General features: G+C 45.1%; 2 protein-coding genes across 2 annotated transcripts; both read right to left on the bottom strand.

The window, feature by feature from the left end:
- Positions 1–12,629: 12,629 nt before the first annotated feature.
- Positions 12,630–41,405, bottom strand: LOC136652513 (vomeronasal type-2 receptor 26-like). The gene is made up of 7 exons (XM_066629455.1): positions 41,355–41,405; positions 41,076–41,255; positions 38,595–38,887; positions 22,486–22,777; positions 19,794–20,639; positions 15,553–15,679; positions 12,630–13,534 (listed from the first exon to the last, which is right to left on the bottom strand). The coding sequence occupies exons 1-7, from the start codon at positions 41,403–41,405 to the stop codon at positions 12,630–12,632; spliced, it is 2,694 nt and encodes an 897-aa protein (XP_066485552.1).
- Positions 41,406–47,568: 6,163 nt separating this feature from the next.
- On the bottom strand, positions 47,569–54,934 carry LOC136652512 (vomeronasal type-2 receptor 26-like). Its single transcript, XM_066629453.1, has 3 exons — positions 54,770–54,934; positions 48,829–48,955; positions 47,569–48,473 (listed from the first exon to the last, which is right to left on the bottom strand). The coding sequence occupies exons 1-3, from the start codon at positions 54,932–54,934 to the stop codon at positions 47,569–47,571; spliced, it is 1,197 nt and encodes a 398-aa protein (XP_066485550.1).
- Between the last annotated feature and the right edge of the window lie 16,888 nt (positions 54,935–71,822).

The following is a 71,822-nucleotide window of genomic DNA, read 5'->3' as shown; positions in this document are numbered from 1 at the left end:
GGAAAAATGCACCCCTTTAAAATGCTTTTCTTACTGTTGTAGAGATTTTTATCTCAACATGATGAAAAGGGCCCTTTAAATTAAAGGAAAACAGTCCTTTACAATAGTTAGAGAGAGGGCAGCCAGCTGACAAACCATCAATCATTCTCTCTCCAAGTGACCCCCTCCCTTCCCCCTGAACACCTGAAAGAAAGACAATCCTTTCTAAGGGCCTGGAGAGATACTGATTGTTGAATTGTTGTCTTAATGACTCTATCTTAACATCACAAAGGTCAGCAAGGCTGTTTTTCAATCAGGGGAGCAAAGGGACTTTGTTTTTAAACTGATTTGCTATAGTGCAATTTTTGCCATTCACTTGAGTTCTCTGAAAGGAGCCCTCTGGAATAATGAGGCTCAACAAGTAAAGTAAGAAAAAAGAGGAGGAAAATGGGATCTCTCTGTGGGAAGGAAGAAAAGGAAAAAGGGAGAGAGCCTCATAATGTAAAAAGAAGGGAGGAATGAAAGAGACTTAAGTGTGGAGAAATGGAGCCTCATAACATAGGAGAAAATGTGGAATGAGGGAGAGCTCAGTGGGAAATAAAAGAAATAAGACCCAGGTAAGTGGTGACCTAATGATTGAGGCTGATAAGAAATGGAGGAATAAAAGAGAGCCAAATGTGACAAATTAGAGCCTGATAAATGGGGGTGAGTTGGAATCAAGAAAGCTCAGTGGGAAGGAAAAAAGGGAAATGAGGCACAGGTAAGTCATGGCCCAAGAGAGTTTGACGATTAAAGCATGAAAACCAGGAATAAAAGAGAGCTCACTGGTGGGAGAAAAAAAAAAGAATAAAGGAGAGAGGATTATGGCCAAATAGAGATTGATAATATAACAATGAGGGAGAAAGAAGAGCTCAGTGTGGCCACTTTGACTCTGATAATGTAGGAAAAATGGAATAAGACACAAGGAAATAGTGATCAAATTAAGCCTGATAATGAAAGAGAGAAGAACAAAAATAGAGCCATGTGGCACCAGATGGAGCCTGCTAATGTCAGAAAGAAAATGCTGAGAGCTCAGTGTGGCCAAATTTAATTCACCACAATGTGAAGAGGAATAAAAGAGAATGATGGTGGTTAATTCAGGGGGGCTGTTGGAAAGGAGTGGAGAAAGGGAATGAAAGGGTCAAGCGATTGAAGAGTATGATCACAGAAGAGAAAAGGAATTAGAAAGAGGTGGTGGGAAATGGAATGGAAGCAATAAAATGGAGGTAGATAGTCAGAAACTGCAACGAAGGAAGGGGTGTTGGGGACAAACTGAGGCATAGGTCAGAAAGACGATAAAACATCTCAGACCTGTTTGCAATCTGAGGTAGAGATAGGAGAGTGAAACAGGGAGGCAAAGGCAGTGAGGACATTTTTATATGCAGAGAAACTTTCACAGATCTTAATAATAATAATAATAATAATAATAATAAAACTTTATTTTTATCCCGCCCTTCTCCCTAACGGGACCCAGGGCGGCTAACAACATATTAAAAAAAACAATAGATTTTAAAAACATTAATACAAGCAGATAAAAACATTTAAAAACACACTACAGGGCCATAAAAACAGTAGTCAGATTAAAAGAGTAAAAGAGCAGATCACCGAGGAATCAAGCCTGTAAAACTAAAAGATGTATAAAAAAGTTAAGAAGGCCAGAAATCAGAAGGCTTCTTTAAACAACAGTGTTTTCAGGCCTCGCCGAAAGCTCTCAAGAGAGGGAGCCATTCTCAAGTCAAGGGGAAGGGAGTTCCATAATGTTGGTGCCACTACCGAGAAGGCCCTATTTCTTGCAGCCGCCCCCCCGGACCTCCTTGGGTGGCAGCACTTGCAAAAAGGCCTTCTCTGATGACCTGAGATGGCGAGCCGGATTGTACGGGAGTAGGCGGTCTCTAAGATATCCTGGCCCAGAGCAGTATAGGGCTTTAAAGGTCAAAACCAGCACCTTGAATTGGGCCCGGAAACAAATGGGCAGCCAATGTAGCCCCCGGAGAAGCGGGCTGACAGAGTCAAACCGCCTGGCTCCGGTGACCACACAGGCCGCCGCATTCTGTACTAATTGTAGTTTCCGAACCGTCTTCAGGGGCAGCCCCACATAGAGCGCATTACAGTAATCTAACCTCGATGTCACCGTGGCATGGATCACCATGGCCAGGTCTGCACGATCCAAGTACGGTCGCAGCTGGCGCACCAGCTGAAGCTGAGCAATCTTCAAATCAACATTTTCAACTCTTTCCAAACAAAAAGAGGAAGGTGGAAAAGAGAAGTAATAAACAAGTGCAGTATAAGAACAGAGCACTGTGGAAACTACTATATTGTGTTACATTTTCAAAATTTCCTCCGTCTTGCTGGGATGCTGTTGTTTTGATGGAGTCCCTGTGGCAATTGTGGGAAGGAGTTTGTGTCTGTTTGGCACTTTTGTTGGACAGAAGAAAACACAGCCAGGCTTGCAAGTTCTTCTTATTCTTGCCTTATGTACCCCAATTCTCCCTTGCCTGCAGTACAACTTTCTTATGGGGTGGCCTATAAGCTCCAGCTGGACGACATCAAGGATGGCAGTCTGAGTAGTCTCTGGCTGCTTCCACCCTCACCTCTTTCCTGGAAAGGTCCACGTAAAAGAGACAAGCAAGAGAAAATTTAGAGCACGTCTATGTGACCAAAGTCCATATGGTTTCATTGGCCCATCCAGTCCAATTCAAGAAAGTCATGGAGGGGACTATAAAAGTCCAGTTCTTCCCATTTGATTTGGAATCAATTCAACACAGACTTGTACAGTTACAATATCATATTCTGCAGAGTCATAATTCCATTATGTTAATGGATCACTCAAAAGAAAACAGAGGTCCTCATCTGGTCTACTATGGTCCATTCAACATCTCTCCGCTCAGGCACATGATGCATTGTCATGAGACTTGACTTACCCCAGTTGCGGGGAGGAGAGCTGTTTGGACTTGCGTTGCTTGGAAGAAATTATTGATACCTCCAACCTCTTCTTTTGGGCTATTCATCCCAATAAATCTTTGGTGATAGAGATACGGAGTAAGATCCAAACAATAGTAAACTCATTTCTGTCCTGAAAGCTGATTATTGAAATAAATTATTCTTAAGGCATGGTGATGAATATTTATACAGTTCTTCAGAACTACAGTTCATGCATTCATTGGGGAAAGGGAATGTCTATTAAACCAATTTCATTTGACGTGTAGATATATCCAGAGAAAGAGAGCAACAAGTGACAAATTTGGTAGAAGAAAAAAAATAAAACAATTGGTCATACCTCAGGAGTGCCTGAGGATGGCACTATGACCCAATCTCCCACTGTTAGGCACTGACATTTGATAACCCAGCAAAGGAATGAACAGCAGCATTGCTTCAGAGAGACCACCAGTGGAGACTGCCTTTGGCTCACATGAAGACGAGTTCAGGTGAATCCTCCAGTTCTTTTTTGCATGTGACTTGGAATATTGTAGTGAAGGTGACTGGTGGGGATCTGAGTGCACCTGAGAGGACAAGGTATGATGGCCAGAGGTTCAAGGTTAATGTTTCCATGTGAGTCAGAGACAGCAGGACTCAATCCTTGAATGTGTGAGTAATGAGGGAAAGAGTTTGTCTTGGCTTGTGCCAAGGAAAATAGCTCTTTTGGTATGTTGCCCCTTCCTCTCCTGTGTGTGTGTTGGCAACCTTCAGTCTCGAAAGACTATGGTATCGCGCTCTGAAAGGAGGTTCTGGAACAGCGTCTAGTGTGACTGAAAAGGCCAATTTGGGAGTGACAATTCCCTCTCCTAAACACCAGGAAAAGCAATGGAATGTTAACCACATCTCTGAGTTTCTTTTATTGCCTGGATTTGCCTTGAAGAGGAACTATTTCATTGAGGCAAGATGGGGGGAGGGTAAGAGCACACGTCCACAGGTGCACTCGGGGTTGGTAGATGCAAGTACCTTGTGGTTGAAAATACTGTGGATACACATTCCAAAAGGCAGTCCTTTAAGTTAATGGACAATCGACAGGACAAAACGTTGCTGGCTAAGCCACAGAAAGGATACAGACCTAAAGCTTAGTTAGCTTTTTCTGGAACATATGAACAAAGCTGCAAGGGGAAATCACTTTTTGTTGTCTGAGAGAGATGCAGAAGCCTTATTTAAGCCAGGGAGCTGAGGACCAAACTAGATGGGGTTCAAGAGATACATGAACAGACACTTAACTGTGTGTATGTTTAGTGAAAAGCAACAATGGGGACTAGGAACTTGACTAGAACAGTGGAGGGTGGAAGGGTGCCTTAACTCATTTCCCCTGACTCATTTTTCCTATCAAAATTGCCTCTGCTCCACTGCTTTTCTCCCTTTAGGGCAAAATGTACAATAAATTATCCAACAGCATTTTAATTTTCCTAATTTATTCACAACTATTTATTTATACACTTATATCCCACCTTACTGAGCAAGGTGGCTTATTTCCTAGTGAATGACAACAAATAAGCTTCATGAGTCTATCATATCTGGCCCTTACTAGTAACTACCAGTTGCCACAAAACTGAAAAGGTGGCAGAGAATGAAGAAATCAAAGTGCTCTGGGATTTTAGAATACATTTGCCACACAACACACCAGATGTGACCATCACTGATAAGAAGAATAAGAAAGTCAGAACAGTAGACAATGCAATACCTGGTAACAGTTGAGCAGAAAATAAAGAATTGGAGAAAATCGCCAAATATTAAAGACTTGCAAATGGAAATTGAAAGACTGTGGCACAAGAAAGCAATGGAGATACTCCTTTTTCTCTGTGTTTCCACTTGTTAAAAGGTGGGGCCCGCCTTTGAGTGGGTCCCAACTCAAACCCCAGTTATCTATTTGATATTTTTCTCAATATAGGTATATATATTTACCATCTTTTTCTCAATATAGATATTTGATTAATCAACATTAATCAAATGTTGATTATGAGAGGCTACGTGCCTTGTAAATATGTTTAAAATGATTTTATTCTGTGTCTGTAGAGGACAGGAATGACCCAGTACAAGTTTAGGTTAAAGTGGATGGGGATATTTACTTTAGGCATGTGTACTAATGGTGTAGTTGTAGCAATCCTACAAAACCTGGATAATACTGATATGTGACTCTAAGGCTGCAGTCTTATTCAGTGTTTCTCAAACTGTTGGTCAGGACCCATTCAGTGAGTCGCGAACCAATTCTGGATGGGTCCCCATTCATTTGAATGTGCATTTTATTTTTAATATATTAGACTTTATGCTACCATGATATGTATGTTGGGGAAATGTTTCGGATCTGCACTTTTAACAGGCTACTATGTATATGCTTTTAACAGTGATAGTCAATGGGTGTTACTCAAGGTAAGTGTGGATAGGTTTACAGCTTCTGGGATGCTTGGGGAAAATAGATCAGTTAAAATTCATTTGGATATTATCTTTAGGTATATGTAGTAATGGTTTGTTTCAGCATTCCTACAAGACATGTACAATTCAAACTGTGACTGTAAGGCTGCAATCCTATATACACTTCCCTGGCAGCAAGCCCAATTCAACCTAGTGAGACTTATTTCTGAGTAGTCAGGTATACGATTGTGCTGCAGGGGTAAAATCCTTTGGTCACCCTGCACTGCTAGGACTCACATCCCAGCATTGCAGGACACTTTCTGGCTGCCACAGATGGAGACTCATGTATGTTGTTGGCAGGTTTGGGTATTGGGCAGAGAGGAGAAGTAATAGGGCACTTCAGGGGAGGAACAGGGGTCGGTCAGAGAGGGAAGGGGTTGATCTGGTGGGAGTCATGCATGTCGAATCCTATCCCCTAGTTTTCAAGCTTCCCCATCCTCTGGATCTCCGCGGGCTTATACCAGTTATAGAGATGGCATAGGTACAAGGAGACCCCTAGGCTGTCAGGGGGCCTGTACAGAGTTAAGGGGAAAGTATGCGCCTTTACATCTCAAAAGCCTCTCAATCCTGTCCTTCCTCATCTTCTTCTCCTCTCAGCTCACCATCATATCCAACATTTCCACATCTATGGGCCCAATCCAAACTTGGCAGCACTGATGCAACTATGCCAATGGGGCCTGCTCTGCATCCTGCAGTGTGGGGGTAGTCACAGAGGCCTTGTCAAAGTCAGGGAACAATTGTTCCTTTACTTGGGACTACGGTGCAGCTCATTGGTGCTGGAAACTTGGATAGGATTGGGCCCTATTGAAGTATTCAATTTGTTCCTCAAAGGTTTCCAGGGAGCTTTGTGGGAGCTCTGTCTCTGTCTGGGTGTGCTGGCTTACTTTTTTTGAGGCGTGAAAGACATTATGGGGCCATCCTTCAGACAGGGCAAGCAGCAGGGAAATTCCAGCCAGGAGACAGGGAAGGGTTAATGTTTGGGCTTTGCACTGAGAAGGAGGGGTGGTGGTGGGGAGGTGGGAGCAGGCTCTCTTGTCCATCTCAGAAGGAACTGATAATCATTGGATGGTTTTTTCCCCTAACAAGTGTGGGAAGAAGGTGTTGGCCAAGGGTAGTGGTGGTTCATAGTCATCCAGAACAAATGGCATGGTTTCAGCAGGCTCATTGAATGACTGGCCACAGTGGAACTACTTCTGTATAAAGCTGCAAAGGAGTGGGTCATACTGGTAAACCTGCCAGCTGCTGCATGTGACCCTCCAGCTGATGCAGGCTGGTGAAGGCCCTGGACCAAGCAAAAAGAAGTCATTAAAAGTTAAATCATTTAGCAGTTAATGGGAGAATGTATACAAGCTTAATAGTGCTTAGCATAAACAAATGTTGGCAATAAGGTAATTAAACAAATTAGGCTCACTTGTTTAAAGCCATGAAGCCACTCATGCTAACAGACCAAATGTTTAATGAAGCCAATGTTATGCCATGCTGTGAATGTATGTAGCCATTATGCTAAAACTAATCATTTATGTTTACTTATGTTAATAATGTTAATGAACCAAATGTACATGTGGATGTTTATAGTTAAAACAAAATGTTATGCATTTCACAAACAAATATTAAGAAATCAGGAAAATGTCATGTTCATATGCTTAGCATTTCACAAACAGACTTACAAAGAATCCATTTCTCTGGTCTGATGTAGGATGTGCAGGCTATAAATCAGCTAGGAATATTTCTTAGCTAAGCTGACAAGGAGATAAGATTTTGAGCGTCAAAGGACAAAGAAGCTGGAGTTTAATTGGTATGATGAATGAGGCTAAGCTGCTGTTTCATTTTTACATGCCCAAAGCTTGAATGTCAGAACAACTGAACAGAGAATTAAAAGGGATTTTTGCATTCAGGCTTTCTTAGACCAGAGAGAAAAAGCATTTGGATTTCTAAAACTATTATTTTATTAGGCTTCTCTTTAAATCAAATTACAGTCATGTATGCATATATTGAAGGCTGGGAGGAGCCAATATAGCAAAGTTTCATGTCAAAAAGAGATTTAGTAGTCAGGAAGCAGGATGGCTTGCTCCAACTAATTGGAAAAACATATCTCTTGACAACATAAATCAGAGTGTGGGGCTAAGAAGACACCCAATTAGGAACATTTTAATGAGAAAGTCTTAGTAATGCAACTTCTTATCTTGTTTGACAAATAGAGGCAGGATGGACAGGAACAAGATAATATGAAAAGCTCTAATTGGCAAAATATTCCTAAGAATCTCTGTCAAGAGGTAAACACTGGCAGAAGGAGCTAGATTTAATTAAAATAAGGAGGAAAGTCTCTTAAAATCTTTATTTACAACTAAGTTTGTTTTGTATAGTTTTATACCCAAAGGTAACAGTACACATATGGAGAATCACAACTAGAGAGGACTTGGTTTAAACAATGTTGGCACACAGCTCCACGGTGTCTGGTACAAAGAATGTTGAATAGATAAGCAGATGGCTGTTTGAAACATGTCAGGGTCAGGCCAGTGAGGAATGGCCAGAGATAAACAAAGACATACCAAAGGACAGTAATACTTGAGTAACGAGTGCCATCTAGTGGTTGTTAAAATATATGTCTCAATGTATGTTTTCAGTTGTAACTTGAAACTAGCCAATCAGATGTTTGTAAAGTGATCTATCTCTGATGTCAGAACCCCAGACAATGACAGTGTGAAATTTTCAAACAAAGAAGCCAAAATACTATTGAAACAAAGGGTTCACACTGGAACATTGCTTTTCTCTGGAGGCACTGAGAGTTCCCACATAGCTCTCATTGCTCTCCTCATTTGGACAGGAGTCCCTGAGAGGCCCGATACTGGCAACAAATAAAGCTTGCAGACAATCACCATTCTTGCCTACTGAATTTGCTTTTGAACTTTGCTCTCGACCTTGCAACACTGCCTCTTACTCCTTCTGTCCCCACACTCACACAGTTTGTTCCACCCCCTCTCACCTTGTTTACAGATGGGATGGGGATACCAGGGGAGTATCAAATGAGAACTCCAACACACACACACACACACACACACACACACACACACACAAACCCTGGTAGCAGCTCCGTTTTTGTCCACAGAGCCACAGCTGACTTCTTTGCAAAAAAACTTGGGACTGGAGTCTTTTAAAGTCCCCAAAATGCCCTTGGCAACACAGAAAGTCTGCTTGTTTGCAGCGGTGTAGCTAGTGAGCAGCAGGGGGTGGTCCACCCCAAGTACCACCCTTGGGGAGTGACACCACACATGACCTGTGAGGGGTGCTCCAAAAGGGGGGTCTCTTGGGGTCAACCAGCAGGGTGCTGAGGGTCAGCTGCATGGTCTCGTGTGACCCCTGTGTGGGGTGTCCACCTCCCTGGGGTTCCTTGCAGGGGAAGCCCCAGACCAAGTCGGGGGGAGGGGTTCACGACACCCTTGTCCTCCTCCCTGGAGGCAGGACCTAAGGCCTTTGGTCTTCAGGCAGGAGCTCCTGCCTTCCTGCTCCAGAACTGCCTGTCATCACAGGCTTCTCTGATTTTATCCTCCCCAGCCACACCCTCGACTGCTCCCCTTCTTCCCTCTCTAGGCTTAAAGGGGCCCTGACCCTAGCCTGCTGCCCTCCTCTTTGGTGGTTAATGGTGAGACTGCCCTGCTACCTGCTCTGGTCAGGTGAGCTCTGGGGGGCAGTCTCTCCCATCCAGCTGCCCTGCATCTTGCCTGGTCAACTGGAGAGGCAGTGGTGGCTCTGTGGCTAGGCAGTTCTGCCCCTGGCCTGCAGCCAGGTAAGGCAGGGATCGGACAAGGGCTCGACCCCTGACATGACCCAACATTGCTAACATCACAGAGGTTAGGAATAACCCCATCATGCTACATACCTTTGGATGCTGAATTTCTAGCTGAATGCAGTGGAAAAAAACAGGGTAAGGTATTTCCTTTCCATCAAATGTTATGGCCAAAAAACAGGAAACCCAAAAATGCATGGAGCCCTATGAAAAGTGAAATTGAGTCATATTGCATGTTTACTCATGAGTAGGTGAACTTGCCTTAGTCCTTTTGAAAGAACAGACTGAGAGGAATCCAAAGACACCAGAATGGTTATTATCAAATGAAAGCAGCCCCCAAAAATCACCTAAGAAGGAAGTCCCTCCCTCCAAGGAGCTGAATGTCTTGAGCCATATGGAAAGCAAAAGTAAGCTACATGTCATGTTTACTCACAAGTAACTGCTGGTCAAGTCAGGCAAAGGGGAATGCAAAGCTAGCTGCATGGTCCCAATCCAATGAAAGGAGCTCAACAAATGCTCCAGAAGGCAGCACCCCCTCCCACCCAAGATTAAAACAGAGGCTTGAGCTGGTAAGGTCAATTTTTATTTGCTTTTAGACTTGTAAAGCCAGGTGCGTCCTGATAGTGATATGCTTGAAATATAAAAAACTTACACTGAGCTGGACACCAGGGAGGGCAGGAAATTTCACTATGGGGGGGTGTTATAGCAGACAGGCTACAGAGAAAATTCACTTGGTGAAACAGGGCTGGCTTCCCCTTATTTAATTATTTGTTTTTCTTTAATTTAATTTTTTAATTATTTATTTTATTTTGCTAGATGATGTCACTTCCAGTCATCACATCACTTCTGGTGGGTCCTGGACAGATTGTCATTCTAAAAAGTGCGTCCCAGTGTTAAAAGTTTGAGAACCACTGCCTTCTCAAAACAGGTCAATGAGACGTCCTCGGGGGAGTGGGGGGTGGGTGACACCCTACTGACCAAAATTCTAGAAATCGTGACTTTTAGGAATAATACCATCATGTAATATACCATTTGATGCAGAATTTCATGCGTTGCTTGTGGGAAAATATTCACTGCATTTATTTTCTGGCCGTTATTCTTATTCATTTCATGTCATGACCATTACGATCTCTCAGTCTCACCTACCTCACAGGGTTGTGAGGACAAAATGAGAGGAACCTTGCACACCACCCTGAGCTGCTTAGAGGAAAAGCGGTATAAAAATGTGAAGGAATGAATGAATGAATGATGATGTATGGGGTGACAACAATTGATGGGCCCTGGGTGTCAAATGACTTGCTTGTTAGGGCTCCTTTTGTGTCGTGTCAATGGGGGTGGAGACGCATAACTTGACTCAAGTCAAGCTGTGCTTCACTTGCCCATCTCTGCATATGAGCACCTTATTGGTTGCCTGCTGAGTCACAATAATACCTCATAGGCTCTTGGAACAATTAGTCTCATTGATCAGTTTTGAGTTTAGTAAATCCACTTTTTGTTGCATAAGGCAGTTGTGTTCTCTTTTTCAGATTAATTGGCCATAATGTATCACAGAATACAGATAATTCAACATGGTTTGTTTCAATATGTTCTTCATGAAATTATTATTCCAATGATATGTAACATTGTGTTATTATTCATAAATACAGATTTTCCCAAAGCTTTCCAAAATGTTGGCCACTGGTGGTGCCATGCCCCTGGGGGTGTCATGTGGTCTGGTACACACCTTCCACACACACACCGCTGTGATGCCACTGAAGGTATATTAAGATCTTTCTCTTTCTGACCCAGCGACCCCACCAGTGCAGCAGAGTTGGGTGCGTATTCTGATCTGATGCACCAGCCTAGAGCTCATTATGACTAAGTGGCCGAGAACTAGATGATGAAAGTTGAAAGAAAAGGACCAGTTCTAAGTAACATGACTGAGAAGCAGTGCTTCATAATGCTCAGAAGAAGCTGGGTTATTGCATCATGACCAGAAATATCCATGACTGGAAAAAAAAGTAGATACTGCATGCAAATTTCCAATAGTCAAGTAGGCTATAAAGGTCCCTACTTGGAAAAAGCGTTCCTCTTGTGAAGGAAGGACTTCCTGGAGGACGATTCTTCTCTTAGAGCAGGGGTGTCCAAACATTTTGACAGGGAGGGCACATAATCTCTCTGACATATGCGCTGGGGGCCAAGAAAGAAAGAATTCCTTTACATTTAAAATTTGAATAAGTTCACATAAATGAATATATTGGAGATATATATGAAGATGGAGATGGAAGTTATATGAATAAATGAAGGTTTCATGATAGCTCAAGGCCTATAAAAGACATTGCACAAAGCCAGGCTGGCCTTTGCTGCTGCTTCATAGATGTAAAACAGCAAGCAGCAGAGGAAGCTCTTGGCCTGCAACTCACGCAAGAGGTCGAACAGGAGGCCCTTCCACTGAGAGTAGTCACGTAGGGCCAGCACAGGCTCCAACAAGTTTCTGGAGGGCTAGAGGCTCATTGGAGACTGAGGACTCTCCATGGGCTGGATTGGGGGTCCCCAAGGGCCACAAATGGCCTCCAAGCTGGGGTTTGGGCAACCCTGTTTTAGAGGATGGAAACCATTGGGTTCTTTTGGTCACCTGTGCTGCCTTAGCATGGTGCCTTTAATATGAACTTGGTATTTCCTTCCTTCAACATTTTGACTTCTGGGTTGTATCTTGCATTATTAACATTATCCGTGGACAGCTACCCAGGAGGTGCAATTATTGCTTCTGAAATGATTTCTCACCCCACCTTGTGGATTCTAAAGAATCAGGACAATTAAAAATGTAATATGCTGTGATGCTGTTGCGAGCTGCTGTGCTCAGGCCACTTGGACTCCGATATCTGCTGCTGGAGCTCCGCCGACGGTGTGGCACGCAGATAGCTGCCCAGTTGTTATTGTGCCTATCTCCCAAGGTCGGAGCGCTCTCTGCTCCCGGCGAGAAAGAAGGACTCTAAGGCAGAAGTTCTTCACCACACTCCTTCTTTACTATATACAAATATTTACAGTCCAGATAGTACATACAGTACACGATTCTCAATACAAACGGACGTAGCCTCCGGCTCAAAACTACTCTGCATCTCCCACAACTTTGCTTGCCCCTGCTGGAACTTATACTTCTTGCAACCAATGAGAGTGTAGGAAATACTGCACAGTCATGCTGACTATGCAGGTGCTGTCACACGCACACACACTCACATTACTGTCACCTGATGCACATCACCCGATGTTGCATCAGCTCCAAGTTCCCAGGGTGCTGTGCTGGCTTGCTCTGGCCAAGGCTTCAGGCCTGCCACTATGCAGCCAGTAAATTACATGTCAGGACTGGGGATCAACCTGTGACAGATGCAGTATTCATACTGTATGGAATCATATATATAGAGAGAAATGCAAAACAACCATCATCTTAGAAACCGATTTAATTACTTCTCTTCTCTGTTAGCAGCTGCTTGGAGTTGAGATCTGGTTTGAGAACAATAACATAGCATTTAGGTAGAAAAATGCAAATCAGGAGGCCAGTGTTGGAGGCCAAGATGGAAAAGACCTCCACGGCCACCACGTCTTTCCCCTTGGTGCTCAGGTAAGCAGGAATGAAGGAGATCCACACACTGCAGAAGACCAGCATGCTGAAGGTGATGAATTTGGCTTCATTGAAAGTATCTGGCAGTTTTCGGGCAAGGAAAGCGACTGTGAAGCTGGTGAGGGCCAGAAAACCAATGTATCCCAGTACAGAATAGAGCATGATGATTGACCCTTCATTACACTCCACTATGATGTGCTCAGTGTGGGAGTGCATGTCAACATCTGGAAATGGAGGAGAGGTGGACAGCCATACAGTGCAAATCCCCACTTGAATGAGGGAACAGGAAAGGACAATCGAGTGGGCCACCTTTTTCCCCAGCCATTTCCTCATCCTGTTCCCTGGCTGGGTGGCCATGAAGGCCAGGACCACAGTGACAGTTTTTGCCAAAACAGAAGAAACAGCCACAGAGAAAATGATGCCAAAAGCCGATTGTTGGAGAAGGCAGGACACCTTGCTAGGTTTGCCAAGGAAGAGAAGGGAAGAAAGGTAGCAAAGCAGGATGGAGCTGAGAAGAATGCAGGTGAGGTTCTGATTGTTGGCTTTGACAATGGGAGTGTTCCAATTCTTTAAAAAGATCAGTATCACCATAACTGTTGTTGCTGTAAAGGAAAAAGCAATAGAAACCAAACCAATTCCTAAGGGTTCCTCGTAGTTTAGGAAGGCTATCTGTTTGGGGATACATTGATCTTGGTTCTTGTTTGGGTACTGATGTTCTTGGCATTTGACGCAATGAGCTGCATCTGAAAAGGACAAAGAGAGTGTCAGTAGCTGTATGAATCCAGAGGAATGATGGATGGTTGAAAGCAAACGTTAGACAAGAATTCCTCATTTTCCTTGTGAACAATGCTTAGTATCAGGGGAATGACAAAATGCAGCAAGTGACAGGCACCAGTGGAGTTAAGTGCACTGTATAACGGACTGCCTCTGAAGTCTTTCAAGGTTCCTCCCTTGGTTTTGTAGTTATTTATTTATTTATTTTTAATTAACACACATAGATATACAAACATATAACAGACATTTAGGAGTGCTCAATATCATATACCATTAATCATTAACCATACTATATCTCCTAATCTACTACTCATCTACTTCTGCCTCTTATTAGTTTATCCATTAATTTATATAATATATACTAAATTTTCCCTAATGCCCTGTACTATATTTTCTAAATTTTCACTTTCTATCAGACATAAACTTACTTCAATTATTAATATTAAAACAAAATAATCTAATTACCAAAGTATAACAACATATAAAACAATTTTTCCATCTACTTCTAACTCTTCTACTCATTTATATATTTCTTATATCAAATATATTGGATTTTTCCTAATTCCCTATAATATCTTTTCTAAATATTCACTTTTTATCATCTCAACTAGTTCAATTACTCATTAAAATCAAATAATAATAATCTAATTTCCAAATTATAATAAAAGCAACAATCTCTTCTAATACGTTCTTTACCATTCTCCAATCCAATTCTCCAATCGGAATACATTTTTTTCTTTAACATAATAACCACCTATAAAACAATTCATCCACACGCTACCATTTCCAGCTATTTTTTTCTAATTCATTCTAATTCATATATATCAATTTTGTATATATTTATTTTTTAAGTAAATTTAAACCAGTTGTTAACTAAATAAAATCCTCCAATTTTCTTTAATCCTCAGGTTAACACTCAGGTTTCTTTTTCTTTGTTTCTTTCCATTTTTTTTTCTTATAATATCTTTAATAATTTATCTCCATAGCAGAATCCAATAAGCCCACATTTTCTTGTATAAGGTATGTTCATTCTTCCAATTAATTGGGATATGTTTTCTTCTTCTTGTTCCAACAAATTTGTATTTTGTGCACCCATGTTACTCTGTCCATCTTCTCTGTTTCAATCTCCATCAGCATCCCCTCTAGATCCTGTTGATTTTCCACTCTTCTAATTTCTGTATCCACTCTTCTGATGATGATTTCATTCCTCACCATCATCTTTTTCGCTTTCTCCATCTGTTTATCTTCAGTTTTCTTCACATCTTGCAATTGCTCCTTGCACACATCTATCTGTTGAGAGACAGTCTTTAAACTAGCTTGAATCCGCAAGGACCAACTCAACTGCTGTCTTCTCATTGTGAGCAATTTTTCCAAATTTTTGAGGATCATTTGAGTCCAAATATTTGGATCAGGCTCCATCTTGCAATCTCTCTCTAATCCACAAGATGTCCACAGCGTATTATTCTCCTTACTGCCACCACATGTATTTTCAGTCAGGCATTTTTCTTACAGATAACATTGCGATTAAAGGAGAAAAACAAAACGAAAGAAACAGTCTCAAGGAGACAAAACTCTTTCAAGTCTAATAAAAATTATGTCCACAAGAAATTCTGGATTTTAGTCCACACACCAAATTATATTTATAATTATAATCCACAACCGATTTATTCCACACAAAGATAAAGAGCACTTTCAACATCCTTAAAACGTTTCTCATTAACACCTTCAGTGTATCCAGGACTTTTAGCCAAATCAGTCAATCAAAGCCGGGGACAATATTAACACATACTTAACTTAAATTTCGAATTTAAACTTTATGTTTCATGCTTTTTCTTCCGTATGGTATCTTAGCACGCAGCCAGCTGCTAGATTGCAGACACTGCACCTCCCCCAATACTGTCCCAGACAATTAGGTTTCTGAGAAGAAAGCCCCCCCCCCCATATATAATTGCAAATATTTCCTGGAAAATCAGCAACTGTCAATCACCTGTCTGGTTAGATATCATGTCATCTGGACATGAAGTACAATCATAGCAACAGATTGCTTTCCCTTCTTGAACCGTTTTGCTGTGTCCGACACGGCAGCTCTCAACACAGGTTGAACGAGGCGGATTCTAAGAAGAAAGAATGGGAAGAAAGGCTGAAACAAACATTGGAAGCCCACCTACATGACCATCCTTCTCTTTCAGTGTGCTTCAGCTTATCAAGAACAGGAGATCAACTTGATCCTGACCAGCAACAGCGAACTCCCCTGTTGCAAACTACCTGCTGTGGACTCCTGGGGTATTTGACTTCAGGGAGAGTCGGTAGAGAGATTTGTTTTTCCTACTGGGATTCAAAACAGTTCAGAGCACAGTCCAAAAGAAGTAGGACATACACCAGGATTTGGTTTTAATCCCAAAGTGCCTTTCTGCTAGCAGAAAACTCAGCGTGCTATTATTTCATCACGGGATTGGCAATTGCACTGGAATTCCTGGCCCCTGTGCTGCCCGGTGTCAGGATCAGAGAATACTGCCCCCCCTCACCGGTTGCCACCCCTTAGCATCGCGTCCAGGCTGCACGTGGTCTCCTCTGGCCCTCTGGAGGTCTTATAAGGGCTTTAAACATAAGGGCTTTTAAAAGCCTTCCAGAGGTTTCAGAAGGCCTCCAGAGGGCAGGAGGAGGCCATATGCAACTTCCCCAGCCCCCAAAAGGTCTCTGAAGGGCAGCTGAAAGTGGTGAAAGTGTTGGTTGGGAGGCATGGATGCAGGCATGGATGCTGGCAGGGGGGCAGAGGGGTGGAACCCTGGGACGTCTGTCCCCCTTTACCCTCCATGGTACACGAGTGCCCAGTAGCAATTAGATTCTGAATGGGGTAGCATCTAAGAATAAAAAGAATGGGACAAAAGAGGAAGTTTCTTTTAATACTCAACACTATGGCCATCCTCCTTTTTTCTGTGTGTTTCAACTTGTTAAAAGGTGGGGCCCTCCTGTGAGTGGGGCCCAACTCAAACCCGAGCTCTCTACTCAATATTTTTCTCAATATAGGTATATTTATTTACCATCTTTTCCTCCATATAGATATTTGAATACTCAGCATGAGAGGATACATGCCTTGCAAATATGTTTAAAATGATTTTATTCTGTGTCTGTAGAGGACAGGAATGACCCAGTACAAGTTTAGGTTAAAGTGGATGGGGATATTTACTTTGGGAAGGGGAACTAATGGTGTAGTCGTAGCAATCCTACAAACCCTGGATAATTCCGATCTGTGACTCTAAGGCTGCAGTCTTATTCAGTGTTTCTCAAACTGTTGGTCAGGACCCATTAGGTGAGACTCGAACCAATTTTGGATGGGTCCCCATTCATTTCAATGTGCATTTTACTTTTTATATATTAGACTTTAAGCTACCATAGTATGTATGTTGAGGAAATGTTTCAGATCTGTACTTTTAACAAGTTACTATGTATATGCTTTTAACAATGATAGTCAATGGGTCTTACTCAACGTAAGTGTGGATAGATTTACCGCTTCTTGAATGTTTGGGGAAAACAGAAAGAGTAATATTCATAATAATATTACGAATAATATTCATTTGGATATTAGTTTTAGATAGATGTACTAATGGTTTGTTTCAGCATTCCTACAAGACATGTACAATTCAAACTGTGACTGTAAGGCTGCAATCCTATATACACTTCCCTGGCAGCAAGCCCAATTCAACATAGTGAGACATATTTCTGAGTAGTCAGGTATACGATTGCACTGCAGGGGTAAAATCCTTTGGTCACCCTGCACTGCTAGGATTCACATTCCGGCATTGTAGGACACTTTCTGGCTGCCACAAAAGGAGACTCAAATAGGTTGTTGGCAGGGTTGGGTATTGGGCAGAGAGAAGGAGTAATAGGGCACTTCAGGGGAGGAACAGGGGTCGGTTAGGAAGGGGAGGGGTTGATCTGGTGGGAGTCATGCATGTCGAATCCTATCCCCTAGTTTTCAAGCTTCCCCACCCTCTGGATCACCTCGGGCTTATACCAGTTACAGAGTTGGCGTAGGTACAAGGAGAGGTACACAAAGAGAGTCTGGTCCAACAAGAAGCTGATGGAAAATACCAAGATCCAGGTCTACAGAGCTTGCGTCCTGAGTACACTTCTGTACTGCAGCGAGTCATGGACTCTTCACTCACAACAGGAGAGGAAACTGAACGCTTTCCACATGCGCTGCCTCCGACCCATTCTCGGAATCACTTGGCAGGACAAAGTTCCAAACAACACAGTCCTGGAACGTGCTGGAATCCCTAGCATGTATGCACTGCTGAAACAGAGACGCCTGCGTTGGCTTACTCATGTTGTGAGAATGGATGATGGCTAGATCCCAAAGGATCTCCTCTATGGAGAACTTGCGCAAGGAAAGCACCCTACAGGCAGACCACAGCTACGATACAAGGAAATCTGCAAGAGGGATCTGAAGGCCTTAGGAGTGGACCTCAACAAGTGGGAAACCCTGGCCTCTGAGTGGCCCGCTTGGAGACAGGCTTTGCAGCATGGCCTTTCCCAGTTTGAAGAGACACTCGGTCAACAGTCTGAGGCAAAGAGGCAAAGAAGGAAGGCGCATAGCCAGGGAGGCAGACCAGGGACAGACTGCACTTGCTCCCGGTGTGGAAGGGATTGTCACTCCCAAATCGGCCTTTTCAGCCACACTAGACGCTGTTCTAGAACCACCTTTCAGAGTGCAATGCCATAGTCTTTTGAGACTGAAGGTTGCCAACAACAACAAGGTACAAGGAGACCCCTAGGCTGTCAGGGTGCCTATACAGAGGTAAGGGGAAAGTATGCTCCTTTACATCTCAAAGGCCTCTCAATCCTGCCCCCTACATAAAATGCAGTGCATGCCTCCAGGAATGCTCTCATGTTCAGGAATATTCCCAAGCAAATGAAGAGGTGACCTTGCTGAAAGATTTTAGCCCTACCTGCTGAAATCTGCTATTCCACACAATGGCCTCATCATGGATGGTAAACTCTTGACTTGGAGAAATCTTTCCAGCTCGGATCTTAAGGAAGGATTTATTGGGGAAAGTGACCCAGTTGATGACATCAAGTCCAGAAGACAGTTCCTCTTTGGCAAACCAGACTTCATGGCCAGCACCATTGTTAAAGTGGACATTCTTCAAAAAAGAGTGCATCTAGATTGGACAAAAACAGAAAACAGTTATTAACTTCCATGTATATTGCACACTGTATTACCAAACTCCTGGTCAGAAGAGGTACCTGTAAACCTGAGATGTTCAAGTTAAAAGAACTTTTTCATTCATTAAAAACTATTAGAATACGCTTGGCAGTTCTTCCTCATCTTCCTCTCCTCTCAGCTCACCATCATATCCAACATTTCCACATCTATGGGCCCAATCCAAACTTGGCAGCACTGATGCCACTATGCCAATGGGGCCTGCTCTGCATCCTGCAGTGTGGGGGAAGTCACAGAGGCCTTGTCAAGGTCAGGGAACAATTGTTCCTTTACTTGGGGCTACGGTGCAGCTCATTGGTGCTAGAAATTGGATAGGATTGGGCCCTAGTGAAGTATTCAATTTGTTCCTCTACTCAAAAGTTTCCAGGGAGCTTTGTAGATGCTTTCACAATGAAAATTAATATTTCAGGGATGTGTGAATCGGGGCAGTAGGTGTGGCAAAACTGCCCAGTCGTTGTCCTTAGAAAAGCAATGCAGTTGCCTGGCCTGCTTACACCCGAGGAGGCTATCCTCACCCCTGCTCTCTCAGGTGTAAAGAGAGCCTCCTCAGGTGTAAGCAGGCGGGACAGCTGTGGCACTTTTCCATGGGCTACAAAGGGGCAGTTCTGTCTCACCTGCGACCTGAATCACATGTTCCTGTTATATTCCCCTTTTTTTTACATTTTGGAACTTAAGGCTTCAACCCTATGCTGTTTCCTAGGAGTCAACCCCACTGAACACAATGGACTTTCATCAGAGTAGACATGCATAGGCTTGGGCTATAAAGGAATGTGCCTGGGATATCCAAGAGGTCTGTCATCAAAGTCCTGCAAGATTCAGATCTGCTTAGCTTTAGCAATATGCACCCCCCCCATGTGCCTGGGAAAATGATTTCACACACACCACCTATTCAATCCACAGCAAGTTTACATAGAAGTGATTTCAACTGTGCTCCTATTATCTTCCTAGTAATTGTGCTTGGGATTGCACCATACATAACCATTTCAATACAGTGAGGAATATACCTGCCAGGGTTCAATGTTCAAAGGTTTGCCTGTGTCTCTGTTCAGCATTGTTTTTGGCTTGGATGTATATATGGCATTTAAAGCATGTGCTACAGCATAGAGACCATTGTAAATACGGTAGCTCACATCACTCATCTCAATCTCAAATAGAGTCTTAGGCAGACTCTCCAGTTTCTCCTCTCCGGTGCAGTGTTTACAAGTATTAATTTCCACATCACTGCAACACCGGAATGCAAATTTGTAGAAAATGCAGAGAAAACGTGTGAGTGACTTTTTAGGCTTTAGAGTCTGAAGGAAGTCCTGGAATCCTGGCACGGCCTTCATGGAGATTGTGAAAGACAAAGTCCCATGGAATGTTTTTGCACAGAAGCTCTCAGTGTCAACAGTGCTGACGAAATCCCAATGAGGTGACATGATCCAAACCTTCCCTATAGGACGTCTATCTATAAATTCAGCTGCATATAAAATGAGTGCCAATGGTTCCAGAGTCTGAGCGTCCCCGTCAACAATAACAACGTTGACTGTAGTGGATGAAAGTGTGGAGTTTATCCTGAATATGTTTTGCATGAATGCATTTTGAGTGGTATCAAAATTAAGATCCTTGGCAACGACAGTCCTTTCTAAGAAGGCAACACAAATGCTATTCCGGGCCAGCAATGGGGTCAGCCTCTGCAGAAAGCCTTCTCCACTATCATTGTCTGAAACAATGAGACCAATCCAAGTCCATTGGAAATGCAGTATTAGCTGGACTATACCGGTGTGCAGAGTACCTTCCCTTATTGCCATCCAGTATATAAAAGGAAATTTATTTCTTGTGACAGGTTTCTCATACGTACCATAAGTAATCTAATGGGGGAAAACATGGCTCATAACTGCTTTGAAAATTAACCACTCTTTTCCAAACCAAAATATTTATTACAATCCAGACTTTTGCTTATCAATGATATGCTAAATATACTGAACAATGTATCTTTCTATACATTCCCATTAATAAATTATAGTAAGTCTGCAATTGTATGCACACTTTCCTGGGAGGAAGCCCCGTAGACAGTGGCTTAGCTAAGGGGGTGCAGGGGGTAGCAGTTGCATTGGGCATCAAGCTTTAGTGGGACAACAAGCTGAGCTTGATTCTAGTGACCAAAATTGTGAAAATTTAGGTATGTATGAATAATAGCATCATGTTATATATCACTGGAAAGGAAATGTAATGCAGAATGCAATGAAACAAAATGGCATTGTAATATCTGTATTCTGTCAAAATTTATGGCCAATTAACTAGAAAATACACAATCATTAGCTATGCCACTGCCCATAGAAAACAATGAGACTTACTTCTGAGTAGTCATGCATAGGGTTGTGCTCCAAATGAGTTACAACACATTTCATTTCACCATTTCCACAAACCATAACTTAATGTCCTGAAATGGGTAACTTATTTGATTCAGACAAGCTATTTTTTTGCCGAGCTTCAAGTTTCCATTTTTTGAAAGATTAAAATCACCTCTATGGTTTGTATCCCAGAATATGAGACATGACTAAGCAATATTGAAGTCAGTGTGACAAGATTGGTGTGCTTAAGCTTAAGAACAGTGTATATAACGGGCTGCATTTATGACACATTTTCTGGGGATACAAACCTGGGTGCTATACACTGAAAGGCATATTTAGGGCAGGAGGTCTTGCTCAGTGGTAGAGCTGCTGCCTTGTATGCCTGAAGATCTGGGGACACCAGTTTGAAGCAACCAGAATGATCTGAGAGCTGTCGACATGCTGATAATGAGTTGACCATCAGTTGCAGGGAGGAGTTGCTGTCAAGTTGCATTGGAGGCAAAGCAGCCAGAGGGAGGCCAGACTGGGAAGGATTTCAGCTGTAATTAGGCTTTCAATGAAAGATTAGAACTATTCTATTATAAAGGTTCTTGCGGGGTTTTGAAAACCTTGCTATGCAAACCACCTTGGATTAAAGTCTGAGGAGAAATTTGATGACCAAGAAAGGCAGTACATAAATACCAACATTAGTATTGTCAGGCTTCGTGTGGGGGTGAGGCGGTTGTCGTCCGTGGAGCTTGGTTCCCTTCCTCCCAGGCCTTCCCAGCAAGGGAGAGGAGGCCTAACGGAGGGTGGAGGGGAGTGCCTCAGGAGCCTCAGCTGGGTGACCAAAGGGAGGGGGTCACAGCACCCTTCACCTCTTCTCTGTCTCTTGAGGGTGGTGTTCACCAGTGGGGCAGCAGGAACCACTCCACACCTTGCCCTCCTCACCCTCATCACAGGCCACTATTATGAAGCCCTCTCTGCTCCACCCTTCCTCCTTCACCCTCCTCCCACTTCCTTACAGGGGCCTGAGGCTCTGGTCCATGCCTCCCTTCTTTCCCTCATGTTTGGTGGAACAGGCAGCTGGGCGGGTGCGCTCAGGGTCCAGGCAGCCTCTCATCCTCCTCCTGAGGCTTTTGCTGCCAGTGGGCCTCTCCAGGTCTGTCAGGGTGGGATGGAGGCAGCGACCCCAACAACAACAACAACAACAATAATAATAATAATAATAATTTCTTCTGAATAAACGATTTACTTGTTGCATTGCATTGCTCCTATGCAATTCTTTTCAAGCTAAAAAAGGCATTCACTGATAAAGTCCCAAATAATATAAGAAGTGAAGAGAAGTTTTATGCCACCAGTTCATGCATCTGAATATACATACCTGTGGAAACTTGTAGTGGCTAAGAATGTTGGCCATTTGGATGACATACTCTACTGTGAATCCCCCAATGACAGACAAGACATTGCCTTTCTTTTCACACACGTAATTGAGTTCATTCCTTTTCTGTTTGAAGAGTAGATCCAGGATGCACTTATACGTGTCCATTCCATCAAAAATGTTGTCATAGATTTTAAAGCCCAGGGTCACATTGGGCAAGAGGTTGTGATTCCTATTGATCTCATGAATGGCAAAAAGGAAGGCCAGGACATGCTGATAATGTTTGCGCTTTATTCTGAAATTAGATTGACATTGATGCAGTGATAAGGTCTAGCACATTGTAATGTGCACCACATATATATTTACAGTAGTACTACCCACAATGGCATTTCTTTGAGCACTGTTTTGCTACAGTGTTGTTCATCCTGGGCATGACTGACAGCAATTTTCAATCGGAGCAGTGTATTCTGGCCAATCAGTGTCAGGTTCTTGTCCCATCAAGAATAAGGTCTTTTTTAGTGCTGGTTTGCACAGCACACAATTTTAGGGGACAATGACAACCACACTATTGGATATTTGCTTGTACAGTGAAAAACATCATTCCAAGTACAATGAGGAAAGGAAACAAAACTAAAGAGTTGTAAGGAAGAGGGGTGCAGGAATGGAGTTGTTCATCTTACCAAAACAAAAATGATTATGTAAGGGAACATTTCTTCCTTTGTCCTGAAGTAAGTCTTAGCTGCTGCAATGGATCTACTTTGCCTGTGATTTTACAGGTGGAAGTCCAAGTGGATATGTGTAGGTAGTTTTTTGCCAGGAAGGGAGATAGGATATAAACAGAGGTGCTTTCAATGATATCCGCTCCCTTCCTGATCATGGCATTGCCCCAACCCCACGCTGTTCTTCCCAACAAGCTGCACCTGTTGAAATTCCACCCCAGTGCTGCTGTTTGATCTCTAGTCTTCATATTTCAAATAGCATGATGGATACTAAAAGAAATAACTTACGAGAGCAGGCCTTTCTTCATTGCTGGTAGTCTCTGAAAATTGATTACAGAGTGTATAGGACGTATAAGAGAGAGGACCCCACCAATGACAGCATCTCCTAGCTTAGTATCCCCATAGCTTCTTTCAAATTCACATTTACTGGGCACTTCCTCCCAACAGACTAGAGAAGGGAGAAGCAGCAGCAAGAAGAGCAAAAACAACCACTGGGCTGCAAATGCGTGTCTAACGCACCTGCATCTGAACGTCTGCATCCTGAACTACAGTTCCAGCTACAATGATATCTCTGTGTCTGGCATCCTGATGGAACCTCACTCAGGAGGAACAGGGAAGCAGCATGTGTGGTCACAGAGATGTCTCCCCAAAATGTTTTGAAGAAGAAATGTTTGGTGATCTCTGTTCCTCCGTGGGGCACTGATACAGTTCAGAATAGATCCACCTCCTTTTGAAATATGGGTGCATTTCTTACCAACTGCGCAAGGAAGGAAATAACAGTAGTTTGGATAATTACAGAGTATCTGAACATCTCCCTGATCGTCTTTGTGAAATGAAAAACATAAATGTTGACAAAGATGAAATGATATGCAATTTTGTGGAAGGGAATCTGAACTGGGATCACGGTGAGATGTGGGTTGCCTTCGTTGTGATCCCCATTCAGTTTTCACCCCTTCCCATACATGAGTTGCTATATGTTAGATAAATCTGATAAAGGAGTGCTAGGCAAGATGGACCAAATTTTATTATAGTACATATGAAAAATGGTCTGTTGGAATTTTTTTTAAAAAAAACATTGGGGATAGTATTTAATGTAACAAAACAATGGTGGATGGTAGGGGGGTTTAGGACTTTAGGACATATGGTTACATTTCCAATCATGCTCCTGTGTGAAAATTTGAACAGAAAGAAGCACCAAATGGTTTGTTAATGCAAACATGGTTCTGTTTAAAATCATGCAGCAGTTCCCAAACTGGGAGTCTGAAACCCACCGGTGGGACTTGACCCCATTTTGGTTTGATTGTGAAACTGACAGGGCAGACTGTGCAGGTGTGGATGATGCTGGGGGTATGGATGGCAGCTAACTGTGGTTCAGGATCCATTATGTGTGTCATGAGCCAATTTCAGGTGAGTCCCCATTCACCATTTTAAATATATTAGACTTGATACTACCACAGTATGCATGTTGAGGCATGTTACAGATTTGACATGTGCACCCTTCACAGTCCCCAGATTGCCTCCAGAGGGCAGCCAAAAGCAGTGGTCAGGGGGCAAGGATGGCAACAGGGGATGATGGCGGGGGGGGGGGCAGCTGGCTCTGAGGGGTGGCACCCCAGGGCATTTTACCTCCCCCCCCCCCGGTATGCCAGTCTCCAATAGCAATAAGATTCTGATGGGGTAACATCTAAGAATAAAAAATAGGGACATAAGTAGAAGCTATCTTTTAATGCCCCCCACTATAGCCATTCTTTTTCCAGTAGGCTTCAGCTTGTTAAAAGATGGGGCCCACCTCAAAACCCAACTATCTATTTGATATTTATCTCACTGTTTAACTCAATATAGGTATTTGGTTAATCAACATGACATGCTATGTGCCTTGCAAATTACATTTAAAATAGTTTTATTCTATGTCTGTAGAGGACAGGAATGATCCAGTATGGGTTTAGATTAAAGTGGACCAGGATATTTAACTTTAGGCATGTGTACTAATGGTGTACTTGTAGCATTCCTACAAGACCTGGGCAATGTCATCTGTGACTCTGCAATCCTATCCAGTGGTTCTCAAAACTTTTTAAACTTCTCAGACCCACTGTATCCCCATAGCTGCCCCTTTCCCCTCCCTGCGGGGTGGCAAGGGCAGCCGCAAGAATGGGCGATGGGCCGAGGACTTACCAGGTCTTGAGAAGAACCACTGGGAGCGTTGATGGTACTGGCAAAGGTGATTTATTTTTGTCAAGTATTTCACATTCATTAGGTTCCCATTGCACCACTGGGCCATGAGCCCCTCAAGTAGGCTTTGTTCACAGTTCAAAAGTCCAGACTCATTTGGCTCTGCTGGCCAAATCAAGACTCAGTCCGCAGGCTGGAAAGGCTTGGTTCAGCAGGAGCTGTGCTGCCAGTGCCCCAGGAGTAGAGGGTGTGGGTTGGGCACTTGGTCCATGTGAACTTCGGTAGAAGTCAGGTAGGCTGGTCCGGGCTCCTTACACCCTTTCCCTGTAACGCCACTACTAAGCTCTTCAGGAGTGGTTCTGCACCCCTGACCTACTCCCAGGATCTATCAGGGCACTCTGCTTCTGGTCCAAGGTAAGCTGTTCTTCACCCCAAGGGCCAGTGGTTGTGAGTGCCCCTGTAGGCCTGCCCCCTGATCCCCTGTAAGGGTGGAGGACTCCTCCCTAGACTGATAGGCAGGAGGTCTGGTCTAGAGGGTAGAGCCTCCATTTGCCTGAAGATTAACATCCACAAGGTCGCCAGTTCGAGGCCACCGGCACCGTGCGACCTTGAAGCAGCTGGCAAGCTGCAGCTGAGCTGTTCCATCTGCTCGGAGCGTGGGAGGATGGAGGCCAGAATGTTAAACCAGATCGGAGTGTAACACCTTGAATGTAGTGGTTCTTGAAAGAAAGAACCTTCTTTCAATTTGTAAAAATCCCTGCATGGATTTAATAAGCCTGCCTCTGTAAACCCCCTTGAATAAAGTCTTGAATAAAGACCAAGAAAGGCGGTATATAAATACTGTATATTATTATTATTATATTATTATTATTATTATAGGCAACTCAGCCCCTCCAAGGCAAGGCTCAGTTAAGGGCCAGGTCAGGGGTTTGCCAAGGCTCCCTCCAGCCACTTCCCAGGAGCCCAAGACCCCTGGAGAACCTCTCCTGCTGGCTGCTGGGCTCCTTATGAACCCAGCAGCCAACCCAGAGGGCTCCACCCCTTCTGGATTTCATCAGACCCATGTGTGGGGAGTTCTCATTCCCTACTTCTTGTCTGGGGGCTGAATCCTGGCAGTACCTATTCCTTACAACCAAGGAGCCACTTGCTCCTGAGGAGCCCCTTGCGCCCAAAGGCGACTATTCTGTTGGAGCCAACCCCGGGCAACACCCACTTTTTAGAGTGACAACCTATTGGGACCCACAAGAAGTGATGTCATTAACCTGGAAGTGATCTTATGGCTTCCAGTGACATCATGAAGCAGGAACATTTTTAACTCCCCCATGCAACAAAATTAGAGTAAATAAGTACATTAAAAGATTAGAGATTGACTTAAAATAAAGAACAACCCTCCCAAGCAGTTGCCAATCTGTGTCTTTTTTTTTTTTTTAAATGCCCAACCACAAAGGCTGCAATCCTATTCACACTTACCTGGGTGTTATCTCCATTGACTATCATTGTTAAAAGCATGTACATAGTAGCCTGTTAAAAGTGCAGATTGAAAACATTTCCACAAATACAGTCACAAGCATCTAATATATTAAAATTAAATTCACCTTAAAATGAATGGAGGTCCACATGAAATTGCCTTGTAACCCACCTAGTGGGTCCTGACCCACAGTTTGAGGATTTGATTCAACACAGTGAGACTTACTTCTGAGTAGTAAGGCATAGGATTGCTCTGTAAGGATACAATCCTATGGTCACCCTGCACTGCCAGAACTCACATTCCAGCATTACAGGACACTTTCTGGCAGCACAAAAGCCGGGACACTGTTGCGTGCTGTCAGGCCAATGCCACAAATGGTGAGCAGCGCAGCCTGCACAGCTGTGGTTTCAGGAGTCTGTACCAACCCAAGTAAGTTGTCATCAAGGGTGGGCCATGGGCAGAGAGGAAGAGTAATGGGGCACTTCAGGGGAGGAACCAGGGTGTGTCAGGGAAGGAAAGAGTTGATCTGATGGCAGTCATGCATTTTGGATCTGATCCCCTATTTTTCAAGCTGCTCTGCCCTCTGGATCTCCTTAGGCTTATACCAGTTATGTAGCTGGCATTACAAGGGTCTCCATAGGCTATTAGGAGGCCCATGCAAAGATAAGGGAAAAATATGTTCCCTTACATCTGCCCCCACCATAGCATGCAGTGCATGCCTCCAGGGATGCTCAGATGCATCCTCAGATGCATTTGGGGGAAGGGGCCAGCCAGCAACTGAGCAGACATGCCTTTCTCGAGCTCTTGAAAGGCACTCTGTTTTTTCCCAAAAAACTGCGGATCTGAGTAGACTCAAAGATTATTTGCCAAGAGAGAAAATTCCTCCATGTGATTGCATGAGTCCTGAAGAGATAAGACCTGGCCAGGGGGGCTTTCCCAGGAGATTCTGCCATCTTGGCAGCAATGGTGAAGAATTCATGCTGAATCAAGCTCAAAGCCCCAGCAGGGAAAGACTTTGGAAGATTTAAGTAAGTGTTTCCATTGTGTATGCCTGGCATGGACTGAGTAATTTGATTGCCTGACTTGGTTTTTCTGCCATGAGAAGAGGAGGGGAGGTTTTCCCCCCAAGCTGTTTATTGGTGTGAGGAGAAATAGCAGAGATTTGCCAAGCTTGTTATGGATATATGAAAATATAATTACAACTTTACAACTCTGAATTTCGGTGGATTACAAATTAACTGTCCAAGTTTGTGTATTGGAGCATTTATTGCCTTGGTTTGATGCTGTTGTTTGGGGTTGCCTGAAAGAGCGGCTGGATGTGTTGACATTCCTGCAGACTGAGGAATGGCATTGCCTAGGCTACAAGTATAAACTTGTAGATAAGAAAAACAGAAACAAAAAACAAGAATAGTGCACCAGCGTCATCCAGTGACATCTAATGGATTTAAAAAGAATTGCAAGAACTGGATTTGTGTTTATATGTGGAGCAAAGAAGATAATATGATGAGGACATATTATCCTCAGCATATTTGAGGTTGCAAAGTTTGCAGACGACACCAAACTTTTCAAAGTGGTGAAGACCAGAAGTGATTGTGAGGAGCTCCAGAAGGATCTCTCCAGACTGGCAGAATGGGCAGCAAAATGGCAGATGCACTTCAATGTCAGTAAGTGTAAAGTCATGCACATTGGGGCAAAAAATCAAAACTTTAGATATAGGCTGATGGGTTCTAAGCTGTCTGTGACAGATCAGGAGAGAGATCTTGGGGTGGTGGTGGACAGGTCGATGAAAGTGTCAACTCAATGTGCGGTGGCAGTGAAGAAGGCCAATTCTATGCTTGGGATCATTAGGAAGGGTATTGAGAACAAAACGGCTACTATTATAATGCCATTGTACAAATCTATGGTAAGGCCACACCTGGAGTATTGTGTCCAGTTCTGGTTGCCACATCTCAAAAAAGACATAGTGGAAATGGAAAAGGTGCAAAAGAGAGTGACTAAAATGATTAAAGGGCTGGGGCACCTTCCTTATGAGGAAAGGCTATGGCGTTTGGACTTCTTCAGCCTAGAAAAGAGACGCCTGAGGGGGGACATGATTGGGACATACAAAATTATGCAGGGGATGGACAGAGTGGATAGGGAGATGCTCTTTACACTCTCACATAATACCAGAACCAGGGGACATCCACTAAAATTGAGTGTTGGGCAGGTTAGGACAGACAAAAGAAAATATTTCTTTACTCAGCTTGTGGTCGGTCTGTGGAACTCCTTGCCGCAGGATGTGGTGCTGGCGTCTAGCCTAGACGCCTTTAAAAGGGGATTGGACAAGTTTCTGGAGGAAAAATCCATTACGGGGTACAAGCCATGATGTGTATGCGCAACCTCCTGATTTTAGAAGTGGGTTATGTCAGAATGCCAGATGCAAGGGAGGGCACCAGGATGAGGTCTGGTGTGCTCCCTGGGGCATTTGGTGGGCCACTGTGAGATACAGGAAGCTGGACTAGATGGGCCTATGGCCTGATCCAGTGGGGCTGTTTTTATGTTCTTATGTTCTTATGACATCTAGTGGTCTTTAAGAACATTGCAAGCAGAAGGCTTTACTTGACTTTATAATTTTCTTATGTTATTGTTGATGAGTCATTAGAGGATTGATTGTCGATGTGTTGTATGGTTAATTGAAAGAGAATGTGAAAATGATTTGTTTGATAACAGATATTTAAGCTTTACTGGAAGGAACAACAAAGATGGTGGGCAAAACAGTGAAAGTCTGAGGTTCACCAGTGTCGGAGACGGGACTCGGAAAATTAGTACAAGAGGAACCAAAAGGGAAAGACTGGAAAAAGACTGTGCAAGACAACATGGAAAAACTGTTGGCAATGGTACAGCAACTAACAGACCAATCTGTACAGACTCAATCTAGCGTGGGTGCTTTAACTAAACGATTAGATGAACTCAGTGGTGGGATTCAAATAAATTAACAACAGGTTTTATGTCCTGATGAGCAATGAGCAACTCAGCTTCAATTGTCTGCCACAAAGGAAGTTGAAAGACTACGGCTGAACTCCTATACTGTACAGTACACACTTTCCTGGGAGTAAGTCCCATTGAACATAATGGGACTTACTTCTGAGTAGACAGTCACTGTAACTTTAACATGCACCCAATGTCTAAATCCAGATTGCAAGGCTGCAATTCTGTCCTCTATAGTCATACTTACAGGCTTCTAGTTTATCCTCCTAGTTTCCAAGGAGGATAAACATGCGGCTGAAATGCACACTTCAAATGGACATTTTTTCTTGAATTCTCAAGGCAGTTGTATAATGAAATAAGGAAGGCACCAAGAAGAGGAGGTGGGAACTGCCAGGGCTCCAGGTTACCAACCTCTGGAGAAACCACAGCAGCATAGCACCTTCACATCTGCACAAACCAACTTGCTGCACTGGGCTTTGAGCTGGGCCACCTTCCTTCTCAGTGGGAACTTGGTGATTTTTACCAGAGCAGTCAATCCTCTCAAGGATCTGGTTCACTTTTAGTGGTGAACATCTGGTCAGCAAAAGTGCACTGAGTACATAGTCTGACACCTCATCATCAACCAAAAGCAACAACAGCATACTAACATCTTTATATCTCCCCTTCTTTTTTGTTCTATTACACCATTCCTCAACATCTGCCTCTCGCCATTTTGTATGGCCCACCTCTGGGAAGTACAACTGGAAGTAACTGGATTGACTTTATCACCAGTTATTTCCATACTAAAAGGCCTGACATGATGCAACAAACCAGGGTAAGAGAGAGGCTCAGGCTACAATCCTATCCACTTTTTCCTGGTAGTAAGTCCCATTGACTATAATGGAACTTACTTCTGAGTAAACATGTATAGGATTGGGCTCCCAGGGTAGATGGGAGGGCTTTTTTGAGTGCAAGAAAAGCAGAACTGATCCTCCTATCACTGTTTGTTGCATTGTATTGCTGGTCTCACTGCCAGGCAGTGGAGGTCTGGGGGGGGGGGTCCTGCCATGAGAACCACTGGGCACCACCTCATGTATCACTGGTGGTATGAGTACTACTGGTTGAGAAATGCTGCTCTATTGCTTTTACCACCCAGCCCCAAAAAGAATTCTAGAGAACTCTAAAGCTTCCCCCTCCAACTTCCAACTCTGCAATCCAATGCACATCTACTCAGAAGCCCAACAAGTTCAAGGGGAGTTGTTGACTTCCAGGGTTTGAGAGAGAATGGCAGCCTTGAAGGACAGTTTCACTAATGAGCAAAAAAGTACTATGAGGTGACTGTTCTTCTAGGTTGCTTTCCGACAGGCAACAGCAGATACCCATCACTTTGGTCTACTCTAGTGGCGATTCTCCCACAAGTTTGAGGGCTGCTACTGACCAGGGGCCTGCAGTGGGTGGGGAGGCAGGTGAGGCAGAACCTCCCCACCACAGTCCTTCAAAAGTGTTGCAGCTGTGTAGGTGCCCAAGCACCCACAACCCAGCCTAAAAATGAAAATTAACTGCACATGTAACAAGCCTTGCAGGTTTTGAGGTTCACCCTGATCACAAGTTCTTCCCAGTGCTTCTCCAGTTCTTCTTCATTAGGCGATAAGACCTAAACCCAATTTGCAAACTTTTTCAAAAAATCTTCAATTTCTAGTCAGCCTGCCATTTCACTTGCGGGGGAGGGGGGGAGAATAACCTAAAGGAACTTTTCTGCTAGAGCAATGCTAACTGTACCATCCTCAGCACACTTATCTGGAAATAGGAACCCAATCCTATGCAAGCCTACACAGGAGTAAATCACATTATATAGTCAATTGGGCTTGCTTCCCAGGTGTGAGTAGGATTGCAGCCTAAGGGCTATCCAACTTTCCAGAGCCAATGCAGCCATAATACAGTCCCGAGCTAAGGGAACAAACATTCCCTTGTCACAAGGAGACCTGCAGGACTTGGTGCTGGAAAGTTACAGTTAAGAGGACTTAGGGCCCAATCCTATCCAATTTTCCAGTGCCAGTGCAGCTGTACCAATAGCGCATGCACTGCATCCTGTGGTGGGGGACAGGGGACATTTGTTCCCTTACCTCAGGGATGCATTATGACTGCACAGGTGCTAGAAGAAAGCCTCACTGAGCACAATAGGACTTACTTCTGAGTAGACATGCATAGGATTGTGCCCTAAGGCTGCAATCCTACTTCCACTTTCCTGGGAATAAGCCCCATTGGCTATAATGAGATTTACTTCTGAGTAGATATGCATAGGATTCTGCTCAAAGGCTGCTATCCTATCCACACTTTCCTGGGAGTAAGACCCATTGAACACAATAGGACTTACTTCTGAGAAGACCTGCATAGGATTGTACCCTTAATGAAGTAATGTTTTGTGCCACATTCCTGCCTTTTTTTAACCTGAGGAATTTCAGCTGTGGGAGCATCGCCTCTATGTGTCTGATAGTGTATTATACAATTGTTGTGTAACAACACGTTGTATTGCAATGAAAAGATCCCAGGCACAGGGAACTGCATTCCCAAACCCCAAGGATGAAAAACAACCCCATGGTGCAGTCCTGTGCTTGTGGGAAGTAAGGGCCCTATGCCCTTCTACTCAGAAGTAAGTCCCATTATAGTCAACAGAGCATACTGCAGCATGAGAGCCCAAGCCTATGCATGTCTACTCATTATAGAGTCTCATTATAGCCAAAGGGGCTTACTTGCAGGAAAGTGTGGCTATGACTGCAGCCTTTGAGCACAATCCTATGCATGTCTACTCAGGAGTAAGTCATTATAGCCAAAGGGACTTACTCCCAGGAAAGTGTGGATAGGATCGCAGCCTCAGTGATGAGGATGAGATGCTTCCTTCTTTCACCTTCTGATTGACAGTGGCTGCAATCCTAACCACACTTTCCTGAGAGTAAGCCCCATTGAACAAAATAGAAGTTACTTCTGAGTAAACCTAGTTAGGAATGTGCTCAGTGCCTACCCAGAGGTAAGTTCCATTGTGTGTCCATGGATGTGCAGTGGGGGGGCTCGCCCTCGGGGGGGCGGGGCTCTTTGGGCGGGAGCTGCTCTGGCGCAGTCCTCTTCGTCCCGCCCGCGCCCCCGACCCACTGGGAGAGCTGAGCCCAAGGAGCCTCCAGGCGCAGGAGCAGTCTACTCGCCAGTCGGCCAGCTTGGCCGGGGAGGGGAGGCGCGGGGGGGGCAGCTGGGCTGCTTCTCTCGCCCTCCTCAGCAGGCTGCATCTGCGGGCGCACCAGCCTTTCGCGCCCTTTCGCAGGAGCTGCGAAAGCAAGCTCGCAAGGACTGGTGAACCGTCACAGGAGACTCTAGTTGGCCGTGTCTGGCTCGCCCCTTCAGCCCCAGCAGCCTCAGCACCCGCTGGGAGCGACCCCCATTCCCCCGGGATGGGTTGGCCCCGCATGGCTGCTGCCCTCAGGAGGATTAGCCCTGACATTTCAAGGCGCGAGCTCCCTGGCCAGCTAACGGTTCTTAGAACCAACAGCTGGATTAGGTAGGGGTTCTATAGAGTAGGTGAGAACCTGCTGAATCCCACCACTGGATGAACTTAGTGGAGAACTGATGGATGTGAAAATTACATCAGAAGAAAATAAAATAAAGATTGAGGGACTGGGGAAAAAGATAAGAAAAGATCAAGCTAAAATATCAGAGAAGGAAGAAAATCAGCATGATGCAGAGACAATGTTAATGGAACTTCAGATGGATAGTGCAGCTTGAGTAGTAAGAATACAAAATATACCAGAAGAGAAAGGAGAAGATACGTCATGACGGATTGTCAGATTAATATCAGAATGGATTGACACACCAATGGAGGAGTTATTCAAAGAATTGGATTCAGTGAGAAGAGTGAGCACTTTTTATTCGAGAAAATACGAATTACCAAGATAAATTCATGTGAAATTCATCAGAAACTTTTACAGAGATAAATTACTGAAGGTCTCACAGGAAAAGGAATTTATAGTGAATGATAATAAAGTCAAAATTTTGAAACATTTTCAATGAAGAGTGAGGAAGAAGAGAAAGAAATATGAAAACTTGACAAAATTTTTAAGAGAAAAGCAAATACCAGATAGATGACTTTTGCAAACCACTGGAATATTGTGTCGCCCGGGGACTTACCCCGCGGCAGGAAGGGTCCGGGTGGACGTGGCAGGCAGCGAAGGCGCCCTGCACCCCTGGGCAGGTGGAGGCGCGGGGCGACCAGCAGGGCGACCTGCAGGCTGGAGGAGCAGGAGCCGGCAACCGCAGGCAGCCCCAGAGTCGCAGGCAGAGGCGGTGTGGCCACCCCGAGGAAGGGAAGCCGGCCATGGGAGCAACCACCTGGCTGCGTCGCTCCTGCACAATGCAGCAGGAACAAGCATCCGGAGAGACTGATGGCCCAAGATCTCAGGCCCAGCCGAACCGCAGAAGGGGAGGAGCCTGGTGGGAGTGCGGCAGGGCTCATAAGGAGCCCGACCGCCGAAGAGGGAGGTTGCTCCTCCTGAGGCTCCGGAGCAAGTGAGGGCGGAGAGGGGAGAGAGCAGCCACTGAGGCCCACCCGCTGGCGACCAGCAGGAAGTGCTCTCTGGCTGGGAGCATCCCGGGGAAGCCAACAAGCACAGGAGGCTTGGGAGAAGCGTACTCCCACCCTCCCATGGCAGAGTGAGAGCAGAGGGATAGGCAGGGCAGCCTATCCTCTCCCAGCCACCTGGGACACCAAGAGGGCATCCCAACTGACCCCCTTGGGAAGGGGGAAAGACAAGGGCTCACCCAACCCTACCAGAGACGTAGGGATTGGGGCCCGGATGCCAACGGTGGCAACAAGAGATACCCAAAGGAGCAGCAGCCTGTTTACGCTGAACCAACAGCTGAGTACCCTCAACCTCAGTGGGGTAAGGACCAGATCTCTACGGCACTGGCATAGTTCATGCTAATTCCCCCAAAGAGACTTGTGAAGGAAACAAGGACTCTGCTTTGGGTTCTAGGAAAAGACTTTATTATAAACATGTACAAGTGGGATTCTGTGCTGTAACAGATCCAAATGAATGTTAAGACATTGACCAGATTAAATTGGGCGTGCAAACCACTTTTCGCAGCTCCTCGTCTTCCTTGCCACCCCATCAGGCTTCCTTAACCGGTACCGCTACTTTAGAGGCTCCGCCCCCTGGCCCAGCCCCAGGAATGGACTTCACAGTGTGCTTGCTTACTTTTTATGAGGCATGAAAGGCATTGTGGGGCCATCATTCAGACCAGGCAAGCAGCAGGGCCCTTCCAGCTGGGAGGCAGGGAAGACTTAATGTTTTGGTTTTGCATTGAGAAGGAGGTGGGGGGGAGGCAGGTGGGCTCTCTTGTCCATCTCTAAAGGAACCAGTGATAATTGGAAGAAGGTTTTTTCCCTGGACGAGTGAGGGAAGAAGGCGGCGGCAGTGGTGGTGGTGGTAATTCACAGCCATCCAGGAGTAATGGCTTGGTTTCAGCAGGCTCATTGAATGACTGGTCACAAGGAAACTACTTATGAGTAGAGCTGCAAAGGAGTGGGTCATACTGGTAAGCCTGCCTGCTCCTGCTTGTGACCCTCCCCCCTCCTGCCACTTCTGTCCGCGCACTCACACAGTTTGTTCCACCCCCTCCCACTTTGTTTACAGATGGGATGGAGACATCAGGGGAGTATTAAATGAGAACTCCAACATTCACATAAACACACATCCTGGCAGCAGCTCCATTTTTGTCCACATAGCCACAGTTGACTTGTTTACCTAAAAACTTGGGACTTGAGTCTTTTGGAGTCCCCACAATGCTCTAGGCAAGTCAGAAAGTCTGCTTGTTCGGGCTCCTTTTTGAGTCAAGTTAAAGGGGGTGGAGACTCATAACTTGACTCAAGTCAAGCTGCACTCGATTTGCCCATCTTTGCCTATGAAAACCATATTGGTCACCTGCTGTGTCACAATAACACATCATTGGTTCTTGGAACAATCAATCTCATTGGAAAGTTTTGAGTTCAGGAAATCTATGTTTTGTTACATAAGCCAGTTGTGTTTTCTTTTTGGGGGTTAAATGGCCCAATGTGTGATAGAATACAGATAATTCAAGGTGGCTTGTTTCATTTATGTTCGGCATACAATTACTATTCCTATATATAACATTCAAATCCCTTATAACACGATGCTATTATTCATAAATATGAAGAGTCTAAAAGATTTCCAAAATGTCGGTCACTGGTGGTTCCATCCCCCTGAGGGTGTCAGCCGATGCAGTACGCACCTTCCACACCCCTTCATGATACCGCAGAAGGCGTATCTCAATTTCTCTCTTTCCGACCCAGTGACCCACCAGTGCATCAGTGTTGGGCGCTTATTCTGGCCTAATGCATCAACCTAGAGCTCATTATGACTGAGTGGCTGAGATCTAGATGATGAACATTAAAAGAAAAGGGCCTGTTATAAGTGTACTGTGGTAAAAGTACAGAAAAGCAGCACTTTATAATGCTCAGAAGAAATTGGGTTATTGGATCATGACCAGAAATATCGAAGATTGGGAAAAAAAACTCAGAAATATAGAAAATTTCCAATAGTTTGGACTACAAAGATTCCCTTCTTCTACTCAAAAAGTGTTCTTCATGAGCAAGAAGGACTTCTTGGAGGAAGATTCTTCTCTTAGAGGATGGAAACCTCTGGGTTTGTTTGCTAATTTCTATTTCCTTGTTTCAACATTTTGATTTCTGCGCTGTGTCTTTATCCTGCGTTATTAACATTATCCTTGGATAGCCACCAAGGAGATGCAACTATTGCTTCTGAAATGATTTCTCATCCCACCGTGTACATTCCAAACCAAAGAATCTGGACTGAGTTAAAAATGAGATATGCTGTGCTCTAGTATTCTTGCTGTGTGGAAACAGAGAGAGAAACATACAAAACAACTATCATCTTGGAATCGGATTTCATTACTCTTTTTCTCTGTTAGCAGCTGCTTGGAGTTGAGAGCTGGTTTTAGCACAATAACAAAGCATTTAGGGAGAGGCTCCAGGCTCCTTCTGAGGCCAACCTCAGGTCTTCCAGCCCCACCCCTCCTGACCAGGTGTCTGTCTGTTCCCAGCTGTTCCTTGTCCCTACTCCCCAGTAGGTGTTCTGCAAGGGCCCCCAGTCCTGCTGACACTTGGAGCTTCCTCCCGAGTTGGCCTTGACTCTAGAGGAGATCCCTGCTCCCAGGGAACTCCTGGCCACCCGGGCTTGTCCCAAGTGACAGGCCTGTAAAACGTTTGCAAACCACTGGAATATTGTGCAGTGTTGAGATCAGGAGAAGAACCACAGAAAGTCCTAAAGAATTGCAGCCACATCCTCAAAGATCTGCTACATTTGCCAGGCCCTCCAACTTCTCTTTCACATATAAAAGTGCTTCCCAACTTTGAGAGACCACAGACCACTGAGGCAAAAGTTGGAATTGTCAGGGTCCACATGCAACCCCTCCACCCCAGCACACTAAAAATACATTTAAAGTTGTAATACAGGCGGCCCTTATTATGCACAGGGGTTCTGTTATTGGAACCCCCACAGGTAATGAAATGGCGTTTCCCCCCTCCCAAAATCCCTGAGGCTCTTCTGAAGCCTGCGGAGGACATGTACATCTGCCCTCAGCCTCTGCAGGCTTCCATATGAAACCTGAACTCGTTTAAAGGTGACTTCTGGTTTTCATCAAAAACCAGAAAACCCTTTAAATGATTCTGGGCTTCATTCTGAAGCTTGCAAAGGCCATGGGCAGATGCATATCTCCTCTATGGGATTCGGAAGAGCCTCCAGAGGCAAGAGGAACACAGCTTCCTTCACTTCTGGGGGCTCCAGGTTCACCGGAATCACGGGTTTGGAATTAGAAAAGATTTGTAATTAGAAGGGATTTATTAGAGATTTATTATTTATAAATAATAAATAAGTGGCTCAGCGAGACACTGGAAGTGATCCAAATAATTTTTTTTCTTGTAAGGTTGTGGACCACTTCTCAGGGTTTCATGGACCACCTGTGGTCCCTGGACCATAGGTTGGGAACCAGTGACCTATATAAAAATAAAAAAGAAGGCAAAACAGCCATCCCATGCTATGAATTAAGGCTGCAATCCTTACCACACTTTCCTGAAAGTCAGCCCCATTGAACAAAATAGGACTTACTTCTGAGTAGACCTGGTTAGGATTCTGCCCTTAGTGTTGTATATTATATACTCTTGCACTGTCTGGAGTACAGGTCACTGACTCGGCACTAAGTCCCCACACATGCAGACATGAGTCTGTCTCTGGGTGTGCTGGCTTACTTTTTTCTGAGGCGTGAAAGACATTAGGGCTGCTAGCGTGCCTGTATGGCGCGCTAGCAATGATTGCCATGCCAGAACCCTATCAGCCAGCAGCAGGGCTTTGCTGCCAGCTGATTGGCTGGCTGGCCTGAGGGGTGGGACAACAGGGCGCGCAGTTCAGCGCGCAGGTGCAAGACTGAGCTCAGTTTCATTCCTTGAAGCGACCGGTGCAGACGCTTTCCAGGAGCGGAGGAGAGGCTTCCCCACGACAGGGCTTGGAGCACGGGGATCCATGCTGGCAAGCTCCCGTCCTTGAGCGGCAGTGGGTGGCCTCTCCAGGAGGAGTGAGCTGCATGCTCTGCAGTCACCCCGGGGAGCGGCGGATGTGGCGCCCCGTGAGCGGTGACAGCGGGGGGTTGGCCATTGTGTGCTCTGCGACCATGGTCCGGGGAGCTGCAGGCTTGCGCGCCCCATGAGTGGCGGCTGCGGGAAGGTCCCTCACAGGTCCATGAGGTGCGGCGGACGCCCGTGGTGGGCAGCTGACCTGCGGCCCTTGCCTGGGGGAATAGCTTGAGGGCGCAGTGTGGCAGCCATTGGGGGGTGCCTCATGGCGCGGCGCCATTTTGGACCTCCTTCAGCCCCCACAGTGGCCATTTTGAGGGCTACTAGGACCTCTGGTTTTCCTTCCACAGGGCTGGGTGGACCTCCTGCAGGCATCTTGGTGGTGCAAGTCAACGTGGATGGAGTGCTGTGGCCTTCTTGTGGACTGAGTGCTGCGGCCTTCTCTACAGTGATCTGCCCTTATTAGGGCAATTTTATTTTCTGGTTCAAACAAGAACACAGGGGTTGGTGGGCCCCTTGGCTGATATTCATTGGGGTTGTTGACATGGGGAAGAGGGCCCAGAAGTCGGGCAGGAAGGCCGCCAAAAAATCAGTCCCTGTACGGCCCCCCCGCCTCCTCATTGGATGATGAGGAGCAAATAGTGGAGTTGCGGGCCTTTATGGCCCGCTATGATGCAAGAAAAAAGGAAAAGGCTCTTCGAAAGGCGGGGCGGGGGGACAGGGGCTCCAGCTCCGGGATAGTCCCTGGGCCTCGCAGGTCAGTCAGGAAATGTAAAGGGGCATCTCTCCCACCCCAGCAGGTTTCCACCCTAGGCAAAGAGTGTGTCACTGTCGAGGAGGGTGACATGCTGGACAGCAGCTCTCATGAGGTGGAGTTTGTGTATCCAATGGAGTTTGGAGTTTGGAGTGTGGAGTTTGTAGAGGCCTCGGCTGCACTCCTATAGTGGCAGTGGTGAGCAAGGTGAGCCAGAGGGTGATTTTGCACAGAATCTCGAGCCGGGGTGGGATAAGCGGTAGGGCCATCCTTGGGCCCCTAGCCGGGTTGCCCCAGATCAGCCCTGGTCTCCTTGGGGGCCCCCATTGTTTTGGCAGGGTCCTAGCTACCCGCAGTACCCTTGGGCCCTTGGTTAGGCTTATCCCTACCCCAAATCTGGACCCAAGGCCTGCAGAACACCCCCGCTTACTACCAATACCCTGCTACGCCCGACCCTGATTTGGAACAGCAGGATTTGGACTGGGGGGTTGATTCTCTGGGATCGGTGGAGGAGAGGGAGAAACCTAAGGTTTCGTATGGTATCATTGCCATCCCTCTGGGTTCTCACCTCGCCCTGTCTGTTAAGGAAAAGATATGGCAGGGCGACTTTGTGGATATGTTCAGTCTCCTTCATATTGAGCCTGAGCCTACCCCCAAAGTGGGTGATCCTGTGCGTGACGGAGAAACAGTTAGGCAGAGGAAGATAGACAAGAATTGGACCAATTGGCTTAACAGGTTCATTGTCTATTCTGGGGTCGTTGTCCAGTTGCACCCGAAAAAGGCAGGGAAGCTGTTTACATATCTGGACATCATTCATCGCGCTTTGCGCGATCATGCTGGTGTGGCTTGGATGGCTTATGACCATCAATTTCACATCAGGGCCATGCAGGACCCAGCTCTGGACTGGACTGTACCCCAGTGGGAACTCTGGGTGCAGTTAGTTCTGCTTGCCAGGGTGATGCTGGGGGAATAGGGCGGACAGCGGGCATTTGATTGCCCGTTTCAAACCCGACCAGCCTCCGGTACCTGGTAGTGCGCAGTGGGTTCAAAACCCTCGCGCATGTTTCCAATTCAATGCCACGGGGAAATGCAGTAGGCAGGGATGCTTGTATGTTCCAAACATGTTCCAAGGGATGTTCCAAGCATCCGGTTTCAAAATGCCTGCGGCTCAATGGTCCACGGCAGAGTTTTTAGCCCCTTCTGGGGAAAAGGTCAGGGGGCGGACCCACAACAGGTGTTAGTAAGGGTCCAACGCCGATTAAGATTTCCTCCTTGTTTTTCTGGTTGCAATTTTATACTGACCGTTCTGCAGCCAGACTGTTGTTGGAGGGTTTTCAGTTTGGTTTTAAGATTCAGGCTCCGCCACCTGGCAGTCCCATGTTTGCACGCAACCTCCAGTCAGTTACTGGCATGGAGGAGGTGGTGAGGGGAAAAATAGCCAAGGAGGTAGAGGCTGGTAGAGTAGTTGGACCGTTTGCAGTTCCTCCGTTGAGGAATTTGCAGGTGGGTTTGATACCCAAAAAAGCCCCGGGCCCATTCAGGCTGATTCACCACCTGTCCTTTCCAGAGGGTTCCTCAGTAAATGACAGGATACCATCCCACCTGTGTTTGGTCAGATACACTTCTTTAGACGCGGCTGTTGCCCGCTTCAGGAGGTGTGGCCCTGGGGCTTTGATGGCCAAGGCAGATATTCAATCTGCCTTTAGACTACTTCCAGTGCACCCCCAGGATTTCTGCCACTTGGGTTTTCCGTTTGAAGGGGGCTATTACGTGGATAGGGCTTTGCCAATGGGGTGTTGGATTTCCTGTTCAGTTTTTGAGGCGTTCAGTTCATTTTTAGAATGGACTGTGTGCTTCAGAACAGGGTTGCAATCCACTGCCCACTACCTTGACGATTTCCTTTTTATGGGCCCAGCGGGTTCTGGTGATTGTGCCCGGCTCCTGGGTGATTTTGCTGAGCTGTGTGGGCAACTGGGGGTCCCCTTGGCACACGAAAAGACAGAGTGCCCCCTGAGTAAGCTTAAGTTTTTGGGCATTGAGTTGGATTTGATGACACAGACCAGTCACCTGCCAAGGGAAAAAATAGAAAAATTGACTGGGATGTTAACTAGTGCCCTGGGGTCCCGCAAGTTAACTTTTCAGGAATTACAAAGCCTGGTGGGTCACCTTAATTTCGCCTGCAAGGTCATTGTCCATGGCAGGGCCTTTGTGCATCATTTTTGCGATGCTATGGCAGGACTTAGGCACCCGTCCCACAGAATTTGGGTGTCATCGGGTATTAGGGAGGATCTGGAGCTGTGGCTGGAGTTTTTGAGAGATTTCAATGGGATCTCTTTTTGGAGATCCTTGCAGTTGATTGAGGCTGAGCTCCAGGTTCACTCAGATGCTGTGGGAGGTTTGGGATTTGGAGTGTTCTCTAGGGGACGCTGGTGTGCAGCCCCCTGGCCACAGGTTTGGGTCCAGGAGGGGATCACCAAGGATCTCACATTCTTAGAGCTCTTCCCGATTGTTGTGGCAATTCACCTATGGGCTGGGGAGTTTGCCAACTCTTCAGTTCGCTTTTGGTGTGATAATCAAGCGGTCGTCCACATAATAAATATGCAGACCTCCAAATCCCGCCGGGTTATGAATTTGGTTAGAGTCTTTGTCAAGCAGTGCCTTGCTATCAACACTGTTTTCTCAGCCAGACATGTACCTGAGATTGAAAATAACATAGCGGATGCTCTCTCTCGATTTCAGGAGGAGCGCTTTCGGCAGCTAGCCCCTGAGGCCAGTCAGGATCCCAAGCCCATGCCCCAATGGCTGTGGGGACTTGGTATGATGAGGCCCAAGAAGCCATCTGGGCATCGCTTGCTTCATCTACCTGAGTCAGCTACTTGAGTAAGATCCAGGAGTTTGCTAATTTCTGTAGGTTAGCTTCGGTGCCAGAACAGGAACCATTTGCGCCCCACACTCTTATGCAGTTCATTTTGGGACTGCATAAAAGTCCCAGTAGATCTATGTCCATTTATCTGGTGGCCATTTCCTTTCAGTCACAGGCCTGGGGAATTCAAGTCCCAGTAAATCTGTGTCCATTTATCTGGTGGCCATTTCACCAAGGAGTTTAGGATGTGGAAAATGGTGGCTGGTTTTGGAAGGAAATTCCCTGCAGGCCCAGATAAGCGCCTACCTATTACACCCACCATTTTGCACGGGCTGAGCATGGAGTTTAGTGCCATGTGTTCCTCCGCCTTTGAGTCTCTGCTGTTTAGGGCCATGACTCTGGTAATGTTTTATGGGGCTTTTTACCTGGGTGAGGTGTTGGTTAAGTCACAATTTGCCCCCACTGACAGAGTCCTTCAGTGGAGTGACTGTGTTTTAAGGCCTGGGAGCTTGTCCCTTCACTTGCGGGTGTCTAAAACGGACCAGTCGGGGCGTGGGCAGTGGATTCATTTTAAATGGGCTTCGAGGCGGCGCCTTTGCCCAGTCTCTGTCATGGAACAATACTGCCTCTTGGCTCCTGCAGGAGTGGGCGCGCTGTTTCGCCATAGGGATTGTTCCCCCCTCTCACTTTATCAGTTTCGGGCCATTTTTAAAAGAGCGTTGGCTCAGTTAGGTCTGAGGCCTGAAGTTTTTGGGCTTCATTCTTTTAGGATTGGGGCAGCATCCACTGCGGCTCGCATTAGTTTCTCCCCCCAGGGCATCAGGCGCATCGGCAGATGGCGCTCTGGTGCCTTTAAATACTACGTTCGGTAATGGTAGGTGCCGTGAAGGCTCCAGATGCAGCACCATGTTGGCGTGATGTGTAGGTGCTGTAAAGGCTCCAGGTGCAGCGCCTGTTGGCGTGTGCAGCACCATGTTGGCGTGATGTGTAGGTACCGTGTAAGCTTAATGTGCAGCGCCAGATTTGGCGTGATGTGTAGGTGCCGGACCAGGTCACTGACCATGACTGGCCATTTGGGGTCTTAGCACAAGGTTAGAGGACAGTGTCATTCCTCTTTAATCTTGCTGTATTCGAGTAGGTCAGTGAGCTTACCTCACGATGTGCTTCTTTTTCCAACAGGTCCACGAGGGAGCTGCCCAGCCAGGGTCTTGATCTGCGGACACTCCATAGTTTTTTGGCCAAGGGTAGTGGTGGTTCTTAGTCATCCAGAAGAAATGGCATGGTTTCAGCAGGCTCAGTGAATGACTGGCCACAGTGGAACTATTTCTGAGTCAAGCTGCAGAGGAGTGGGTCGTACTGGTAAACCTGCCAGCTGCTGCATGTGACCCTCCTGCCTCTCACCACTTCTGTCCCCACTCTCACGCAGTTTGTTCCACCTCCTCCCATCTTGTTTACAGATGGGATGGGGATACCAGGGGAGTAACAAATGAGAACTCCAACACACACACACACACACACACATCCTGGCAGCAGCTACGTTTTTGTCCACAGAGCCACAGCTGACTTTTTTGCCAAAAAACTTGGGACTGGAGTCTTTTAAAGTCCCCAAAATGCTCTCGCCCACTCAGAAAGTCTGCTTGTTAGCAGCGGTGTAGCTAGCGAGCAGCAGGGGAGTGATCCACCCCAAGTACCAGCCTTGGGGGGATGACACCACATATGACCTGTGAGGGGTGCCCAAAAAGGGGGGTCTCTTGGGGTCAACCAGCAGGGTGCCGAGGGTCAGCAGCATGGTCTTTTGGGACCCCTGGGTGGGGTGTCCACCTCCCTGGGGTTCCTTGCAGGGGAAGCCTAAGACCAAGCCAGTGGGAGGGGGTTCTTAACACCCTTATCCTCCTCCCTGGAAGCAGGACCCAAGGCTCTTGGTTTTCAGGCAGGGTCTCCTACCTTCCCTATCCAGAACTGCCTGTCATCACAGTCTTCCCTGCTTTCATCCTCCCCAGCCACACCCTCGGCTCCTCCCCTCCCTCCCTCTCTAGGCTTAAAGAGGCCCTGACCCTAGCCTGCTGCCCTCCTCTTTGGTGGTTAATGGTGACCCTGCTCTGCTCACTGCTATGGTCAGGTGAGCTCTGGGGGGCAGTCTCTCCCACCCAGCTGCCCTGCATCTTGCCTGGTCAGCTGGAGAGGCAGTGGTGGCTCTGTGGCTAGGCAGTTCTGCAGCTGGCAAGAACTGTTATGTCCAAAAAACAGGAAACCCAAAAATACATGGAGCCTATGGAAAGTGAAATTGAGCCATATTGCATGTTTACTTGTGAGTAGGCGAATTTGCCTTAGTCCTTTCAAAAGGGCAGACTGAGAGGAATCCAAAGACACCAGAATGTTTCCTATCCAATGAAAGCAGCCCCCCAAAAACACCTAAGAAGGAAGTCCTTCCCTCCAAGCAGAGGAAAGTATTGAGCCCTATGGAAAACAAAAGTAAGCCACAAGTCATGTTTACTCATGAGTAAGCAACTGTGCCTTGGCTGCTGGTCAAGTCAGGCAAAGGGGAATGCTAGGCTAGCTACATGTTCCCAATCCGATGAAAATGGAGCTCAACAAATGCTCCAGAAGGCAGCACCCCCCCCCCCCAAAGAATAGAACAGAGGCATCAGCTAGTAAGGTCAATTTTTCTTTGTTTTTAGACTTGTAAAGCCGGGTGGGTCCTGATAGTGATACGCTTGAAATATTAAAACTTACACTGAACTGGACACTGGGAAGGGCTGGAAATCTCACTATTTGGGGGGAGGGGGTGTTATAGCAGACAGGCTACAGAGAAAATTCACTTGGTGAAACAGGGCTGGCTTCCCCTTATTTAATTATTTGTTTTTCTTTAATTTAATTTTTTAATTTTTAATTTTATTTTGCTTGATGATGCCACTTCCAGTCATGACATTACTTCTGTGGGTCCCAGACAGATTGTCATTCTAAAAAGTGGGTCCCAGTGTTAAAAGTTTGAGAACCATTGCCTTAACTCAAAACAGGTCAATGAGACATCCTTGGGGGAGTGGGGGGTGGGTGACACCCTAGTGACCAAAATTCTAGAAATCATGACTTTTAGGAATAATACCATCATTTTATATAGCATTTGATGCAGAATTTCATGCGTTGCTTGTGGGGAAATATTCACTGCATTTATTTTCTGGCCATTATTATTACTCATTTCATGTCATGACCAAAATGTTGGCCTCTAATGGTGCTGTTACGTGAAAATCCCCTTTTTGCCTTTTAGTTTTGATTTTCTCTCTATATCGTTATGTTACTATGGACCAAAATATCATGCAGGCTAAACTTCTCCCAGCACACAGGCCACAAACAAGTCAAGTCACAAGCTCATGGTTACACAACCACCAAACCCCCCCCCCCCCGGTCACACATTGTGGGAGGAAGTCTGGCATCTTAAATCATTGTTTAAGTGTCTCCCACATTACTGTATTCATTGTATTGTTTTAACCCAATCACTGTTTAAGGCAAAAGTGTCTCCTAACCCAATCACTGTTTAAGTACTGTATGCAAACTTGAACTGCCTTCTTGTGTTGCTGATTCACTGTATTGTTTAAGTTTCCCCATCTAGGAAGCCAGCCATAGACCCCATTGAATTTTGCTGATAACTGACATCCTGATCCTTTCAATGTTTTATACACTCCAAGCACGCTGCTGTGTGGTAGTAATCAAGCTACCATCCAGCTCAGCACTGTCTCTAAACCCCTTTTAAGAGAGGGCTTCCTCTCACATGCTCTTTGGCTCTCTCTCCAAGGACCAACACATCCGTGTTGTGTCAGAGGGTCCTCTTCACAGGACTCTCCCCCCCCCATCTGCTCTACAGGACAGGTAACTATCTTGCGCCTGGAACGCTTTCCCTTCTTCCCCCCCTTTTTCTCCCCTTCCCTCCCCATCTTTAGTTAGCAACTGGGCTTGGCAGATCAGGGACCCCTAAAATCCTTCCCTACAATCCTTCCTTTTTCTAATTTCCTCGGATGCACCAAATACTCTTTACACGCAACCACCATGAAAGTTAGGTACACTGGATTCAAGTATTAGGACCAAGAAACATACACTTATCATTTCTCCATGTGCATTTTGTTTACCTTTGTGCTTTTGTAATAAAACTATAATCTTTTATTAAAAGTTATCTTTTTCTCAGTCTACTCTTTAAATTAAAAGGGAATTTCTCTGCATTACACTATCTTGTTATCCAGCCTACGACCCTAAGGTTTCAATAAGCACAGTGTAATAATTCCCCTAAACAAAACAGCCCTTTGGGTAACAGTGCATTCCCCTAAGGGTGTTATCTGGTCTGGTACACACCTTCCACAAACACACCCCTCTGATGCCACTGAAAGTATATCGAGATCTTTCTCTTTCTGACCCAGCGACCCCACCAGTGCAGCAGAGTTGAGTGCATATTCTGATCTGATGCACCAGCTTAGAGCTCATTATGACTAAGTGGCCGAGAACTAGATGATGAAAGTTGAAAGAAAAGGACCAGTTCTAAGTAACATGACTGAGAAGCAGTGCTTCATAATGCTCAGAAGAAGCTGGGTTATTGCATCATGACCGGAAATATCCTTGACTGGAAAAAAATCTGCATGCAAATTTCGAATTCTCAAGTAGGATATAAAGGTCCCGAATTGGAAAAAGTGTTCCTCTTGTGAAGGAAGGACTTCTTGGAGGACGATTCTTCTCTTAGAGCAGTGGTGTCCAAACTTTTTGACAGGAGGACCACATAATCTCTCTGACATATGTGTTGGGGGCCAAGAAAAAAGAATTCCTTTACATTTAAAATTTGAATAAGTTTACATAAATGAATATATTGGAGATGGAACTTACATGAATAAATGAAGGTTTCATGATAGCTCAAGGCCTATAAAAGACATCGCACAAAGCACGGCTCGCCATTGCTGCTGCTTCACAGATGTAAAACAGCAAGCAGCGGAGGAAGCCCTTGGCCTGCAACTCACGCAAGAGGTCAAAAAGTAGACCATTCCACTGAGAGTAGTCACGTCGGGCCAGCACAGGCTCCAACAAGTCTCTGGAGGGCCAGAAGCACATTGGAGACTGAGAACTCTCCATGGGCTGGATTGGGGGTCCCCAAGGGACATAAATGGCCTCCAGGCTGGGGTATGGGCAACCCTGTTCTAGAGGATGGAAACCATTGGGTTCTTTTGGTCACCTGTGCTGCCTTAGCATCGTGCCTTTGATATGAACTTGGTATTTCCTTTTTTCCACATTTTGATTTCTGGGTTGTATCTTGCATTATTAACATTATCTGTGGATAGCTACCCAGGAGGTGCAATTATTGCTTCTGAAATGATTTCTCACCCCACCTTGGGGATTCTAAAGAATCAGGATGATTAAAAATGTAATATGCTGTGATGCAGCATTCATACTGTATGGAAACAGAGAGAGAGAGAGAGAGAGAGAGAGAGAGAGAGAGAGAGAGAGAGAGAGAAATGCAAAACAGCCATCATCTTAGAAACCGATTTAATGACTTCTTTTCTCTGTTAGCAGCTGCTTGGAGATGAGAGCTGGTTTTAGAACAATAACATAGCATTTAGGAAGAAAAATGCAAATCAGGAGGCCAGTGTTGGAGGCCAAGATGGCAAAGACTTCCACGGCCACCACGTCTTTCCCCTTGGTGCTCAGGTAAGCAGGAATGAAGGAGATCCACACACTGCAGAAGACCAGCATGCTGAAGGTGATGAATTTGGCTTCATTGAAAGTATCTGGCAGTTTTCGGGCAAGGAAAGCGACTGTGAAGCTGGTGAGGGCCAGAAAACCAACGTAACCCAGGACAGAATAGAGCATGATGATCGACCCTTCATTACACTCCACTATGATGTGCTCAGTCTGGGAGTGCATGTCAACATCTGGAAACGGAGGAGAGGTGGACAGCCAAACAGTGCAAATCCCCACCTGAATGAGGGAACAGGAAAGAACAATGGAGTGGGCCACTTTTTTCCCCAGCCATTTCCTCATCCTGTTCCCTGGCTGGGTGGCCGTGAAGGCCAGGACCACAGTGATGGTTTTTGCCAAAACACAAGAAACAGCCACAGAGAAAATGATGCCAAAAGCCGATTGTCGGAGAAGGCAGGACACCTTGCTAGGTTTTCCGAGGAAGAGAAGGGAGGAAAGGTAGCAAAGCAGGATGGAGGTGAGAAGAATGCAGGTGAGGTTTTGATTGTTGGCTTTGACAATGGGAGTGTTCCAGTTCTTTAAAAAGATCAGTATCACCATAACTGTCATTGCTGTAAAGGAAAAAGCAATAGAAACCAAACCAATTCCTAAGGGTTCCTCGTAGTTTAGGAAGGCTGTCTGTTTGGGGATACATTGATCTTGGTTCTTGTTTGGGTACTGATCTTCTGGGCATTTGATGCAATGAGCTGCATCTGAAAAGGACAAAGAGAGTGTCAGTAGCTCTATGAATCCAGAAGAATGATGGAAGCTTGAAAGCAAACGTTGGACAAGAATTCCTCATTTTCCTGGTGAACAATGCTTAGTATCAGGGGAATGACAAAATGCAGCAAGTGACAGGCACCAGTGGAGTTAAGTGCACTGAACTGTATAATGGACTGCCTCTGAAGACTTTCAAGGTTCCTCCCTTGTTAAAGTTGTAACCAGTTTACCTTTAAGAATCCGTGCATCATGATTTAAGTGTTTGGAGAACAACAGACCATACCTAGGCATATGTTATGGTGTTACGATGGACAAATATTCACTGGAAAATCAGCAACTGTCAATCACCTGTCTGGTTAGATATCATGACATCTGGGCACGAAGTACAATCATAGCAACAGATTGCTTTCCCTTCTCGAACCGTCTTGCTGTGTCCGACACGGCAGCTCTCAACACAGGTTGAAACAGGCGGATTCTAAGAAGAAAGAATGGGAAGCAACGCTGAAGCAAACATTGGATGCCCACCACCACGACCATCCTTCTCTTTCAGTGCACTTCAGTTGATCAAGAACAGGAGATCAACTTGATCCTGACCAGCAACAGAGAACTCCCCTGTTGCCAGTGACGTGCTGTAGACTCTTGTGGTATTTGACTTCATGAGGAGTAGATTTGTTTTTCCTATTGGGACTCAAAACAGTTCAGAGCACAGTCCAAAAGAAGTAGGAAATATACCAGGATTTATTTTTAATCCCAAAGTGCCTTTCTGCTAGTAGAAAACTCAGCGTGCTTTTATTTCGTCAGGGAATTGGCAATTGCACTGGCATTCCTGGCCCCTGTGCCACCAGGGCCAGGATCACAGAAGATTGCCCCCCCCCACCGGTTTGCCACCCCTTACCAACACATTATTATTATTATTATTATTATTATTATTATTATTATTATTATTATTATTATTATTATTAATATACCGCTTTTCAACTAAAAGTTCACAAAGCGGTTTACAGAGAAAACATAAGGGCTTTTAAAAGCCTTCCAGCGGTTTCAGGCCTCCGTAGGGCAGGAGGAGGCCATATGCAACTTCCCGGTCCCCAGAAGGTCTCTGAAGGGCAGCTGAAAGTGGTGAAAGTGGTGGTCGGGAGGCATGGATGGAGGCATGGATGCTGGCTGGGGGCAGAGGGGTGGAACCCTGGGACGTCTGTCCCCTTTTACCCTCCATGGTACACGAGTGCCCAGTAGCAATTAGATTCTGAATGGGGTAGCATCTAAGAATAAGAAGAATGGGACATAAGAGTGAGTCACAAACCAATTTTGGATGGGTCCCCATTCATTTCAATGTGCATTTTATTTTTAATATATTCGGCTTTATGCTACCATGGTATGTATGTTGGGGAAATGTTTCGGATCTGCACTTTTAACAGGCTACTATGTATATGCTTTTAACAGTGATAGTCAATGGGTCTTACTCGAGGTAAGTGTGGATAGATTTACAGCTTCTGGGATGTCTGGGGAAAATAGAACAGTTAAAATTCATTTGGATATTAACTTTAGGTATATGTACTAATGGCTTGTTTCAACATTCCTTCAAGACTTGTACAATACGAACTGTGACTGTAAGGCTGCAATCCTATATACACTTTCCTGGCAATTCAACATAGTGAGACTGATTTCTGAGTATTCAGGTATAGGATTGCACTGCAGGGGTAAAATCCTTTTGTCACCCTGCACTGCTAGGACTCACATTCCGGCATTGCAGGACACTTTCTGGCTGCCACAAATGGAGAATCAAGTAAGTTTTTGGCAGGGTTGGGTATTGGGCAGAGAGGAGGCATAATAGGGCACTTCAGGGGAGGAACAGGGGTCGGTCAGGGAGGGGAGGGGTTGATCTGGTGGGAGTCATGCATGTTGAATCCTATCCCCTCGTTTTCAAGCTTCCCCACCCTCTGGCTCTCCTCAGGCTTATACCAGTTATAGAGCTGGCATAGGTACAAGGAGACCCCCTAGGCTGTCAGGGGGCCTATACAGAAGTCAGGGGAAAGTATGCTCCTTTACATCTCAAAGGCCACTCAATCCTTCCCCCCCCACCATAGCATGCAGTGCATGCCTCCAGGAATGCTCTCATGTTCTGGAAGGTTCCCAAGCAAATGAAGAAGTCACCTTGCTGAAGGATTTTAGCCCTACCTGCTGAAATCTGCTATTCCACACAATGGCCTCATCATGGATGGTAAACTCTTGACTTGGAGAAATCTTTCCAGCTGGGATCTTAAGGAAGGATTGATTAGGAAAAGTGACCCAATTGATGACATCAAGTCCAGAAGACAGTTCCTGATTGGCAAACCAGACTTCATGGCCAGCACCGCTGTTAAAGTGGACATTCTTCAAAAAAGAGTGCATCTAGATTGGACAAAAATAGAAAACAGCGGATAACTTCCATGTATATTGCACACTGTATTACCAAACCCCCGTCAGAAAAGGCACCTGTAAATCTGGGATGTACAAGTTAAAAAAGAACTTTTTCATTTATTAAAAACTATTAGAATACGCTTGGCAGACCTTCCTCATCTTCCTCTCCTCTCAGCTCACCATCATATCCAACATTTCCACATCTATGGGCCCAATCCAAACTTTGCAGCACTGATGCATCTATGCCAATGGGGCCTGCTCTGCGTCCTGCAGTGTGGGGGAAGTCACAGAGGCCTTGTCAAGGTCAGGGAAGAATTGTTCCTTTACTTGGGGCTATGGTGCAGCTCATTGGTGCTGGAAACTTGCCTGCTTACACTTGAGGATCCTCTCCTTGCTTCTGCTTTCTTGGATGTAAAGAGAGCCTCCACATGTGTAAGCAGGTGGGACAGCTGTGGCACTTTTCCAAGGGCTACAAAGGGGCAGTTCTGTCTCACCTGCGGCTTGAATCATACATTCCTGTTATATTCCACATTTCTTACATTTTGGAACTTAAGACTTCAACCCTATGTGGTTTCCTAGGAGTCAACCCCATTGAACACAATGGACATACATCTGAGTAGACATGCATAGGCTTGGGCTATAAAGCAATGTGCATGGGATATCCAAGTGGTCTGTCATCAAAGTCCTGCAAGGTTCAGATCTGATTAGCTTTAGCAATGTGCCCCCCCATGTGCTTGAGAACATGATTTCACCCACACCACCCATTCAATCCACAGCAAGTTTACATAGAAGTGATTTCCACTGTGCTCCAATTATCTTCCCAATAAGTGTGCTTGGGATTGCATCATACATAACCGTTTCAATACAGTGAGGAATGTACCTGCCAGGGTTCAATGTTCAAAGGTTTGCCTGTGTCTCTGTTCAGCATTCTTTTCGGCCTGGACGTATATATAGCATTTAAAGCATGTGCTACAGCATAGAGACCATTGTAAATATGGTAGCTCACATCACTCATCTCCATTTCAAACAGAGACTGAGGCAGGCTCTCCAGTTTCTCCTCTCCGCTACAGTGTTTACAAGTTTTAATTTTCCCATCACCGCAACACCTGAATGCAGATTTGTAAAAAAAGCAGAGAAATCGTGCAAGTGACTTTTTAGGCTTTAGAGTCTGAAGGAAGTCCTGGAATCCTGGCACGGCCTTCATGGAGGTTGTGAAAGACAAAGTCCCATGGAATGTTTTTGCACAGAAGCCCTTATTGGCAGCAGTGCTGACAAAATCCCACCGAGGTGACGTGATCCAAACCTTCCCTATAAGACGTCTATGTATAAATTCAGCTGCATATAAAATGGCTGCCAGTGGTTCCAGAGTTTGAGCTTCCCCGTCAACAATAACAACATTGGCTGCAGTGGTTGAAAGTGTGGAGTGTATCCTGAGTATGTTTTGCAATATTGCATTTTGAGTGGGATCCCAATTAAGATCCTTGACAATGACAGTCCTTTCTAAGAATGCAACACAAATGCTGTTCCGGGCCAGCAATGGTGTCAGCCTCTTCAGGAAGCCTTCTCCAGTATCACCCTCTGAAACAATGAGACCAATCCATGTCCACTGGAAATGCAGCAGTAGCTGGACTATGCCAGTGTGCAGAGTACCTTCCCTTATTGTCATCCAGTATAGAGAAGGGAAATTATTGTTTGTGACTGGTTTCTCATATGTACCATAAGTAATCTAATGGGGTAAAACATGGCTCAGAACAGCTTAGAAAATTAACCACCATTTTCCAAACCAAAGTATTTATTACAATCCAGAATTTTGCTTATCAATGAGATGCTTGGCATACTGAACAATGTATCTTTGTATACATTCCCATCAATAAATTATAGTAAGTCTGCAATTGTATGCACACTTTCCTGGGAGGAAGCCCTATAGACAGTGGCTTAGCTAAGGGGCTGCAGGGGGTAGCCATTGCACCAGGCATCAAGCTTTAGAGGGACAACAAGCTGAGCTTGACACTAGTGACCAAAATTGTGAAAATATTGGTATGTATGAATAACAGCATCATGTTATATATCATTGGAAATGTAATTTAAAGCAGAATGCAATGAAAAAAATGGCATTGGAATATCTGTATTCTATCAAAAGTTGTGGCTAATTAACCAAAAAATAAAAACAACTTTGACCCTAGGTAGCAAACAGCTGCCTTAGCTATGCCACTGAGGCAGCAGAGCAAGTGGGTGGTGAGCTGCTGGAGGAGGAGGAGTGTTCTTCCCAGTTTTCACTTTTTTAAAAGCCCAGGTGTGACGTCACTTCCCATTGTGACATCACGTCCGGGGCAACATTTTGAGCTTAGCAGCGGGCTACACATTCATTAGCTATGCCACTGCCCTTAGAACACAATGAGACTTACTTCTGAGTAGTCATGAATAGGGTTGTGCTGCAAATGAGTTACAACACAATTCCTTGCACCTTGTCCACAAGCCATCACTTAATGTCCTGAAATGGGTAACGTATTTGATTCAGGCCAAGCTATTGTTTTGACTGATCTTTAAGTTCCCATTTTTTAAAAGATTAAAATCTCCTCTATGGTTTGTATTCCCAGAATATGAGACATGACTAAGCAGTATTGAAATCAGTGCGACAAAATTGGCAGGCTTAAGCTTAAGAACAGTGTATATAACTGGCTGCATTTATGACACATTTTATTGGGATACAAATCTGGGTGCTATACACTGAAAAGCATGTTTAGGGCAGGCGGTCTGGCTCAGTGGTAGAGTTGCTGCCTTGTATGCCTGAAGATCTGGGGACACCAGTTTAAAGCAACCAGAAGTATCTGGGAGCTCTCGACATGCTGATAATGAGTTGACCATCAGTGGCAGGGAGGAGTTGCTGTCAAGTTGCATGGGAGGCGAAGCAGCCAGAGGGAGGCCAGACTGTGAAGGAATTCAGCAGGAATGAGGCTTTCTATGAAAGATCAAAACTATTCTATTATAAAGATTCCTACGGGGTTTGGAAAACTTTGCTATGCAAACCACCTTGAATTAAAGTTTGAGGAGAAATCTGATGACCAAGAAAGGCGGTATATAAATACCAACATTAGTGTTGTCAGGCTTCGTGTGGGGGCGAGGTGGTTGTCATCCATGGAGCTTGGTTCCCTGCCCCCCAGGCCTTCCCAGCAAGGGAGAGGAGGCCTAACGAAGGGTGGAGGGGAGTGTTTCTGGAGCCTCAGCTGGGTGACCAAAGGGAGGGGGTCACAGCACCCTTCTCCTCCTTGCTGTCTCTTGAGGGTGGTGTTCACCAGTGCGGCTGCAGGAACTGCTCCACACCTTGCCCTCCTCACCCTCATAGCAGGCCTCCCTTTTGAAGCCCTCTCTGCTCCACCCTTCCTCCCTCACCCACTTCCTTACAGGGGCCTGGGGCTCTGGTCCCTGCCTCCCTTCTTTCCCTTGAGTTTGGTGGAACAGGCAGCTGGGCAGGTGCGCTCAGGGTCCAGGCAGCCTCTCCTCCTCCTCCCGAGGCTTTTGCTGCCAGTGTGGGTTCCCTCTCCCGGCCTCTCCAGGTAAGTCGTGGTGGGAGGGAGGCAGCGACCCTGACTATTATTATTATTATTATTATTATTATTATTATTATTATTATTATTATTATTTAGAGCTGGAGGTATCTCTGCCCACATCTGGGTTGCTGATCAATCATGTTATGTCCTCCTATACAACTGAGATCTCAGGAAACTTCTCAAATGTTATTTCTTCTGAATAAACAATTTACTTGTTGCATTGCATTGCCCTTTGCAATTCTTTTCAAGCTAAAAAAAGGCATTCACTGATAAAGTCCCAAATAATATAATAAGTGAAGAGCGGTTTAATGCCACCCATTCATGCATTCAAATGTGCATACCTGTGGAAACTTGTAGTGACTAAGAATGTTGGCCATTTGGATGACATACTCTACCGTGAATCCCCCAATGACAGACAAGACATCAACTTTCTTACCACATTTGTAATTGGGCACATTCCTTTGTTGTTTGAAGAGTAGATCCAGGATGGAATTATATGTGGCCATTCCTTCAAAAAAGTTGTCATAGATTTTAAAGCCCAAGGTCACGTTGGGCAAGAGATTGGGATTCCTATTGATCTCATGAATGGCAAAAAGGAAGGCCAGGACATGCTGATAATGTTTGTACACTATTCTGAAATTAGATTGATATTGAGGCAGAGATAAGGTCTAGCACATTGTCATGTGCACCACATATACATTTACAGTAGTACCACCCACAATGGCATTTCCTTGAGCAGTGTTTTCCTACAGTGTGGTTCATCCTGGGCATGACTGACAGCTATTGTCAATCAGAGCAGTGTATTCTGGCCAGTCAGTGTCAGGTTCTTGTCCCATCAAGAACAATGACTTTTTTAGTGCTGGTTTGCACAGCACTCAATTTTAGAGGACAATGACACCCACACTATTGGATATACGCGTGTACAGTGAAAAACACATCCCAAGTACAATGAGAAAAGGAAACAAAACTAAAGAGGTGTAAGGAAGAGTGGTGCAGGAATGGAGTTGTTCATCTGAGCAGAACAAAAATGATTACGTAAGGGAACATTTCTTCCTTTGTCCTGAAGTAAGTCTTTGCTGCTGCAATGGATCTACTGTGCCTGTGATTTTGCTGCTGCAAGTCCAAGTGGATATGTGTAGGTAGTTTGTGGCCAGAAAAGGGAGATAGGATATAAACTGAGGCGCTTTCAAAGATATCCGCTCTCTTCCTGACCATGGCATTGCCCCAACCCCACCCTGTTCTTCCCAACAAGCTGCACTTATTGAAATCCCACCCCAGTGCAGTTGTTTGATCTCTAGTCTTCATATTTCAAATAGCATGATGGGTACCAAACAAGAAATAACTTACGTGAAATTGTCTTTCTTCATTGCTGGTCGTCTCTGAAAATTAATTGCAGTGTGTACATGATGTAAAAGGGAGAGGACCCCACCAATTACAGAATCTCCTAGCCTAGTATCTCTATAGCTTCCTTCGATTTTACATTTACTGGGCACATTCTCCCAACAGGCAAGAGAAGGTAGAAGCAGCAGCAGGAAGAGCAGAAACAACCACTGGGCTGCAAATGTATGTCTAACGCAGCTGCATCTGAACTTCTGCATCCTGAACTACAGTTCCAGCTACAATGATATCTCTGTGGCTGGCATCCTGATGGAACCTCACAGGAACCTCACTCAGCAACATGTGTGGTCACAGAGATGTGTCCCCAAAATGTTTTGAAGCAGAAATGTTTGGTGATCTCTGTTCCTCTGTGAGGCACTGATACAGTTCAGAATAGATCCACCTCCTTTTGAAATATGGATGCATTTCTTACCAACAGCGCAAGGAAGGAAATAACAGTACTTTGGATAATTACAGAGTATCTAAACATCTCCCTGATCCTCTTTGTGAAATCAAAAACATAAATGTTTACAAAGATCATACGGTATGCAATTTTGTTAGATAAATCTGATAAAGGAGTGCTAGGCAGATGGGCCAAATTTTATTATGCTACATATGAAAAATAGTCTGTTGGAATTTTTTTTTTTAAAAACATTGGGGATAGTATTTAATGTAACAAAACAATGGTGGATGGTAGGGGGGTTTAGGACTTTAGGACATATGGTTACATTTCCAAACATGCTCCTGTGTGAAAATTTAAACAGAAAGAAGCACCAAATGGTTTGTCAATGCAAACATCGTTCTGTTTCAAATTGTGCAGCAGTTCCCAAACTGGGAGTCTGAAACCCACCAGTGGGACTTGACCCCATTTTTGTTTGGTTGTGAAACTGACAGGGCAGACTGTGCATCAAGGGTACCACAAGCTGCTAATTCCTGCCCAATCACCATTATAGCCACATTCCTTGGCATTTAGAAATCAGGCTGCAGCCTATAGGGCCTCTAAAAAGTTTGCAAACCACTGGAATATTGTATAGGGGTGAGATCAGGAGTAGAACCAAAGCAAAGTCCTAAGGAACTGCGGCCACATCCTCAAACTTTTGCTCCATTTGTCAGGTCCTTCAACTGCTATTTGACTTATAAAAGAAAAAAGAAAAAAAGAAAAAGGCAAAGCAGCCATCCCATGCTATGAATTTAGTGTTATATATTATTTACTCTGGCACTGGCTCGGGTCTGAGGCCACTGACTCAGAAAGGAGTCCCCACACATGCAGAATCAAGTCTGTCTCTGTCTAGGTGTAGTAGTTGGCAACCTTCAGTCTCGAAAGACTATGGTATCACGCTCTGAATGGTGGTTCTGGAACAGTGTGGCTGAAAAGGCCAATTCAGGAGTGACAATCCCTTCCACACCGGGAGCAAGTGCAGTCTGTCCCTGGTCTGTCTCCCTGGCTATGGGCCTTCCTTCTTTGCCTCTTTGCCTCAGACTGTTGGCCAAGTGTCTCTTCAAACTGGGAAAGGCCAAGCTGCACAGCCTGCCTCCAAGCGGGCCGCTCAGAGGCCAGGGTTTCCCACCTGTTGATGTCCATTCCTAAGGCCTTCAGATCCCTCTTGCAGATGTCCTTGTATCGCAGCTGTGGTCTACCTGTAGGACGCTTTCCTTGCACGAGTTCTCCATAGAGGAGATCCTTTGGGATCCAGTCATCATCCATTCTCACGACATGACCCAGCCAACGCAGGCGTCTCTGTTTCAGCAGTGCATACATGCTAGGAATTCCAGCTTGTTCCAGGACTGTGTTGTTTGGAACTTTGTCCTGCCAGGTGATGCCGAGGATGCGTCAGAGGCAGTGCATGTGGAAAGCGTTCAGTTTCCTCTCCTGTTGTGAGTGAAGAGTCCATGACTCGCTGCAGTACAGAAGTGTACTCAGGACGCAAGCTCTGTAGACCTGGATCTTGGTATGTTCCGTCAGCTTCTTCACACGCAGTTATCAGTGTGCTGCCTGCGACACTGACCACTCCCTGATGTGCAGCAGAGTGAAACTGCAAATGAAGCAACTGTATCACACGGAAAAGGAAGGAAGACCCCTTCACCACCACCAGAAGTATATTTATTTGCAGGACTTCTGGTCTGTTGCATTTGGCTGTTTAACACCAGCCACCTATCCCTACATAAATGGATGGGATTTCAAGAACTGTACAGGGGAAGAAAAACTGGAGAATCTTCCTGGGACAGAGTTTGAAATGAGCATGTCTGCTGAGAGCTACAGTATCTACAATGCAGTCTATGCCTTGGCACACACTTTACATGCCATGCACTCATCCAGACAGAGAAAGAAGGTGCAAAGGCTCAAGCTGGATTTTCAGATGATAGCGCCATGGGAGGTAATGGAAAAGTTTTTTCTTTCAGCACTATTGCAGGGACTTGGCTGCTGTTTATAAATACTCTTTGGAAACAATGGCATAGCTATGGTGGGCTTGGGGGATTCATTGCCACCAGCTGTCTCCACTTGGGCTCTGTGACTGCTCACATGGCCTGCACCGTATCCAGGGCGAGATTGGGGATGCTGGCGGTTCAGCGCAGGGCAAGGGGAATGGAGTCCCCTTACCTCGAGTAATGCTGCATCCGCCCCAATGGAGCTACTCAGGACTGCACCACCTAAAGAGATGACACAGAGGCATCTCACTAGAGGGCGTCTCTTCTTCAGGAGTGCTGCGTCCACTGAGTGTCCTAAAGAGCACTTCCCTTAAAGCCTACAGGAGCACACCCTAGAAAGGGACACTTCCAGATCTCTGTTTAATGAAGGGGAGGAATCCAAAATTCAGTCTAACCTCATGAAACTACTTCTTGTGCATGTAAGGCAAATTCATCTCCTTCTCTGTCTCTGGAGCTCAAAGCAGAGGGGAAGTACTCACTGAGTAAAATGGGAAGCTGACCTTCTGCAAGAGGATTTACCCTGCCCCCCATATTCCTAGACCTTAAATGAAAAATCTTAGGATGGATAAAGAGGAATGGTTTTAATCTGAGTGCAGATTAGATTGGGGCAGATAATTTTTGAAGTTGGCCAAAATTGATCCAGATCTAATTTTTTTTACTGGTAGCAGTTCAGAGATGAGCCTTTTCCAATCTCCTGTTTTTAGAAGTGTATTACCCTGGCATCAAACAGAAAAGGGGGCAGAAATTAAGAGTTTTAGTGGACTTAGAGCCCAATGCTGAACTCTGCACACCAGTTTACCTCTGGCACGCATTGTCATCAATGTGCTGCAAGGCACATTTGCAGAGCTTAGTGCTGGCTCAGCACTGGAGTTAGCCCAGCATGAGCCGGCGCTGGGCTAGTGCAGGTGAAAACCCAGTGCTCAGACGCTCGGCGGTTGCCCAAACCACCAGGCAGCGGAGAGGTAGGTGGGGGTGTGGGGGGAGGCAGGTTGGAGCTGTTCAAGGGTGGGGGGAGGCGGGGGTGTGCAATAGGTGGGGAGGAGGCATGCTGGGGGGAAGGAGCAGGGTGGGAGGAGAGCAGGACCAGTAGAGTTCAGCTCCACCAGATCCAGCTCCATGTTGGGCTGCGCAGCCAGAGCTGCTGCAGAATTGAGTAGCCCCATTATGGGGCTACTGTCCTTACCTGGGGGAATGTCCCCTGCCCCCGAGGAGCTGCCAGAGGCTGTCCAGTTGCGCTCAGGATGCTGCAGCAGCCATTTTTGGCACATGGCAGCCCCGTGCTCTGGGCAACTCAGAATTGGGCTGAAAGTCACTGTAATTTGGCCCATTCATAAATCCCCCCCAAATGAAGTAAGAATGAGAACTTTGGCATTTTTTAAGCCCAAGGACTTGCCTTCATGAGTCAATGCAATTGAAACCTTTCAGTGGAATATTAACCCCTGTAATTACCTGTTGATGTTCATGGTGTCAAAATGCACCTGTAGGCCATTCCCATTGTCAGCAAGGTCCATCTGCTTCACACATTAGCACAGTGATTTTCATCCTTTTACATCTCGCGGCACACTGGCAAGGCACTAAAATGGTCAAGGCACACTATCGGTTTTTTGACAATTGAAAAGGCACACTGTGCTGTCAATGGGGGCTCACATCCCCCAATGGTCCTATTGATAAATGGCCCTCTCCCAAATTCCCACGGCACACCTGGGGACCGTTTGCGGCACACCAATGTGCCACGGCACAGTGGTTGAAAATGGCTGCATTAGCATTTTGCACCCTAACGTTTGCAGATCTAGTTTATTTACTCTTGCCCAGTGATATCAAACTCATTTAATACAGCTGACCCAATGGCATTCAGGGTGCCTGCTGAGGACCAGAAGCAATGCCATTAAGCAGGAAGTTATATTAAGCATGTGATAACCAAAAATAAGCAGTTTTTTCTCATTTTCTCATGAAAATTTTGATATCTTCTCCCTTTCTCACCCTTCTTAGTCTGCCACTTCCCCCATACCATTCTGCACCTTCTGAGGCTTTCTTCCATCTCTCCCTTCCAGCACTGTGGCAGAAGTGGCAGTGCTGAAAAGCTGGTGCTGGGAGAGTCCGAATATCCTACAGACCGCTCTTGTAGCAGTGACATTTCAGCAGAAGTGGCACTGCTGAAAGGGTAGCCTGTATGATAAGTGGGCTCTCCCAGCACCACCCTTTTGAATTTCTGCAGACCACAGATCTTATGTTTGACATCCCTGCTCTAGCTGATACATAATAAGAAGAGGCTAAAGAATCTTTTGTCCTCTGATCCAGGGGTCTCCAAACGTTTAGGCCAGAGGGCCACATCAAATATCTAGTGCAGTGTTGAGGGCCAGAAAAAAATTTAAATATAAAATTTAAATAAATATATTAGAGATGGAACTTAGATGAATAGATAAATTAATGAATGGGCTCATTTATTCAACCTCTCGGGCCCTCAGAACACCCTCCAGACGCAACTAGAGCACAGCTCCAGTCGTGTTTGGTTGAGCGGGCCAAAGCCTTTCACAGGACAAGAGGCTGGCCGTGGGCTGGATAGAGGCTCACTGCAGGCCACTTCTGGCCCCCAGGCTGGAGTATGGAGATCCCTGATCTAATCCAATCACAGGTGATTCCAATTTGAATGAGCCAGGCAAGCCCTGAAGCTTAAAAAGTTGCTAATTGTTCTCAACAACTGTATGTGTGGGGGAAAAAAGGTTGTTTTTGTTTTTTTAAAAACCCTGCTTCCACTAATAATGGATGATTCAAAGTCTTATTAGCCATACCATCATCACAGCTCAGCCAGCTCTCTGCAAATCCAGAAAAAAGAGCCTAGAAAAAAAATTCTTAACATGTGGCTTTTGCTACTGTTTCCACTGCTTGCCACAGTCAAAGAAAAGCACAGCTCTGTGCATTTGTGATTTTACAGAAGTTTTCTTTGCGTGTGTGGATATTTCTGCTGCCTGGCAATGCCATGGGATTTCCATGCGGAGGGAAGCTGAGATACTGCGATTATTCCGTTCCTACTCAGAGCAAGCTGCATTGCTAACAAATAACAATAAGCCGATAGGCCTCAAATTGGCTGGGGAATTGGGGTCACCTTTTTTAAAGATGATGATGATGATGATGATGATGATGATGATGATGATAATAATAATAATAATAATAATAATAATAATAATAATAATAATAATAATAATAATAATACAAGTATTTATATACCGCCTTTCTTGGTCTTTATTCAAGACTTTATTCAAGGCGGTTTACATAGGCAGGCTATTTAAATCCCCGTAGGGATTTTTACAAATGAAAGAAGGTTCTATCTTTCAAGAACCATAACATTTTTTTTTTTCTGATCTGGTCTCACATTCTGGCCTCCATACTCCCACGCTCAGAGCAGATAGAATAGCTCGGCTTCAGCTTGTCAGTTGCTTCAAGGTCGCACGGTGCCAGTGGCCTCGAACTGGCGACCCTGTGGATGTTATCTTCAGGCATATAATAGATTTGAATCTATTCGAATCTCTACCCTCTAGACCAGACCTCCTGCCCTTGGGACAAAGATTGGGACAATGATCACAGTTAGCCAGTCTTGAGGGATAAGTCCCACTCTGTTAATTTCAGAGAAGAGAGGGGCTAACAGTTGTGCCCAGCAGACGGGATTGCTATACGACAATTTGGAGGGTATTGCATCTGATCCAGGGGCCTTCCCACCTTTCAGATGTTCAGTTAGCTGTCTGACCTCTCTACCTCCACAGGGGACCAGATGGGGAGCTCAGGATCTAAGAGATCTGCACAATTTTCCTGGGGAAGATTTCTGACCAGGAAAATCCTCTCAAAGTGTTGTACCCAGACAGAAAAGGGAATCTGGGCTGAGTCGCCCCCTTCAAATCTTTGTGAGCCTGTTACAATAGTCCAGAAAGCCCTACAAGCTCCTTTGAGTTCAATGGGATAACTATAAGGTGGGTCTGTTTGCGGCTTGGGGTGATTCTATTGCAGCCTGAGGCTTGAGGTGATTAAATTCTACAGAGTTCTCTCATTTAGTGGGTATCTCTGTTTCTTTCAGATGTGAATCAGTGTGATGAGTGTCCTAAAGATCAGCTTCCAAACCAGCATCAGAATCAATGCATCCCTAAAGGCATCACTTTTCTAGCCTATGATGAACCTTTGGGCATGGGTTTGGCTACCGCTGCACTTTCTTTTTCTCTGCTCACAGCTTTGGTGCTTGGAATCTTTATGAAATATCAAGACACTCCCATCGTCCGGGCCAACAATCGGGATCTGACCTACCTTCTCCTGATCTCCCTCTTGCTCTGTTTCCTTTGCTCCTTCATGTTCGTCGGACGACCCGGCAGCATGACCTGCCTCCTCCGACAAGCTGCTTTTGGCAATGCCTTTTCTCTTGCACTGTCTTGTGTTTTGGCCAAAACATTCACTGTGGATCTGGCATTCATGGCCACCAACCCAGGGAACAAGATGAGGAAGTGGGTGGGGAAAAGACAGTCGTATTGTGTTATCTTATTTTGCTCCTTAATTCAACTTGGAATATGTACCAACTGGCTCAGTACCTTTCCTCCTTTTCCATATCTTGATATGTTCTCAATACCGGGGCAGATCATAGTGGAATGTAATGAGGGTTCAGACACCATGTTTTACCTTGTCTTGGGCTACATGGGCTTTCAGGCCAGTGTCAGCTTCACTGCAGCCTTCCTGGCCAGGAAACTGCCTGACTCTTTCAATGAGGCCAAGTTTATCACCTTCAGCATGTTGGTCTTTTGCAGTGTCTGGGTCTCCTTTGTTCCAACCTATCTGAACACCAAGGGCAAGTACATGGTGGCTGTGGAGATCTTCTCCATTTTGGCCTGCACTGTTGGGTTGCTGGGTTGCATGTTTTCCCCTAAATTGTTCATTATTCTGCTGCGGCCAAGAATGTCTTCTTGAAGAAAAAGAATTCTTCCAGAATGTTTCATGCTAGAGATCATTGATATTTTGTTACTATGTATATATTTTCCTTGTTATGAATTACAAGGAAGGGAGTCCAGTATTGAGAATGTGACCCATATTATCGTGTATATTTTAGGTCCCCATTATCACTATGGCAACCACCCTGTCCAACTGAAGAAAAGCAATGTAGCAATGTCAAATAAATTATGCCAAAAATTATAGCTCTTATAATTTTTTTTTAATATTATAAAATTATAATGTGTTTGGCACCTTGGAGATTTTAGATTGACACAATGCACACAGGGTTTGTTGCTTCAGATTAGTGCAACAAGTTGCTGTTCCAAATGCTGCAGAATTAAGGGGTTTTTGACCTTCTGTCTCTGTGTAGCTCTGGGGATAGGCGGTTTTCAATGCCTTTAATCCTGTTACTGGGGATCATGTGTTTCAGACCAAGTGCATCCAGTGTCCTATATGATCCTGTATAATTACAAAACCATTTTATCTCTTCTGCAATTCACAGCCCAATCCTGAGCTGTCCAGGGCGCCCAGGCTCGGCGGCACTTGGAGGTTTCATATGGGGAGACTCGGCGCCCAGGCTCGGCGGTTTCATATGGGGAGATAATGAAAAGGAATTCTGCAGTTGCCATTTCCCTTTCAATTTCTCTACAATCTTTCAAGCTTCTGTCTGCAGAAAATAATTCAGAGTAATTCAGAATCCACACTTAGCTCTAAGTGCTTTCACATGGTGAAGAGATAAGGTATCCATACTTCCATTTATCCTGGTTTTTTAAATCTCCCTGTTTTTTCTCCTCAGCTAGTTATGGACCTCTTCACTCAGAACTGAAAGACGAAACTCAGTTCCCTTCTTTATACCAAATGGTTCCAAATGAAGCCTCTCAATATAAAGATATTGTGGACTTGATGAAGTATTTCAGGTGGACTTGGGTTGCCCACATTGTTTCAAGTGATGACAGTGGTGAGCATTTTGAAAAAAGTTTAACAACCATGTTCAGTAAGAATGGGGTTTGCATTGCCTTTGCAGAAAGGGCACCATTTGTTTCTGTTCGGTTAGATAACACCAAGAATATTGAATTATCTACACAAAGCGTTCTGTCCACTCTAACTGCAACAAAAGCCAATGAGATTGTTACATATGGGGATGTGCTCTCCATGCAATGTCTGAAAATGCTGCTAAGTGTATACGAACAATCGGCAACCACATCCATGGGGAAGGTTTGGATCACAGCAGGCCACTGGGACTTTACTTCAAAACTTTCTCAAAATGCTTCCTACGTGAGACACTTCCATGGTTCCTTATCCACAGCAGTCCACAAAAATGAGGTGTCAGGATTTTCCACCTTTCTCCAGACATTTTACCCTTACCACTGTATGTGTGTTGCTGTATGTTTGACCATGTTATGGTAAATATTCTTTGTATATAATATACTTTGGTGATGGAACCCAGCTTTTCGTGTCGAGTGCTTCTTTGCAATTTGCAAGCCTCCTGAAGGACTGCCTTGGACATTAGCCTCGAGTTTCTGCTGCGCTGCCGTTTGTTTTTTTTGCTCTGCTAGAAACTCCTACACCCTACCACAACAGGTTATGGGCCCAGGCTGTTGATGTTTCCAAGACCATTCCTGTTTTCGTTTGCTGCCTGGAGGCGTGGGTCTTATCTGGCTGTTGCTGTAAGACGGAATGCAGGCTGCTGGCACCGAAAAGGCTTTGACCGGCTTTCCTATCGTAAAGCTCAATGAGACGAATTACCTGACCTGGGCTACCCATGTGGAAATGTTCTTGCGTAAGGAGGGGCTATGGACTGTGGTGGAGTCCACCCCAACCGGACACTGCTGAAAGGAGGTTGGTGGAACGTGCGCTGGCTACCATTGTATTATGCGTGGGAGAGAGCCAGATAGTGCATGTTCGTGGAATCACCTCTGCAGCTGTGTGTTGGGAGACCTTGAGGCAGATTCATGTGCAAACAACTGTGGCCTCAAAGATTGCTCTCACAAGGCAGTTGAATCATGTTCGGATGCGGTCAGGAACAAGCGTTACAGAGCACATGCTCTACATGAAGAACTTGTTCCCGAGGTTACAGGAGCAACACATGATTTTTCCAGAGGTGCAGAAAGCCTATATTGTGTTGTCCTCTCTGGACCAGACCTTTGACCATTTGGTCACTGCTTTGGAATGTTTACCAGAGGATCAGTTGACTCTTGCTTATATCACTGGCCGGCTGCAGCAGGAACAAGAGCGACGTTTGGAAAACTTCTCCAGAGGAAGGACTATGTCAGCTCCTGTTTCTGCAGGTGCATCCTGCAGTATGGACATGTCCTCCCCCGTGCCTGCACTTCACCATGTCAGAAAGTGTTTTTCCTGTTTTGCAAACGGTCAAGCATTCAAAGGGCTTGAATTTAACCCCTTGTAAAGAGTTTCTGGATTGTGCTGTCTGTAAAAATGTTAATATAACAGCAGCTCCTGATGCTCATAGGAGTGAGCGGGTAGTCAACAAACCCCTAGAGCTTGTTGACTCAGATCTATTCGGACCCGTGGATAAATCTATTGGTGGTCCCAGGTTCCTACTTCTTGTTCTTGACAGGTTTTCAAAATACATGTTCTGTTTCCCACTGAAATCTAAGACACAAGTGTTTTCTACATTTAAAAGATGGGTAGCTTATGCAGAACGTAGGTTTGGCCACAAGCTGATTAGTCTTCAAACAGATCGTGGCACTGAGTATTTAAACAATCCTTTTATGACTTGGCTAGAGAGGAAAGGTGTACACCATCGTTTATTGAATCCTAACTGTCCTCAGGAGAATGGTGTTGCAGAACGCTATGGCAGAACTTTGCAGACCAAAATACGCGCTCTCTTAGCAGACAGCCAACTTCCTTATGGCTATTGGGCAGAGGCTGCAAAATGTGCCTGCTATATCTTTAATCGCACCTACTCCTCTATAGTTGGAATGACTCCCTATCAGATGTTACACGGGGAACCTCCCTCTTTAAAACATTTAGACCCTTTTGGTACATTTGGGGAAGTACTGGTGCAGAGAAGGAGCAGAAAGCAAGCTCCCAAAGCTCAGCCTGTTACCCTGTTAGGTTATGAACCTGGAAGTAAGGGGTATAGGTATATGACCTATACTATAGGTATAGTATACCTATAGTATAGTATAGGTTACTATAGGTATAGTAAGGGGTATAGGTTTAATGACCCCAAATTCTATAACCCCAAGTGGACTTCAGTTGAACACACTCCCTCTGTGTTAATACCTCTCGCACCTGGGAATAATGAAAGTGAGAATGATTCTCAATCGCCTAGATGGGTGTCACTTAGACAACAGGTACAACCAAGTAGGAGAGAGGAAGAGCTACGTGAACCTAAACTTGAGAGTAGGCAGGAAACTGGAATAACTTCACAGGGTCCTGTTTCACCTGTCTTACATAGAACCACACGTGTAACAAAACCCCCTGATCATTATGTGCCTGAATCAATCTCTGTGTGTCAGACTGTAGGGCCGGAGCCTTGTGATTACTCCCAAGTTTTAAAACTTCCTAAAGCTGAGAGAATATGCTGGGAGGAAGCTATGAAAACTGAAATGAAGTCTATGAGGAAGCATGCTGTGTTTTCAGCTGCAACTCTTCCCCAAGGCAAGAAAGCCATTGGCACCCAATGGGTGTACAAACTAAAACATAGTCAGATTGGAGAAGCACCAGTCTATAATAATAATAATTATTATTTTATTAATTTATACCCCGCCTTTTTGCCCAAAGGGCACACAAGGCGGCTTACAAACAATTTAAAATACAACATTAAAAACAATCATTAAAACAATTTACAATAATTAAAAATCTAAAAAACAAACAAAACCCTGTGGATTCTCATATAAAAAAGCAAGAAGCAAGAACACCAGCCAGCCTGTCAACAATTAAAAGCTTTTTGAAATAAAAAGGTCTTCAGTCCACGCTGAAATGTTAGCAACGAGGGAGCAGTTCTCAATTCTAAGGGGAGGGTATTCCACAGTTTGGGGGCCACCACCGAGAAGGTCCTCTTCCTGGCCACCGCCCCTCTCACATCTCTTAGTGGCGGCACAGTCAAAAGGGACCCCCAGATGATCTAAGAGCACGGGCAGGATTGTAGGGAAGGAGGCGGTCCCTCAAATACCCCGGCCCCGAGCCATAAAGGGCTTTAAAAGTCAAAACTACCACCTTGAATTGGGCCCGGAACAGAACCGGCAGCCAGTGTAGCCGCCGAAGCAACGGCTTGACAGAGTCAAACCAACATGCCCCAGCAACCACATGAGCAGCTGTGTTCTGTACTAGTTGTAATTTCCGGACCATCTTAAAAGGCAGCCCCACGTAGAGCGCATTGCAATAATCTAATCTAGATGTCACTAGGGCATGGGTTACTGTGGCCAGGTCCGCGCAGCTCAGGTACGGTTGCAGCTGGCAAATCAGCCGAAGCTGAGCAAAGGCTCCCCTGGCCACAGCCGCCACCTGGGACTCCAGGAGCAGCTGTGTATCCGGGAGAACCCCCAAGCTGCGAACCTGCTCCTTCAGGGGGAGTGCAACCCCATTCAGAGCAGGACGATCGTCCAGTACCCGAGCTGTGGATTTCCGAACCAAGAGCACCTCTGTCTTATCCGGATTTAATTTCAGCTTGTTCGCCCACATCCAGCCCCTAACCACCTCCAGACAGCGATCCAGAACCCCAATCACCTCCTCAGAATCAGGGGGAAAGGAGAGATAAAGCTGGGTGTCATCAGCATACTGATGGCAACCCACTCCAAACCCCCGGATGACCTCTCCCAGTGGCTTCATGTAGATGTTAAAAAGCAGAGGTTAGTGGCAAAGGGGTTTCTTCAAACAGCTCAGGATTATGTTGAAGTCTTCTCACCCACTGTCCAAGCTGAAATCTTTAGAACTGTTTTATTTTATGCTGCCAGGCGTGGCTGGAAAACCATGCATGTAGATGTAGAAACCACATTTTTACACGCCCCATTGGAGGAGTGGATAACTTTGAATATGAAAGAACCTGAAGGGTTTCAAAGCCCTCAAGAGGGGCAAGTATTGTGTTTACATAAAGCCATATATGGTCAAAGGCAAAGACCCCACCAGTGGAATGTCTGTCTGGATTCCCATCTGAAAGATATTGGGTTCACAGCATCAAAGGCTGACCCATGTCTGTATATGAAAGATAGTGGAGAGAACCAGATACTTGTTACTGTTTTTGTAGATGATCTTATTGTTTTGGCCAAGACACAGCAGAGCATCGAAGAGGTATTGGTAGAATTACGGAAACACCTAACGCTAAGAACCCTTGGTCCCGTTAGTAAGTATCTCGGAGTGACTGTAATACCCACTCCTACTGGAGGGTACAAATTCCACCAGTCACAGAAAATACTAGAGTCGCTAGAGAGGTGCAACATGATGGATTGTAAAGGTTGCAAAACACCAATGATTCCTAATTTGATGCAAACTGCAAGTGCAGAGAGTCCACCTTGTGATCGTGAAATGTACCAATCAATAGTGGGCAGTGGGCAGTATCTTTAAACTCTGTTACCAGTTAAATGTACAAGATTGTACACTGGGACAAGACCTGAATGATTTGGAGGGGTGTTGAGGTCTGAACCCAGTGAAATCACTCAGGTCCTGTGCACCCTCCTCCCTCTTGCCGCTTCTCTTCCTGCCCTTACGCAGTTTGTTCCACCCCCTCCCACCTTGTTTACAGATGGGATGGAGACATCAGGGGAGTAGTAAATGAGAACTCCAACATTCACATAAACACACATCCTGGCACCAGCTCCGTTTTTGTCCACATAGCCGCAGTTGATCTTTTTACCTAAAAACATGGGACTTGAGCTTTTACCTAAAAATGCTCTGGGCAACTCGGAAAGTCCACTTGTCAGGTCTTGTTTTCAAAATCAAGTTAAAGGGGACAGAGACTCATGACTTGACTCAAGTCAAGCTGTGTTGGATTTGCCCATCTCTGCATATGAACACCTTAATGGTTGCCTGCTGTGTCACACTAATACCTTATTGGAACTATCAGTCTCATTGGTCAGTTCTGAGTTTAGAAAATCCACTTTTTGTTACATAAGGCTGTTGTTTCTTTTTCAGGTTAATTGGCCTTAATGTCTGATAGAATACAGATAATTCAACATGGTTTGTTTCATTATGTTCTGCATGAAATTACTATTCCAATGATATACAACATTATGCTATTATTCATAAATACACATTTTCCCAAAGCTTTCAATAACCTTGGCCACAAGTAGTGCCATCCCCCTGAGGGTGACATCTGGTCCAGTACACATCTTCCATGCCCCCCCCCTCCGTGATGCTACTGAAGGTATATCAAGGTCTCTCTCTTTCTGAAACAGTAACCCCACCAGTGCAGCAGAGTTGGGTGCTTATTCTGATCAGGTGCGTCAGCCCAGAGCTCATTGTGACTATGTGGCTGAGACCTAGATGATGATCATTGAAAGAAAAGGGCCAGTTATAAGTGTACTGCAGTAAAATGACTGAGAAGCAGTGCTTCATAATGCTCAGAAGAAGCTGGGTTATTGGAGCACGATCAGAAATATCTCTGAATGGAAAAAAAAATAGAAAATATAGCATGGAAATTTCCAATAGAGTACAGAAACCTTTATTGGCATATTAAATTAAAATAAAATACAACCATATACAATGTACAATCCAGAAACAAATCAGGCATGTAATCACTAGGGGTTACACTCCCCATTACTACAAGTAAAACTACAGCATCTCATTAAAAGCTTTAAGAAGACCCCCATGACCTCTGTTATAGTGGGGTCCACAGATGATAAGAAGTTTCTCAGTTGGATGACATCAGGGTATACGGCCCCTTTGTTACATAAATCCACTTTTTGTTACATAACGTTGTTGTGTTTTCTTTTTTCAGGTTAATTGGCCTTAACGTATGATAAAATGCAGATAATTCAACATGGTTTGTTTCATTATGTTCTGCATGAAATTACTATTCCAATGATATACAAAATTATGCTATTATTCATAAATACAGATTTTCCCACCCAACGTTTTCCAAAATTTCGGCCACAAGTAGTGCCATCCCCCTGAGGGTGACATCTGGTCCAGTACACACCTTCCATGCCCCCCCGGTGATGCTACTGAAGGTATATCGAGATCTCTCTCTTTCTGACCCAGCAACCCCACCAGTGCAGCAGAGTTGAGTGCTTATTCTGATCAGATGCATCAGCCCAGAGCTCATTGTGACTATGTGGCTGAGACCTAGATGATGAACATTGAAAGAAAAGGGCCAGTTATAAGTGTACTGCAGTAACATGACTGAGAAGCAGTGCTTCATAATGCTCAGAAGAAGCTGGGTTATTGGAGCACGATCAGAAATATCTCTGAATGGAAAAAAAATAGAAAATATAGCATGGAAATTTCCAATGTACAGGAACCTTTACTGGCATATTTGAATAAAATAAAATACATCCACATACAATGTACAATCCAGAAACAGATCATACAATTAATCAGGAGGGGTTACACTCCCCATTACTACAAGTAAAACTATAGCATCTCATTAAAAGCTTTAAGAAGACCCCCATGACCTCTGTTATAGTGGGGTCCACAGATGATAACAAGTTTCTCAATTGGATGATATCAGAGTATACGGCCCCTTTATTCCAAAAAAAGGAGAGATATTGGTTACGCAAGGTCTGATATAATGGACAATGTAGGACCATATGCATAAGAGACTCAACTGCGCCCAACCCACAATTACAGAGACGTTCACTATAGTGGATGCTGTTGTATCTTCCATACGGCACAGCTGATGGAAATGAATTGCATCTAACCAATGTGAACGCTCTATGCTCATAAGGACACAGTAACAAAGTTAAATATGATGGCATAACACCTGCTTTTGTTAAAATCTTAAAATTCTGTGGGGAACAAACGTGACTCACTGCGCTATAAAGAAGTTGGGTGTGGATGTCCTAAAATCTCCTTTTAAATAAGTGATTTGCCAACTTAAAGGGCAGTGCATCCAGCACATCTGCATCAATGCCAATTGTCCTGATCTTATGAAGAACCCCCGTAGATCCCACCGGGGTAAGCAAATCCCTTAAGAGCTCAAATAAAAGGCTATTCTGACTAGGCATGTAATAGACTCTTAGTCAAAATATAAAAGTCCTCAACCAAGCCCGATTATTGTCCCATCTGTAAACAAAGGTAACACATTTGGGTAGATCCAAGACTTTCCTCAGAAAAAAACAGATTGAATTTGTTCTAAGGAACAGTTCATCTCCTTAATCCAGATTGGAGCACCGTACAGGATCTGGGGGGTAATTTTGGCATTGAGTACCTTCAGAGATGCAGAGACATAAGCACCCCCTCTAGAAAAGTGGAAATGTGAAACATTCCGCACCATCGCACCAGCAAGATTCACCCTGATTTTACAGTGTCTGGTCCAAGTAAGATTGTACGAAAAGTGAATGCCAAGATACTTATAGCATTTTACCTGCTCAATCTGCCTTCCTCTGAAAGGCCAGGAATATTTCCTCCAAGTATCACTAAAGATCATAATTTCAGTTTTATCAAAACTGAGGGAATGTTTGTTTGATGTAAGGTAACCCACACATTTAAGAACCAAAAGTTTTA

The sequence above is a fragment of the Tiliqua scincoides genome, chromosome 5, assembly GCF_035046505.1.
Source record: "Tiliqua scincoides isolate rTilSci1 chromosome 5, rTilSci1.hap2, whole genome shotgun sequence".
In the NCBI taxonomy this organism is placed as follows: Eukaryota; Metazoa; Chordata; class Lepidosauria; order Squamata; family Scincidae; genus Tiliqua; species Tiliqua scincoides.
Note: the sequence above shows the minus strand (reverse complement) of the source record. Positions and strands in the feature narration are given on the sequence as shown.

Excerpts from the sequence above, each read along its gene's own strand:
- LOC136652513 (XM_066629455.1), bottom strand. The coding sequence starts at position 41,405 with ATGATGCACAAAGGCCCTGCCATGGACAATGACCTTGCAGGCGAAATT. Across the intron at positions 38,888-41,075 it reads ATAAAAAGGAAATCGTCAAG|ATCACTGTAGAGAAGGCCGC; the intron begins GTAGTGGGCAGT and ends TAATAAGGGCAG. Across the intron at positions 15,680-19,793 it reads TGAACATTGAACCCTGGCAG|AATCCGCCTCGTTCAACCTG; the intron begins GTATATTCCTCA and ends CTTTCTTCTTAG.
- LOC136652512 (XM_066629453.1), bottom strand. The coding sequence starts at position 54,934 with ATGGCCACATATAATTCCATCCTGGATCTACTCTTCAAACAACAAAGG. Across the intron at positions 48,956-54,769 it reads GTCACTACAAGTTTCCACAG|AATCCGCCTGTTTCAACCTG; the intron begins GTATGCACATTT and ends CTTTCTTCTTAG. Across the intron at positions 48,474-48,828 it reads CATGATATCTAACCAGACAG|ATGCAGCTCATTGCATCAAA; the intron begins GTGATTGACAGT and ends TGTCCTTTTCAG.